At 36.3% G+C, this 57,894-nt stretch overlaps 3 protein-coding genes across 3 annotated transcripts; 1 reads left to right on the plus strand and 2 right to left on the minus strand.

Annotated features, from left to right (window-relative positions):
* The first annotated feature begins 3,138 nt into the window (after positions 1-3,138).
* Positions 3,139-4,354, plus strand: LOC18423753 (uncharacterized). The gene has a single exon (XM_006828350.4). It carries the CDS (start codon positions 3,241-3,243, stop codon positions 3,916-3,918), a length of 678 nt encoding a protein of 225 aa, XP_006828413.1. The 5' UTR covers positions 3,139-3,240; the 3' UTR covers positions 3,919-4,354.
* Positions 4,355-13,659: 9,305 nt separating this feature from the next.
* Positions 13,660-14,872, minus strand: LOC18423754 (cysteine-rich repeat secretory protein 55). The gene is given in 3 exon segments (XM_020676076.2): positions 13,660-14,513; positions 14,516-14,599; positions 14,602-14,872. Coding segments are annotated over 3 exon segments (768 nt in total). The 5' UTR covers positions 14,756-14,872; the 3' UTR covers positions 13,660-13,983.
* Positions 14,873-32,264: 17,392 nt separating this feature from the next.
* On the minus strand, positions 32,265-33,706 carry LOC18423755 (cysteine-rich repeat secretory protein 55). The gene has a single exon (XM_006828352.3). It carries the CDS (start codon positions 33,575-33,577, stop codon positions 32,789-32,791), a length of 789 nt encoding a protein of 262 aa, XP_006828415.3. The 5' UTR covers positions 33,578-33,706; the 3' UTR covers positions 32,265-32,788.
* Positions 33,707-57,894: the final 24,188 nt, after the last annotated feature.

Here is a 57,894-nt window from a genome sequence, read left to right on the forward strand (position 1 = left end):
AAATCCTTATCATGACCATCACACAACATGTGAGAGACAACCCTCATGCACTAATTGCAATGTATGTGCACAGGTCTGCGTGACATATGTTGTCTTTAGGGGGAACCTGTAATTCATAAACTATAATTAAGTTCCCTTCATCTATTGGCTGGCTTTCACCTATTGGCTGGCTTTAGTAGCTCAATCAAGTACCCCTATAATCGATTATGGGTCAGGAGAACTACTTGATTAGTTTTGAGAAAGTGAGAGTGGGACATAGTCTATAGTAAAGAAGGAGTGCCTCAATATTTTTGCTTTTTCCTTAACGAAATTGAATATGATTCCCATAAAATTAATTTAGAATTAATTAATTTAACCATAAATGATTTTTAGATTATTAAAATATTTTTTTTGAAGTCTCTGGATATTTTATTTTTACAAAACATAATTATATAAATAGGCTTAAACTGTATTTTCTAGTATTTAATAATTAGAGATAAAATAAAAATACTAGACGTTTTCTAAAAATCAATTTTTTTAAAAAAATTATTAATACTCTTGGGGAAGCCATTATTCTCCATGGGCCCCACCTATAAAGATCATATAGGGAGGTGTGTGGGGCCCGCTAGTGGCCCATGGGGGGCACGCCCCACTTCTAGCCGTCTTTATTTTGGTGGAATATGTAACATGCCATTTAATCAATTGAAATGAAATATGAAGGTTTTTTAAATGAAGGCTATTTGACTTTTTAAAAGAAATATGTATAGACATTTGACGAAAATAAAAGAAAATTATATTATGTCTTTTACACTAAATATTTGATGGTATTAAGTTAAAGAAGTTGAGAGATAAGTTTCTAGCACCTTTCATTACATCATGATAGTTGATCTATGGATTGTAAGGCTAAAATACCTCTTCCCAGATCTCAAAGAGGGGGGGAGGGGTTTAGGGTTCTGCCATAGCTTTGTTAGACACTTAGAAGGGGCATGCCTTGTACATTTGAGAAAAGAAGACAAAGCTATAGTTCCACATACTCTCAATCCCCACATAATTTATCGAGACACATGTGGCAACCAGTTGAAAAATCATATGTGACCATTGGAGAGATGCCATAGGGAAGAGTATTTCTTCATGTTATGTGTAAGGGAGAATCCAAGGGCCAAAGAACTAAACACTTCCTTGACATGTGAAAATGATGACCATATAATTCTCCATTAGTTGTGTGCTCTTTCATGATCATAAATGTTCGTCAGTGAGCAAAAACAACGATAAAAAAGGACCCGATATCTCATTATAAAGAAATATATCACACACTACATAGTTAAGTCATATAAAGAAAGATGATTCAATAACTTTTTACTTTTTGAGTCAACCTGTCATTTATACTTCTTTGATTACGTCTTAGCTGATTTTAAGTTTATGTTTGGGAGAGTAAGGACATTAGTTGATGGGTGCTAAATAAATTTGAAAGAGATGGTTTTGAAAACCCTTATTTGGAAAAGGAAAAATTTTAAAGTACATAAACCGTGTTAGTTCACATTTTTCAATTTCAGATTTAAGATCAGATGGTATCCTAATAGAGATTTGGAAGTGCATGAGGGAGATTGGCATTGACTAGCTAACCACGCTGTTCAACAAGGAGTTTTTAATAAAGAAAATACCATATGAATAGAGAAAAATATTGTGTTACCTACTTACAAGAACAAATGAGACATACAAAATTGTACAAACTTATGAGCCACACTATGATGCTCTGAGAGAGAGTGATTGAGCAACCACAAAATCATGAAAAGAATGTATCAGAAAATCAATTCGGTTTATGCTAGGGAGGTCAACAACTGAGACTAATTTCCTACTTAGGCAATTGATTGAGAAGTTTAAGGCGAAAGAAAAAGACATCCACATGGTCTTTATTGATATAGAAAAAGCTTACAATAGAGTACCTCAATATTTGATTGGGTATGTGTTAGAAAAGAAATGAGCTTTTGGAGAATACATCGACATGATGAGAAATATATACAAGGTAACACTAACCAGTGCACGAACAACTAGTGGATAGACAAGTGAGTTTTAAATGACAATAGGTCTACATCAGTGGTCGAGATTGAGCCCAAACGTCTTTGTCTTAGTTATGAACAACTTAATTAGGCACCTATAAGATGAGGTACTGTGGTGCATGTTGTTCGCAAACACTATAGTTTTGATCAATGAGACCTAAAATGATGGCAACACAAAGTTAAAACTTTAGAGGGATGTTCTAGAATTTAAATGCTTTAAAATTAGCTGGACTAAGATAAAGTATATGAAATGCAAGTTTAACAATGATAGGAATAAAGATGATAAATTAGTTAATATTTATGGCCAATAAATACCAAAAAGTACAAATTTTCAATATCCTGAGTCGATAATCTAGAAAGATATTTATGGCCAACAAAAACCAGCTTTGTTTTATGGGGCGGAATGTTGGGTGATCATGAAACAAAAAACACATAGAAATGAGAGTACCTGAGATGATAGATGAGTGGCAAGACAAGAAGTGATAGAATTCGAAATGAATACATGTAGGAGAATTTAGGTGTAGCACCAATTGACGATAAGATGAAAGAAAGTAGACTTAAGTGTATAGGCCATGTACTACACAAACCCATCACATCACCTGTTAGGAGGTGCTAGTTAGTTTAAGTAGAATGCTAAAGAAGGGCAAGGGGTAGGTGTTGGGTGAGTCTTTCTCGAAGTAGGTCCAAAAAGATATGGTTGGAAGTAAAGAAAAAAGATGTAAAGATTTATGGCATCACTGAAGGAATGACTCTTAGTAGAGTAGAATGATATACTAAGACTCATGTTAGGTGACCCCAATCAGTTGGGAAATGCTAGGACGATCGATAAATGCTAAAAAATTAATGAGATCATCATAACTATATAGTCAATTGTCAATGACGTATCTGCACGTATCCATGATGTCCAAGTGTCGATACATGTGACGGACAACCTAAAACAAATTTCAAAGTGTAGATGGATCTCCGTGTCATATTCCTTTTTAAAAATCGTACCCACACGAAAAAAATTCAACGAGGATCCCTAATCCGGCCGTTCGAAAAAGTGGGAGCTTCCCAGTAAGACCCAGCAAACAAAGCCAAAGACCGCGACGCGATCAGTTCTGTGGGCAGGTGAGCGCCGACCCAGCCCCCTCAAAACCACTCTCCCTCGCCTTGCCTGCCCTATCCACCTCCCATCACCACCCCGCTTCTTTATCAACCACAAATGGCCACGCCCTCCGACTCCCAAAAGCTCCCTGTAAAACGCAAACTTGAACCCCTCGACCCACCGCAACAGCAACCGTCGCCCTCTGCCACCAAGTCTTTCCAGCGCCTATGGTGCCCCCAAGACGAGATCCGCTTCCTCCAACTCCTCCTCCGCTGCACCTCCCAGGGCATGCACTTTCCCCGCGACATGCCCCTCTTCTACCACCGCGTCTCCCATTCCCTAACCCAGTCCTACACCAAACCCCAATTATCCGAGAAGCTTAGGCGCCTCAAAAAAAAATTCAGAAGGACTTCCTCTCGAATTGCTCGTGATAATGCCGCTGTGGCTGCCATGACCCCTCATGAGCGCCGGCTTTTCGGGATGTCGAAGAGGCTCTGGTCGGGGGACCAGCCGACAGTCATGGGGCCAGCAGCCGGGGTGTGGAGGGCGGTGGCGGAGGCGTTTGAGGAGGGTGTGGAGGAGGCACGGGCATCAATTCAGAGTAGATACTGTGGTGTTGTTTACCCTAGGGCATCATTCGGCCCGCTGGGATGGATGGAGTTCACGGATGCGGCGGCAGAGTTGCAGAGGAGGTGGGGGGAGCAGAGGGTAGCAGAGATGGAGGTCTTCTCGCAGAGGTTGAAGCTTGTCTTGGAGAGGGTGGGTTCTGAGCTCAATGAGGCCGAGCTGATCTAGGCACTCGATACAGTTGTGACTCTTTATTTATATATATTTTGAGTCTTTTTGGATCCAGGGGTGATTGAAGATCAGTCAATTCCGTGAGCTGAATCTGATTTACCCATCAATTTGGTTAGATGGCTAATTTATCTTCTCTCGATTCTTCTTCATCGGTTTCTCGTGTTTTGGTATCATTGACTTCCTATAAGCAGATATGCTGTAGCATTTTGTTCAGGAAATATTGGGAATGTCATTCTTTGCCTGTTGATAAGAGTCTATGGTCTGTGTAAATTGCCACAGTTCAGTTCCTGGTTTTAGTTTATGTCCTTGATCAGTAACTTATGTAAATGCGAGTTAGATATGTTCTTTTTGTTCTTTCTTTCATGTGTAAGTTGGTGGTTATGCGGCTTAGTAGTCTTTTTAATGAAGAACGACTGTGACTTTTCTGGTTTAATTGCTTCTTTTCCCCATTTCTCACGAGTATTCAGCCTGTGAACATGTATCTGGCAGCATTAATTCATGTATTTCTTACGATACATACATATAAATGACGATCACGCATATAAATGCCACAATCGGAGGGAATCATTTTTGCCATGTTTACTGTGTACTTTACTCTTCATTCAAGTACTTAGTGCAACTTATGCAATTTCGTCAATAGGTGATAATATTAGATCCTGAAATCCTCTGGAACTCAGTCCATTCTTTGAGGGTGTTCATTCTGTCAGAGAAATCAACTTGCAAACTATACATTGCAGTCCATGTATGTGTGTAGCTGGCTGATGAGAGGATTAGGTTGAGCATGCATTATCACATATCTTACATATTATCTCTTCTTGAAATTGTTTATGTGGGTCGGTCCCTGACCATTTTTCTCCTTAACTAGCATGCCCATACAGGTTATGTTTAGCATCTAAGCAATTTAGTTATTTGACTTGCTTTTGTTACATATCGTCTTGAAGGGGGGATTCATTTTTGCAATGAATGCCCTTAACAAGATAGGCTGTCATATCTACCACTTGGGCTGTAAATAGACAGCTTGTATCATTGTATGGCCTTTTTGTTAGAGACTCCGAACAAATCTTTCACATGCGTGATGTGGCTAATGGAGGGGTAGATTAGCTTGCTACCTATGGTCTGTCTTGCTCACCATTGTTCACACACACTGTTAAATGTGATCTAACTAGTGTAGGCTGGTCACTGAAGCTCAAGGTATAAGAATTTGCTGCTTAATGTGTGTGGCCTTTATGTTAGAAACTCGGAACAAATCTTTTGCATGCATGCTGTGGCTAATGAAGGTGTGGATAAGCTTGATACCTATGGTCTATCTTGCTCACCATTGTTTACACACACTATTGAATGTGATCTAACTAGTGTAGCCTGGTCACTGAAGCTGAAGGTATAAGAATTTGCTTATTATTTTGTGTCTCGCTCATCATTATGTACACGCATTAGACAACCTGATCTATAACCCATGTAAGTTGGTTATAAAAGCTTCTTGCTTTTTTGCATTGTGCTTGTTTCTTTTTGAGAAATGAAGATTGATGTCATATTTGAATCGGGATTATTGGAGACGTGAAATTGGATTCATTCAATTTGAGATAATGGGATAACCTAATGGCATAACCTATTTTTCAGTTATTGATGCAGCAATAAAGAACAGAAAGAAAGTAGCAACTAGTGAGGCATTGCAAATGTAAAATGTGAGATTTCAGTGTGTTGTAGCATTCATATTTGCATATATACGTTACTAAAATAAATAGAAATGCTTAAATATACATAAAAAACAAATATATGCATGTGCATTTGGAGCACATGTATATTCATATATTGTTGTAAAGGTGCGTCAAACCCTGGGCACCCAAAAAACACCCCGCATGGGTGCCATCTGGCAGTTGTTCAACATTGACCCCTCCGGAACATGTGCCTATTCTGTTAGACACTGAGCTAGCTGGCAGTGTCCTACATCCCTCTCAAGCCGAAAATGATGTGGCTCAATAATACACATCTGTGCGCCCTATGATCCCCACCTGGTGTTCCTCTTATGCAGCTGATTCTTCGGCGGATTTTATGTTGGGGAAAAGGTTGCAAATGCTCAAGGGAGTTGTAACCAACTGCGGATCATCAGGGTTAGGAAAAAGAGTTCCTCAGGGATATAAGCGAATTGGGCTTACATGAGTGGAGAGGCCTAACCCGGCAGCGAGGAGAGCTGAGGTAGGGCAGAATTTCAGGCCATCCTAACACAGGAAGAAATATATTGGTGTTAGGTCCGGAGCCCATGGGAACATGTCATTCTTCTATCAAATTGCCAATAGCTACTGGAGAACTAAAACCATCCTTCATGTGAAAAATAGAAATATAACCTTCGACCACAAGATGTGTGTCAGGCCATGTCTTGATATACTTGCAAAAACCTCCTTTCAGCTCCTAATTAGGCTAGGCCTTGTATGGCCTAGTGTAGCCAATCCTCCACTCCCTTCTCTGCCTAGTGAAAAGGTTATGTGATTAGAAAGACCCTTCGTAGAAGAAGAGATTTATAACACGGTAGTAAATCTTTATCAAGATAAAGCTTTAGGACCGGATGGATTTTGAATTCCCTTTTTCTCTATTTTCTGGGACATCTTCACCCCATAATATTACCTCTTCTATGATTTCTTTAATCAATGGTATTTTAAACAGAGGGCTTACCTCTACTTTCAAAGCCTTGCTCCCCCAGCTAAGGGGGGCTGAGGACCCTATTCCTACTCAATAGTTTCCACAAGATTTTGGCAAAACTCTTAGCCTCGCCCTACCTCTACTTTCAAAGCCTTGTTCCCCCAGCTAGTGGGGGACTGAGGACCCTATGCCTACTCAATAGTTTCTACAAGATTTTGGCAAAGCTCCTAGCCTCGCGATTACATCATGTGCTTATTTTGTTCGACTCTCCTTCACAAAGGGCTTGTATCAAGGATAGACAGATCTTGATAGTGCACTTACCACCCACGATTGCATTCATGCTAGGCACCTCTCCAAAATCATAGTCTTGGGCCTTAAGGTAAATATAGAGAATGATTACGATCACACAGACTGAACCATTCTTGACCAAGTGCTTCTCTGAATGGACTTCGGAGAGAGAGGGATTTTTCAGATAAGGGGTTTGCTCACCTCACCCTAGTTTGGGTTAACAGTTCCTCGAGAGGCTATCTCCCAGCAAAGAGAGGCCTCCACCAAGGTTATCCACTATTTACTATCAACAGTTCCTTGATAGCGCACTTACCACCCATGATTGCATTCATGCTAGGCACCTCTCCAAAATCATAGTCTTGGGCCTTAAGGTAAATATAGAGAAGGATTATGATCACACAGACTGAACCATTCTTGACCAAGTGCTTCTCTGAATGGACTTTGGAGAGAGAGGGATTTTTCAGATAAGGGGTTTGCTCACCTCACCCTGGTTTGGGTTAACAGTTCCTCGAGAGGCTATCTCCCAGCAAAGAGAGGCCTCCACCAAGGTTATCCACTATTTACTCTCCCTGTTTACCACATTTATGAGTTGTTCATTGGCTCCATTTCATGGCTCTTCGATCATGATCTGCTGGAGGAATTAAATCCTCTAGGTGCGGCCTGGTCATTTTTCACTTGCAGTACACAAATGACATCCTAGTCTTTTGCAATGTGACCCTGCAACAAGTGGAAACCTTTGGCTATTCCTAAGGTGCCTTGAATTCTCAACTGCCTTCAATGTGAATATGGCCAAAACGAAAATGTTTGGGGTCTTGTCTTACCTGATGTGGCCTTTGTGCTAGCAAAAATATTGGGATGATCCATGGACTCCCTCTTAAACAAGTACTGTCCTTCCTGTGTTTGCTAGACCTTGCTTTTGGGACTACATAGGGCCCTGTTTGGATCCCAGGGAAAATTTGTTTGGAAAAGACTATTTCCTGTGAAATACATTTCTTGCAAAAAATATTTCCTGACAAATGGGTTAAAACATCTTGATGCACCCTGGAAGATAGATTTCTACCATGAAAAGGGGTTAAATGCAATGAATCTCTAGAGAGGAAAACATGGTAGAGATAGAGAGAGAAGGTTATGGCTAGAGCAAGATAGAAGTAGAAAAAAATTTCTCTGAATGGGGGGATACAGAGAGAGAAGAGAAACAAAAGTACAAGGATTTTAGAGAGAGATGGATTGGGAGAGTTGTATTATTAGCAAGGAGAAAGAGAGAGAGGGTGAGGGAGAGAGATGGGAGGAGATTGCCCTTTTTTGTCCAGGTCCCAACTATCTCTACGCTTGTTTTATTTTAGTTTACTTTTTTTTGGGACTCTGTAAGGAAATTTGACTAGGAAAATAACTTTTTAGCTTGTGGATAGAAAAACTATGTCTCTATTTTGGGCTCAAAACAGAGAAGAAGATTTCTGGCAGAAAAATTTGCCCCAAATTTTGGATCCAAATGGTGGAAGTTGTCATTCTCCCTACAAAGTGAAACAGCCCCTTAGTCCAGTGGGACACTATTTTTTGTTCAAAGGGATGTGGTCTGGGTAAGGATAATCAGGGAGTGTAACTTAGTGTTACTCCGGTTTTGTGCCTCATGAGCGAAGAGGACCACTTGGGGCAGGAAGTCATTCGACACAAGTATGGAATAAACAGCTCAGGATGGATTTCCTGGGGAGCAATGCTATTGCATCTATTGCCTGGAAGGTTATAGTCCAATCTACCCTAACATCAATGTCAACATTTGGTTTGGGATCAAAACAGGACAATAAGCTAGGTTGTGGAAATTTGGATTGGTATTTCACTTTGGCTTTATTTTATCCAATGCTATATATGTTGCTAGTTATAAAGACGCTTCAGTAGCAGATTCTTTCGACGTCATTGGCTGATAGGTGGCCTGATTCCCCACACTCAGGTGGAACCTGCCATACAAGTGCTACCTGCTACCAATATTTACCAAGCTCGAGCATTATAAAAGCCTCAGTCTTTTTCTGGGCTTGATGTGTGAAAGAATCTACGGCCTAATCAGTTGGGGGTTTTGCTCCTCTCCTGGAAAGCCATTATTAATTCCAAGTCGATGATTACCTCGAGAAGTAACCTCTGGCCCCCACTGAGTGAATCTATTGAACTTGGCTTATTCTCTTGGCATCCCTGGCCCAATAGGCGTTAGGGGCCTGTTTCGGCACAGCTCATCTCAGCTACTGCAGTCGTTTCCAAGTGCCATTGGGAGTGCATGCGCAATGATGGCTAGGGCCTTGGTCTTGTTGCAAGGGCTGAAACTTACTTGGCATCAGCTGGGACCAAAATCTTCTTATGGAAGGTGATTCTTAAGAACATATTTAAGTTGGGCCTTCAAATTGGCCCAATGTCCTTGGAGACTTGAGCCCACACATTTAGAGAAAATTTGAATGCCATGGCCGACGCACTTGCTAAAGAAGGAGCAGGGTCTTAAACAATGGCTATGACCAACACCATGAGCACAATGTTGAGTGTTCCTTCTTTTGTAAGGACAATGCTTCATTTTCATTTTAAAAAATCAGATACAGCAAGACATGGCTGTATGTATAGTATGTTATCCAAATAATAGGTTATAAAATATAATTTAGATAATTGCTACGATACATTCTGTTGTTTGTAGTAGTAGTGCTTACTCTTTACTATAGAAAAGTACTGAGTTCATATTCCATGAGTTAAGTTTTGTATCATGAGTTCATCATCATTGTCAAAGCTTTTTCCCAACTAATTGGGGTCGGCTATGCAAATCCTGGTTCACCATTCTACTCTGTTAAGGGCCATACCCTCAATGAGGTCATAAGTTCTCATATTTTTTCTCACTACTTCCAACCATGGCCTTTCGAGCCTACCCCTTACCCTTTTTTAGTGTTCCAATTGAACTAACTCACACGTCCTAACAGGTGTTGTATTAGATCTGTATCACATATGGCCAGCCCACCTAAGTCTACTTTCTCTTATCTTATCACCTATTGGTGGCAAACCTAAATTCTTTTGAATATATTCGTTTCGAATTTTATTCTTTCTTGTCTTGCCACTCATTCATATCAACATCCTTATCTCAGCTACACTCATTCTATGGGTGTTGTTTCTTGACCGCCTAACATTCCATCTGAAATAAAGCGAAACTGGTCTCACAATTGTCTTATAGAACTGGTCCTTCAGATTCATTGGTATATGCGGTGATGACATATAGCTCCGGTTGCACATCTTCACTTTGCCCATCCAGCTCTAATTCTATGTGCAACATCTTCCTTAATCTCTCTATTTTCATGGATTATCGATCAAAGTCCTAAGATATCGAAAGTGCGCTCTTTTTGGTATTTCTTGGCCGTCAATCGTAACTACTTCATTGTCTCTACTCCGTTTATTACTAAACTTGCATTCTATTTACTCTGTCTTAGTCTAGCTAATTTTAAAACCTTCAGATTCTAGGGCATCCCTCCAAAGTTCTTACTTTGTATTGACGCCGTTTGGGTCTCATCGATCAAAATTATGTCATCTGTGAACAACCCATGTTATATATTAAGTTTTGTGTCATGAGTTAATTTTTGTATTATGTTATACATTAAACAACACATTTCAATACTGTATAAATGAAAGATATGCAGGTTTTGTTCATATTAATGTGACTTCCATGGTGGTTGAACATGGTGTTTGACTTTAGAACATCTATTTATGAGGTTTTGAGTTTGAAATTGGGGGATGGGGTTTACTATATGCCAGGCTTTTAATATATGGTTGCATGCTCTATTAGCTTTACTTATATAAAAATTACCATCAGTGACTCATGGCCCATATGGTAGACCGCATGTCAATGTATTACTGCAGTTTTTGGTTCAAATTCAAGGGGGATGCAAACTGGCACTGGCAGTTTTTTTTTGAATATGAGAAAAGGATATGGTGCGTCTTCAAAGACGATAATTTCGTTAGAAGTGTCAACACTTACTGAAGATGCCACAAATCACCCGATACCTGTGGTCCAAGTACTAGGGATTTCTCTTAGGTGTTGACACATGACACAATGGGATCTGTGGTGTCTCAGTGACACTGACAGAGGGTGCTACCACTGATAACTCTTATATGCTTAATATCTTATATACTTGATACAATCAACTGCATCTAAAGGAGATATTGTTATGTAAACCCATGTCGTGTGTAATCCTTTTATGCATACATGCCTATTTAGTGTGGAGACGGTCAAGCAGATATTGCATAGAGATGACTACTTGTATAGACAACAGTAAAAAAAGCAAAATGTCTCTAACCCTTGCTATCATTCTTTCTATCCCCTTTGTGTGTGTTCTCTGTATGTCTGCTGGTGTGTGTGGGTGTCTAGATTTCTGTGTCTATGTTCACAAAAATGCTCTTAGGGGTTTTCTGTTATATGTGCAATTGACGTAAGCAATGGTATATGACTTTGATCCTTTATTGTAATGCTTGTTGATGACATCTCCATGGTTCCGAGAATGGTTATTTCCTGGAACTACGTATCATTATTAACTTATGTTTATAAGAAAAATCCAGTATCTAGCTGTCTTTCAGCACTGAAAGGGGTGAAATTGATCTGTTCATCACTGCAAACTCTTAAAACATCCCTGCATCATTTGTCTTTCCAAAATATATTATTGTTGCCATTATTTTTTTGTTTTTTCCTGGTTAGATTGTTTTGAGGAACAATCATCAACACGATTCTAGCAATTCAGTGCTGGAAATCTTGTAAACCTAGATTCTTTTGCTGTGATACTGCAACTAAAGGGATGACTGTCATTCTCTAAAAGTGTATTGCAAAGTAGCAGTGGAATTGCTACCGTTCGAGATATTTGAGTTCTGTATTCAAATATTTCATTTTCTATGAGTTAAGACATAGAAAAGCTTTAGAAATGGATGAACATCAGTCCTTTGTGCAGTTTTGTACATGTGCACTCATGATGTCCTATTCAAAGGCTCAGGCTGCATAAATCCGGAGCTCTTTAGTCTTTAAATCTAGATTATATCCACAGTGAAGATGAACCTTTGCCGTACCCCTCTTTATGTCTCTACCATGGTCACTTTGCCCTTCTTTAAAGGGTGTGGTTTGTATAATGCCGAGGCTCTAAACAATCACATTATGCGTGCCTTCAAATAGTGTTGAGAAATGTGGTTCAATACTGAAAATCTTTGTGATAGCTTTAAAATATATTTTCATCTTTAATTATAAAATTTAAAGCTTCAAAAATAGTATAGATCGACCAGATCTTTGAAAACTTGAACTTGATGGTCAAAAAATGTGTTACAAGATGCACTATTTGCAAAACTTGAAATCCATTTTTTTATCATGTCCATACATCTTGATGCCGAGATGATCATTTTGAGGATATTTGGACATCATAACAACTTCTTCTAGTAAAATTTGCGATGGAGCTCTAATTTGATTGTTTAGAGCCTCAACACTATATAAACTTTTTCATTCTTTTAATCAAGTTTGAACATCAAACTTCTCCGCTATTTGTTTCCTATTCATGATTTTGATTGTACTCTCATATATCATCCAATTAACCATTTCAAATAGTTTTTATAGAAACTCGGCTCGGGCAATGTGCTTGCGCCATCCCCGAGTAGCCCACTCTTGAAAAAAAAAAGGCAAAAAAAGAAAGGAGGGTTTTAACCAAGAGTGGAAGAGGGCTTTGGGCATGCGGCAGAGGGGGAGAGAGAGGGCTTTTGGCTACATCTCTCTTTCTCAACACATGCATATATACTCTCTCTCGATCTCTCTGCTTTGGAGGAGAGAGAAATGGAAACAAGGATGATTCTCCACCCCATTTTAGAGAAAGGTGAAAAAATGGCTTGATTTCTGCCTTTTTAGATAAAGAGGAAAAAGGGGGCAGACTTTTACTTCCCATTGAGAGAGAGAGAGATGAGATAGGGAAATTAAAAAGAGGGAGAAAATCTAACCCCCATAGTAAGATATAGAGAGCCATCCCCTTCGTGTGTGTTTTATGTGTGCGAAAGAGAGAGAAAATAAGTGGGGCAGTGCCCCCCTTTTTACTATATTCAAAGTACTTTAGCAAGTGCTATTCATACTTAACTGAGTACTATAGAACTCGGGCTATTAACTCATCCGAGTTTTACGGTTCTTAGGTTATTTAACTTCCCAAAGTTTTACAGTAGTTGCGCTGTTGACCCCCTCAAGTTCTACAGATTTGAACGAATACTACTCACATTGCCTATATACCCCCATAAATTATGGAACCACGAATCTTTCTCAAGGTTAGATGTATTTCGCTATATTTCCACTCATTGACCCACTTGGAGCAAGAAGAGTTCTCAAAGCTAGATGTATTTTGCTATATTTCTATGCATAGACTGATTTGAGGATATGAAGAAAAAAAGAAAAAAAGATTTCAAGTCCTAAAATAGTGAATCTCTTAACAAATTATCTGAATGTCTATTTTAAAGATTTTCAAATAACTTTTCCAACATTGAAAGTACATCTCAAAGCAAATTTTAGAGGTTTGCCTTATGCAAACCTCATCCTAAATGTATTGGACTAACATGTCGGTTACAAGCTCATTCATATTATTGGAATTGGGGGACCATGAAAAGCTAGAAGATCTCTATAGTTGGCAGTGGTGTCCGTAAATGCATATATTAGGTATCAAGATCTTGAAATGTTAGAGATCTCGATCCCAACTTTTTGGGGATCCCAAGCAAGCTTTTGGTGATCTTGCTCCCAACTGTAAATGATACATATAGCCTATGACTATATATAAGGAACCTCTTTAATTGTTGCTAACAAGCAATACAATTGCAACTATATTAAAAGTATAATTGCATTTCAAGCTGGCCTACACATAAAGAAAATTATTCGTTTAGTGGTTAGCTTGGTCTTTAAGGTGGAGATCAGGATCCAACTGAGATCCCAAATTTAAAAAATCGAAATACCTCGAAAATCCCTTTTTGGAGTCTTGAAGCTAGATTCTATAAAGGGATCATCATCTAGGTTGAAAGATACTAGCAACTATAAAGTCCTGCTAACAGAGAAACGGCATTAAGTCCTTGTAGAAATGCATCTTTTAATAAGGGTGACTCATGGGTCTCAAAGACAATGTCAATTACCTAATTTTTATGGTACATAGCATGGGAAGCATGGATCTCATTTCCTGTATAGGAACTAGGCGGCAGGAAGAAGGGGTATATCTCAAACCGCACACAACAACTGCTATAGAGCACCCAACACCCCTTCTTGCCATCGCAGTAGCTGCCGCTGCCGTTCGAAATAGCAATGGACAAACACTGTGCACAACGGAGCTCAGGCAAGTCTTTGGTGCACTGTACCAACCCATAGATGGTCACAAATGGTGAGAACTTGGTCTTTCCACTCCCAAAGCCCTCGTTACCAGGCTCCACTGCCTCTGCCCTGACCTGGTCCATCAAATCTCCGAGTTCCTTCGCAAACCTCTCAGGTTCAGTTACATTCTCTACATTCCAATAGAAGATACCATACCCGGTATCCAGTTCTCCGATAAAATCATCAGTGTCATAACGAAGGAAACAATTGTCAAACCATATTCTTGTGTCAGCTTCGTTGGGGCAGAGCTGGCAGATCTGTTTTGCCGAGTCACTCATGCAAAATGAACAATCTTTGGGACGTCACCTCTGCACTATAGGAACCCATACACTGTCTCTTTTTCTTGGCCTTTTGAGGCTGTAGCAAAGCCATTAGATGGGGTTCAGTTTCGAGTTCGGATAGGACTAAGCCAATGTTGGCCATTGTGGGTTTGTCTGAGATTTTCTTGTTGGAATTGCAAAATTCTCCTAAATGATCGGATCCAAGAGAGCGTTGCAGGAGAGTCTGGATGAGGAGAGTGGAGAGAAGAAGTTTGGCCATTTTTGAAGGGAATGTGATTTGTTCTTGATTTGAAACTGTTATTCATAATATGAGCTTTTGGTTCGTGTAGGGGATATTTCGGATGAATGGTGGGCACCTAACTGCAGCCATTATTGACTTGATGATTTTGGTGGACTTATACTGGTGCAAACGACGAAAGAAGACTTTGCATTTTGGCCCCTACAATTTCTGATTATATCTAATTTTTGGAAAAGTCTGCGCATGAAAAATCAACTCGGCCAAGGTACTTGTAACTGGACCGATTCTGAGTGGACTTATCCAAAATAGGTACATTGTAAACAACTGTAAAAAAAAGTTTAACAACGGGTAAAATAATCTTTAAAAAATATTAAAAAATCCGAAAAAGTACAAATGATTGATAGAATTATTAGGAGACAAAATAATATTTTTTTAAAAAAAGCCCCTAAAAGATGGATTACTGAATGCTCTTTAGGGGTTTTCTGTTATATGTGCAATTGACTTAAGAAATGGTATGACTTTGTTCCTCTATTGTAATGCTTGCTGATGACATAACCATAGTTCTAAAAGTCTTTTAGCACAGAATAAGGTGGCAAATTGATCTGTTACATCAGTGCAAACTCTTAAAACATCCCTGCATCATTTGTCTTTCCAAAATATATTCATTGTTCTTATTTTTGAGTTTTTTTTCTTGGTTAGGTTTTTTTATGAGGAATAATCATCAACACAATTCTAGGAATTTTCAGTGCTGGAAATCGTGTAAACCTAGATTCTTTTGTTGTGATACTGCAACTAAAGAGAAGATAAGTGTCATTCTCAAAAATTGTATTTCCAAATCAGCAGTGAAATTGTTGCCTTTCTAGAACTTTGAGTTCTTAAATTTGTTGGGTGAGTGGGGCTATTAAAGGCCTTATGAGTGCTCGTAAATGAAATAATATAGTGAAATATGAACTCAGTGGGAGTGTGGTCCCTCGTGGACCATATTAAACAAACGATGTTTGCTAATACTGGGCTGAGCTTGATGAGCTAGGCCAGTTGGTTTGAAAAAACCTATGTTACTTGGACATAGAAAAATATCTGATAAAGGTTTTAATAGTCATCCCTTGACGAGGTCAGAGTATGCTCAGATGAGTGAGTCGAGAGACTGTGTGATCCTTGTGTATGATGGTAGCTTTCAGAGACGGGGCCAAAAGCTCATCCGTGAGCCATCACACGACATGCATAATGATAGTCATTTTGAGAGAGTGAACCAACTTTTAGGGTGAGGCTTATGCATGTGCAAGAGATACCCCTATGCGCTATAGGAGCTATGGTCGCATCAGGTCTAAGTGACTTTGGTACGTCTCTAGGAAAGAACCTAAAATCCATAAACTGGAATTACGACCCCTTGGCTCATTGGCCAAACTTTGGTGACCCACTAATAAGCCCCTGCATGGACCGTGGGTCATGAGAAACACTGGGTCGGTTTGATAAAACAAGTGTGGACCGTAGTCCACAGTGGAAAGTGGAGTGCCCCAACATTTATTTATTTAATTCCTAGACCATATAGATCATTTTCCCATCTAATGAATTTAATTATATTTGTTTTTAATGATATATGTTTTTAGAATTATGAGTTGAATTTATCTAGATTTTTGAATATTTTATTTATTAAATTTGGATTTATAAAAATAGAGATATTAATTTTAAATTGATTTAAATATTCAAATTTGATTTTATGGATTTCTAAAAATCATATAATTATTTTTAATAATTTAATATTGCATGGGAGGTCCAATATATTAATGGACCCACTATTACATGTGGTGCAATGGTGGGCTCATGAAGTACCACCTAGGTGGCACACCCCACCCTAATGAAACTTTCCTTGTGTTAGTTCAAGCTTTGGCTTGAAGAAAAAACTTTGAAGTGTTTTCTAAAGATTTTTCCTTGAGGAAGATTTTTGGAAAGCATTAGAAGGCTTGTGTATAATTTTGGTAAACACTATATTATGAATGTAATTATTTTATTTAATTTCTATTGATGGAAAAAATAGTTTAGGAATGTGGAATAAAGGTTCTAGCATCTTCCATAATGTCGATGACCCATCTATGGAATGAAGGGTTCAAATCTCTCACCCCACAAGTCATCCAAAATCAATGATTCATATTCAATTTCATAAGAAGAGGCAAACCAATGAAAAACCTCTAATCTTTTTCAAATCCTATAAAAAAGTGATTGTTTCTACCCAAAATATCTATACTTTATCTTTCTATTCCTCTCTCTCCCTAAGAAATTTTTTTTTCTCTCTCAAGAAAGCCCAAAGGGGGCACACCCCACTCTCTTATCTTTGAGATCTCTCTCTCTACCACATTATGAAAGAACCTATAGGGTTTAGGCTATTGAGAGTTGTCATCTCTCTCATGGTGTCTCTCATGATCTCTCATCTCTCATTAAGGTTTTTTTTTTTAGATTATATGGTTGTGGTAGAACAAAAGAAGTATTTCTCTCAAACTAGGTTACTAAAGGTATTCACCTTAGGGTTTGATATTTGGGACAAAGGAGTTCATATTTCCATTGGAGGGTTTAGCCTAAACTTGATTTCCCAGTTGAGATTGAAGGTTGATTATTGATCCTGCGCCATCGGATGGTGGTGACTTGGTGTGGGGCGTAATAAGCTCAGTTGAGGTAATCTCCGACACTCTCTTTTTGTTTCTTGTCATATTTAATTATATTATCTTTATATTCCCAAGCATAAGAATTGTGGATAATTTATTTGTTTAAAAAAAATTGGTTTAGTGGCATCAAGGTTTTTAAGATCTTGAGATTTGTTTTATTTTCTTTGAAGTAAGAGTTATTGTAATAAAACTACTTGTAAGTGATCATTTAGCGAACGAAAAGAAAAAGAAAAAAAATGGATGAAAAGAAGAAAAATAAAAAAAAATACCCCCAACAAAATCACATTAGTCATTCTTTATCTACTTCCATGTGTTGTATTCGGATAATTCATTTTCTATAAGCTAAGACAGAAAAGCTTTAGAAGTGGATGAACATCAGTCCTTTTTATCCATGTGTGTAGTCATGGTGTTCTATTCAAGGCTCAGGTTGCAAAGATCCGTAGCTCTCTAGTCTTTAAATCTATCTTGGGATTGCAATCCACCAGTTTAATTCAAACGATTTTATATCCATAGTGAAGTTGTACCTTTGTTGTACCCTTCTTATTTCTCGACCGTTATCATTTGCTGTTTCTTTTAAAGAAATTGTTTCATGCGGGTTGGATCACATTTCTACAATATGCGGTCCAGAGGTATAAAGCATCCACACTAAATATGGATGCCAATAGGTGGTCCATCTAAAAAAATGTGTAATTAACAGTCGAAATGTTTTTTTAATATAATTATTATTTCTAGTTTTCAAATTTTTTTATTTGTTTTTATTTTTTCATATTCACGATCTCCTTGTTAAAGATTACATATTATCTAAAAATTAAGATCAAATTATATTTAAAAAACATATTTATTGGCAAGCCCGCATTTCTCCAATATGCAGCTGGCAGCATAGAAACCGTGTGCTTCTTTTTGAACATCACAGTTTTCCGCTTTTTGTTTCCTGTTGTGATTTGGATTGTACTCTCATATATCATGCGATTAACTATTTCAAAGAGTTTTTAGAAACTCGGCTCATGCAATGTTCCTGGGCCATCCCCAAGTAGTCCACTCTTGAAAAAAAAAAAACAAAGAAGCAAATGACTTTTGTTATCATTTATTGAGCCTAGATCAAGCTTGAGAATGAGATATAAGAAAGCTAAGGACCTTTGTTGTCAAGTAATACACCAACCGTTAAGAATTATTAGAATATTCAAATACCGAAAAGATACTATGAAAAATGGGTATTCTGGGCTATTTCAAAGTAGTGATATGAAGAAGTTAATGATATATTTTTCTATTACATTATTCAGTGATATTGTGTGTCGTTGAGGGTAGGATCTACCTGCAAAATTTCAGTGTGAGATCCCAATGGAATTGACAGTTATAGACTCATCAATGAAGGGTGTCAGTTTTGACCCTGCAAAATCCAGGAACTGCGTATTGAGTTGATTTTTCCTACCAACCATATGATTCTATTTCTTTCTAAAATTTAACTGTAGATTATAAAATTAAGTCTAATTTCAAACAAAAATAGTTTATCACGAAATTCCATATGATTTAAAAGATATGGTCTATTTATTGAAGGGTGCACAAGTTTTGTTTTCTATAACAAAAACTATTTCAATGACTTGGAAGTCATAATTTTATTTTTATTATTAACATAATGTTTTATAGTTCACACTAAGTTTTTAGACTTCTATTCTGAGTTTATTTTCTAATAAAATTTATTTGAGAGAAAAATATCTTTGGGAAGAGAGAAATAAAAATTTTGGATTGAAAATAGGTTATCCTGAATTTTCTACAATTTTGTATGCTCTTCATTAAGAAACGAATAACTATATTTATCAAGCCTACTTAACAGAGTGATATGAGAGTTGTGGAAACATATGTGTTACCATTATGTGTCTACTTTCAAAAAAATGGTTTGAAAGGAAAACTCCATGAGAGTAGAGAGAAAAGACAAATTTACTAAATAGTATTCATCTTGAAATTCCACAGCATGATTTATTTTGTGACGTGAATGTCACTTATTTATTTCTCTGAAGAACGTATTATTTTGGATTCACATCCTGATATTATAATTTGTTTTTGAGTCTATTTTGCAACACAAAAGATTTCAAAAAGAAATTATTTAAGGATTGAGAGAAACAAAATTTTTATTGAGAGGTGGTCAACTTGATTTTTTGTTGAAAAAATTGCATTGTGACGTAAATGCACTTAAACGAAGACTCACTAAATGATATGATTTAAGGATGGAAACGAGCACTATTTTATATTTCTGAGTCTATTTAAATACTCAAAAAGATTCGGAGATAAAATTTTTATGAATTGAGAGATATCATATTTTTATCATGGGATGCTCATGTTCTATTCTGCAGTAAATTAAAAGATGTGGCATGTTAAGGCACATCTTTGGATTCCTATTTATGGAGATATATTTAGGGCTCATTTAAAAAAAGTTTTATAATGTGCTATGAGTATGGCTTATTATAGTAAAACTTCATAAAGACATAATACATAGTTGGTGGGATATGACACTCTATATAAAGAGTATTCAATCTGGGAATAACAGAGAGAAGAAGAAACATAATACCTATAAAAGTATCTTGGTTTCTTCAACATGAAGGGATACATAGAGAGACTTGGTGGCAGCAAAAAAACTAATGATCAATGGAAAAATCAAATTTGTGATATTTGAAATGATGGGATGAAGAAGATTATTTATTCATGGTGTGAGAAAGGGAGAATCTAAGTGCTGAAGAGATAGACACTTTGTGACATGTAAAATCGATGAACAATATATTCACCATTAGTTGCATGCTATTTTAAGATCACAAAAGCTTGTCAAACAAGTAAACATAATGAATCAAGAAAGCCCAGGTACCACACTACATGATTTTGAGATATGAAATTTATCACACATTACATGGTAAGGTCATATAGAGAAAGAAGATTATTTTATGTTTAATATACTTTGATTATATTTTGGCTAATCATTTTATGAATATATATGGAGTGTATGGACATTAAGTGATAGGTGCTAAAAAATTTGAAAGAGTTGATTTATGAATACCCTGTATTTTAATGCCTCATTGTATTAGAGTATGAAAGACTTAAAGTAGTGATACACATGAAGATGTGATTTGATCAAGGGCTTTGAACACTAAAGATGAAACACGAGAGATGGGTGTGACTCATTCAAATATGTAAGCACAAAAGGAGTGTTCTGATGGAACTCGATCTTAAGAACCATCCTCCCAATAATATCTATAATATAATGTATTGCATGTGATGATGATCTCTTGATAAAATCTCTATATTTGCCAAAAAGGTAATATTTTGTCAAGGCTTTAATAACCATTCTTTAGTCATGCTTTATTTTGGATAAAATTATAAGATGATATTATTTGTTTTTGTGGCCATGAACTTGACTTGATAGGAAATTAAACGTGAATGCTGTAAAATAATTTATGAATGTTAAACATATATTTTAAAATTAAATTAGATGATTTGAGAAAATCGTAAGTCTATGATTATGGTTTTGAGAAACCACATAATTTTGCAAGGTCCACTAAGTCACTATGAAAAATCATTTTAAACCGTCATACTATTATCCAACTATTGCTTGTGAATGGACACACACAAACACACACACACACACTCATATATATGAGCAATGATCCAATGCAACGGTTTTATCATAGTATAATGCAATGACGCTTCTAGAAAACCATGTTTGTGGTATTTGTATGACCTCAAATTTTACACACACACTCTCTTCATCTAAATAATCAATCCCTCAAAAAAAGAAAAAAGTTCAATTTGAACCCTAGATATAGCCAAAATGAGTCCCCTCCAAAAATGAATCTAAACCATTTATTTTGTGAATTTCAAGATCTTAGCCTTTATAAACTCAAAATCATTTTTTCATTTTTTAACATTATTCATCTAATGATAATAAAGCCATCCAAAAAAATTGGAAATTCTCCTAAGGCTTAGATCTAAGTATCTCACCAAAATGTACGCCTTATGTTAATTGGGCTAAAAAAATACTTTCTAGAAAAGAGTGTATATTTCAATATTTAGATCAAACAAATGGCCATAAGATAGTTTTTTAAAGTTGTTGCATCATATTATTATACAACAGTTGCATGGAATCATTGCCACATATATATATATATATATATATATATATATATATATATATATATATATATATATATATATATATATATATATATATATATATATATATATATATATATATATATATATATAGTTTTCTTTATTAAAGAGAAAAACATTGTGTCTTGAAGGTATTTATAAAAGTTGGAGAGAAACCGTCATGCACTGGTTTTTAAATACCTATATGTTTTGACCATTGTTTTTAGTTATTTAGAATCTTTGATTACTTAAGACCTTGAACCATAGGGAATGTTGTAGGAAGACTATCTTGTTAGGCTTCTTTGATACATATTGTGTGGATTAGATAATATGATTTATATGGATTTACTACCAAGATGACTAGTGCGGTTCAACCTTTTGTAGTTCAGGAAAGTTTTGCAAATTGTAAAACCAACGGGTATTAAATTAGTTATTACATAAGAATGCTAAGAATGTATATGTTATATGCGCAATAATTGAGTGGAAGATGCTATAGTCCCACGTTTCTTTTAGCAGCTTGGATATTCAGATATACAAATGTAAGTTATCTCATAGATCCAGATGATGCGAAGTCTACATCTAGATATGTGTTCATGTTTGGAGGGGGTATAGTTTTTTGAAAATCAAAGAAACATGATGTGGTGGGATTGTCCACCATGGAGGCAGAGTAGGTGGCGTGCTTTTTGGTGGCCAAAGAGGCTGTATGGATTAAGAAATTTCTTAATCGACTTTATTTTCACCCCGTACATTATGAGGCAGTAAGGATTTTTTGTGACAACACGGCGGCGATATGCGTGCCAAAGAAGTCACGATTCCATAAGAACAACAAGTATATAAAACCATGTTTCTATCATCTGAGGAATGATATAAGATTGTGAAAGATCCAGATAAACTAAATATTCTAGTGAAAGCACTTGATGGTATTTGACAGGCCAGCTAGAACAACATACTATAATATTGTTCACTAACGGAACCCGAATGTGTGGCGCTAGTTGTATGACTACAAAAAGGAGGATTAAGAAATTTCTTAATCGACTTGATTTTCACCCCGTACATTGTGAGGCAGTAAAGATTTTTTGTGACAACACGACGGCGATATGCGTGTCCAAGGAGTCACGATTCCATAAGAACTACAAGCATATAAAACCATGTTTTTATCATATGAGGAATGATGTGAGATTGTGAAAGATCCAGATAAATTAAATATTCTAGTGAGAGCACTTGATGGTACTTGATAGGCCAGCTGGAACAACATACTATAATATTGTTCACCAATGGAACTTGAATGTGTGGCGTTAGTTGTATGACTACAAAAAGAAGCAACTTTTTTGAAGAACTCCTTTGAGCCCATGAACATATGATCTTATGCGATGAGGGTACATAATGATCTTCCGCAATAACAAGTCCATGATTCGTGATACAATATGGAAGATGGACTACGACCACTTTTGGGATGAGATCCAAGCAGCAAAGAGAAAATACATTGCCTCTGTAAGTCCTTTTGTGAAAAGATTGACGGCGAAAACCATAATTAATGTATTGAGAGAGAATAAGTAAACAATGCTTGAGAGAGATTGTAATTGGAGGAGAGAGATGGGGATGAGAGAAAGTGAGGAAGAGAGAATGTGAGGTCTTCAAAGGCCAAGTTGGAGATATTAGTCATTAAAGACCTTATGAGTACGACCATTAAAGACCTTATGAGTGCTTGTAAAATGAAATGATATAGTGGAACACGAACTTAGTAGGAGTGTGGTTACTCGTAGACCATACTAAGCAAACGATGTTTGCTAATACCAAACTGAATTTGACGAGCTAGACTAGTCAGTTGGAAAAAATCTATGTAACTTGGGCATAAAAAACTATCTGATAAGGGTTCTAATAGTCCATCCCTTGATGAGGTTAAAGTATGCCTAGATGAGTGAGCTGAGGGACTGTAAGACCCTTGTGTGTGATGGTAGCCTTCAGAGACGGGGGCCAAAGCCTCATCCACGAGACATCACACGGCATGCATAGTGATAGCCATTTCAGGAAAGCGAACTACCTTTTAGGTTGAAGCTTATACATTTGCGAGAGATACCCCTATGCACTATAGGAGCTGTAGTGAACTTGAAGTCCACAAACTGGGATTACAACCTCTTGGCTTATTGGCCAGACTTTGGTGACCTACTAATGAGCGCCTGCATGGACTGTAGGTCATGGGAAACACTGAGTCAGTTTGATAAAGTAAGTATGGACCGTAGTCTACAGTTGAAGGTGGAGTGCCCCAACATTTATTTATTTAATTCCTAGACCATATTGATCATTTTCCCATCTAATGAATTTAACTATATTTATTTTTAATGATATATATGATTTTTAGAATTATTATTTGAATTTCTCTGTCTTTGGATATTTTATTTATCAAATTTGGATTTATAAAAACAAAGATATTGATTTTAGATTTATTTGAATATTCAAATGTGATTTTATAGATATCTAAAAATCATATACTTAATTTAAATAATTTTAATATTGCATGAGAGGCCTAATATGTTAATGGGCCAACCAATGCATGTGGGTGGGGCCCATGAAGTCCCACCTAGGGTGGCACACCCCTACCTACTGAAACTCTCTTTGTGTTAATTCAAGCATTGGCTTGAAGAGAAAGCTTTGAAGTATTTGGGAAAGATTTTTCCTTGAGGAGGCTTTCAAAAGATTTTTGAAAAGCATGAGAAGGTTTGTGTATAATTTTGGTAAGCACTATATTATGAATGAAATTATTTTATTTAATTTCTATTGATATGAAAATAGCTTAAGAATGAGAGATAAATGCTCTAGCACCTTTCACAATATTGATAGCCCATCTATGGAATGGAGGGCTCAAATCTCTTACCCCACAAATCATCCAAGAACAATAGTTCATATTCAATCTCCCAAGAAGAGACAAATCAAGAAAAACCTTAATAAACCCTAATCTTGTTCGAAGCCTATAAAAAGGGATTATCTCTACCCAAAATATCTAATACCTTATCTTTTTATCTCTATCTCTCTTAAGAAAAGTCTCTCTCTCATGAAAGCCCAAAGGGGGCACGCCCACTCTCTCATCTTTGAGATCTCTCTCTCCTACATTATAAAAGAACCTAAGGGGTTTAAGCTCTTGAGAGTTCTCATCTCTCTCATAGTATCTCTCATGATCTCTCATCTCTCATTGAGGTTTTTTTTTAAGGTTATAGGATTGTAGTAGAAAAGAAAAATATTTCTCTCAATTTAGGTTGTTAAGGGTATTCACCTAAGGGTTTGATATTTGTGTTAAAGGAGTTCATAGTTCCATTAGAGGGTTTGACCTAAACTTGCTTTCCCGGTTGAGATTGAAGGTTGATCGTTGAGCCCGTGCCATCGGATGATGGTGACTCAGTGTGGAGTATAATAAGCCCGATTGAGATAATCTCTAGCACACTCTTTTTGTTTCTTGTCATATTTAATTATATTATTTTTATATTCCCAAGCATAAAAATTGTTGATATTTTTGTTGTTTAAAGAAAGTTGGTTTAGTGGCATGAAAGTTTTTAAGATGTTGGATTTGTTAGTTTTATTTTCTTTGAAGTAGGAGTTATTGTAATAAGACTACTTGTAAGTGATCTTTTGCCGAAAGAAAGGAAAACTGGTGAAAAGAAGAAAAAAAAAAAAAAAAATCCCTATGCAATATCACATTAGTCTTTCTTTCAAAATTTGTATTACAAATTTATCCACTTCCATGTGTTGTATTCGGATAATTCATTTTCCGTAAGCTAAGACCTAGAAAAGCTTTAGAAGTGGATGAACATCAGTCCTTTTTATTCATGTGTGTAGTCATGATGTTCTATTCAAGACTCAGGCTCCAAAGATCTGGAGCTCTCTAGTCTTTAAATCTATTATGTGATTGTAGTCTACCCGTTTAATTCAAACGATTATATAGCCACAATGAAGTTGTACTTTTGTTGTACCCTTATCGTTTCTCAACCGTTATCATTTGCTGTTTTTTTTAAGGAAAAATGTTTCATGCGGGCTGGACCCCATTTCTCCAATATGCAGTCAAGAGATATAAAGCATCCACTTTAAATATGGATGCTAATAGGTGGTCCATCTAAAAAAGTGTGTAGTTAACGGTCCAAATGTTTTCTTAATATAATTATTATTTCTAGTTCTTTTTTTTTTTTGGTCATATTTATGATCTTCATATTAAAGATTATATCTTCTCTAAAAATTAAGATCAAATTATAATAAAAAAATTTATTTATTGTCAAGCCTGCATTTCTATAATATGTTGGCTGGTAGCATAGAAATCGTGTCCGTCTTTTAATCAAGTTTGAACATCAAAGTTTTCCGCTTTTTGTTTCCTATTGTGCCTTGGATTGTTCTCTCATATATCATGCAATTAACTATTTCAAAGAATTTTTAGAAAGTCTACTTGGGCGTTGCCCGAGTAGTGCACTCTTGAAAAAAAGTAGAAGAATGTGGGTTTTAGACATATGCCTAAAAGAGGAAGAGGGGTTTGGGCATGTGACAAGAGGGGGAGAGACAGGGCTTTGGCCACATTGCTCTCTCGACACATGCATATATACATTTCTCTCTCGTATTCACAGATCTCTCAGTCTTGAAGGAGAGAAATGGAAACAAGGATGATTCTTCACCCCATTTTAGAGAAAAAGGTGGAGGAAATCTATCCGTGTGTGTAAGAAATAGAGAGCGCCACCCCCTTTGTGTGTGTAGAGAGAGAGAAGGAGGGTAGTGCCCCTCTTTTTACTATATTCAAAGTAGTTTAGCAAGTACTATTCATACTTAACCGAGTACTGTAGAACTCGGGCAATTAACTTCTCCGAGTTCTACCATGCTTAGGCCATTAACTTACCCGAGTTCTACAGCTATTAACTTATCAGAGTTTTACAGTACTTGGGCTATTAACTCGCTTAAGTTCTACGATCTTGGACGAGTACTATTCACATTGCCTTTATACCCAAAGGGGCCATTTGGATACATGGAAATATATTGTTTGTGAAATATATTACTGACGTAATACATTACTGAATAATAGTCCGAGGCTGAATAACTCAGTCGAATTTGAGAAACTTGGCTGAGTAGTTAAACACTACTCAAACTCCGCTGAGTAATTAAACACTGATTTCAAAAGACAAAAGACTTGATTGCAGTAGCCTCACCATTCCGATTACCTACACTCGCGTCTCAACCTATCCGAAATCCATGTCAACCCTCAATGATAGCAATTGTTTTCATACATATTAACTTCCAATAAACTACAAAACCACGAAGTGTTCTCAAGGCTAGATGTATTTTGCTATATTTGTATGCATTGACCAACTTGCTCAATATGAATAGCAAATGTATGAAAAACGTTTATATAAGGTTGCAACCTTATACTATTGAAGTACACCTCTTTAGCCAAAGAAAAGGGAAAAAGAAAAGGAAAAGAATGTGCGCATCAAAAATCCTCTAGAAGAGTGCGTTTTGATTTGGGGGAACCCCAAAATTGTTCATTTTGACTTCAAGATAAAAAAAGTCCTAAAATAGTACATCTTGCAACAAATTGTCTAAATCGTCTATTTTAACAATTTTCAAGTGTTTATATATCCTATTTTGAAACTTTTAAATTTCATAATTAGGGATAAAAATATATTTTAAACCCATCATAACGTTTCCGATACTGAAAGTACATCTCAAAGCAAATTTTAGAGGTGTGCCTTTTGCAAACTTCATCCTGAATGTTTTGGACTAACATGTTAATTACAAGCTCATTCATATTGTTGGGAATTAGGTCGACCGTGAAAGGCTAGATCTCTATGGTTGGCAATAACGTTTGTAAATGTATATATTAGGGATCTCGATCTCAACCTTTTGGGGATCCCAAGCGAGCTTTTGGTGATTTTTTTTTTTGACAATGTTACTAAAGCTTTATTAATCAGTCAAAGGCAAACATCCGAAATAAACAAATTCTGCATAGACACCCATCGTTTTGCCAATCTATCGGCAATGTCATTAGCCTCCCTATACACATGCTGAAATGAGATTTGGAGACCCTCACACATATCCATAATATTTAGCCATTTCCTCCTCATGCTCCATGGTGGCCTGGATATCTTATTGCACCAATCTATCACATTCAGATAATCCCCTTCTACAATACATGGTATTCTGATATTCTTCTGACTCACAGTCTGAACTCCACACTCTAACGCAGCCAATTCTGCTTCATTAGCCGTTACCTCACAACAAGGGCCAGCAAAACAGAAGATCGCCTCTCCAAATGCATCTCGCAAAATTCCTCCAACTCCAAATAGGCCTAGGTTTCCTAATGAGCTTCCATCGAAGTTAACTTTGATGCTCCCTAGCATAGGTAAGCTCCACCTACCTTTTGGTCTCACTTTCATTACTTTTTGAAGCATCAAATGATGCAAATTAATCTCAACATCAACTTTGGTCACTCCAAACCCTTTCTTTGTCACAGAGAACCAACTCCAAACCGAATGTAGAATCTTTCTTTTAACCAATTCCACCTTCAGAGCTTTATTATCTAATGTCCTCCTATTGCGCTCCATCCAGATCTCCCAAAGAACAACAACTCTTACCATCTCCCAAATCATCTTGCCCTCCATTGGTAAAGAATCCAACTTCATGCTACCCAAATATTCATATGACTACTCGGCACCACCATCAGATGTCCAATTTTTTGAAAGAGAAGAGAAAGGACAATGAAGAAAAAGATGATATCCATTCTCATCATTTTCCTTACAAAGAATGCAAATATTTGTAATAATCCTGCCCCTTTTTATGATCTTATCCACAGTAAGCGACTTTCCTTAGAACAAAATCCATAAGAAAATTTGAATTTTGAAAGGGACCTTCCAACACCATATTCTCTTCAATAATGGCCTGCTCCACCGAATCCTATCATGAAACAACAGACTGTACGATGATTTAACTAAGAAAATGTCCTTCTTAACCTTCCAAACCAAATCGTCTTCCCTCTCTCTGTGTGGCATAAGCCCATGAATATCCCAAAGCAGTGAAGTATATTGATCAATCACTGAGTCCGAAACTCTGTTATACCTGCAGTTTAAAGACCAGACATTTGCATCCCAATCAAAGGTTTGAGATGCTATGATATCTTGTTGATTTGTCGCTCCAAAAACCAGCGGATATGCCGATTTCAAGCAACAAATCTCCCACCCACTTACTATGCCAAAAAGATATATTTCTCCCTTCACCCCAAATCCACTTACAACCACCAATCATAAAAAATCTATTTTGAAGAATTCCTTTCCATGTCGATGATTTAAGAACATCCCTTCCCCCGTTGCCTAGATTATGCTGGTCCACTCCACACTTGGCTATTAATATATCTTTCCAAAACATCCCATCATGGCTCATTAATCTCCACCACCACTTTGAAAGCAAAACTTGATTCACATATTTGAGTTTTCTAATTCCCAAACCACCTTTTTTTGGTGTGCAAATCCTCTCCCAACTTACCAAATGATATTTATTGCCAAAATCTCCCGAACCCCATAAAAAGTTACTCATCATCTGTTCAATCTTTTTGGACACTGAACTCGGCATTACTAAATAGGACATTTGGTATATCGGTAAATTCGCCATTGATGACTGCATTAGAGTAACTCTCCCTTAACTTTCCACAAGTCTAGTTTTGTGTTTACTCTTTTTAAAACCGGATCTCACACCGACTTGGGCATTCTTCCATCCGAGATTGACATGCCAAGATAACTAATTGGAAACTTCTCTAATGAAATGCCAACTGCTTTAGCATTACATCCAAACACTCCACCCTCACCAAGGATGTTTTCTCAAAATTAACCTTGAAGCCGAGCACCACTTCACAACAGCACACGAACCTTCTGATATTAATTATTTGATCCACCTCTGCATCACAAAACATCAAAGTATCATCTACATATTGTAGATGAGTCACTGTCAAATGAGATGTTTCAGATAGCTTAAATCCATAAAATCTTCCCCTCTCTTCTACATTCCTTATCATCAGACTCATAACTTTAACAACAATTGTGAACAAGAACGGATAAAGCAAGTCTCCCTGCCTCAATCCCCTTGAGGGCTTAGAAAATTCTTTCGGCTTCCAATAACCATCACTGAAAAATGTGTCGAAGAAATGCACCTTTTTATCCACCTTCTCCATTGTCCCCCAAAACCCATACATCTCAACGCCTCCAGCAAAACATCCCAATCGACCAGGTCATAAGCCTTTTCCATATCTAATTTAAGCAATACTCTTGGCTTCCTTTCCAACTTTATCGAATGAACACATTCTTGTGCAATTAAGACTCCATCTATAATAATTCTCCCTTTAATGAAGGCCGACTGTATTCCTGAAATGACCAAATTAAGGACGCCTTTAAGTCTATCGGCCAGTAACTTTGTTAAAATTTTATACAAACAAGTCAGAAGACTGATAGGTCTGATATCCGACATTCCTGTTATAGCCTGCTTTTTTCGGATCAAAGCAATATAGGTTGAGTTTATGGCTTTATTCACTACTCATTTTGAAAGAAACTCATTAACCATAACATCAATTCTAGTTTTGTGAGATCCCCAAATTTTTGAAAGAAAACCACTAGAAATCCATTAGGACTGTGGGCTTTATCCCCTGGCAAAGCAAAAACGACCCTTTTAATTTCTTCCTCTGATGCCCCATTCCTGCTAAAGACAAAGCAACCGACTTTGGTAACACTTTAAAACCCAAACCATTAAATTTTGGCTTTATCTGTAAGTCCTTTGCAAAGACTTTCTGAAAATGCTTCACAAACTCCATCTCCCATTCATCACTCTTATTGTCCTCTACCCCTTCAAAACAAATACTTGACACATCATTCTGACAACGCCGAGCATTCGCAATGGCATGAAAGAACTTGGTATTCGAATCACCCTCTTTCAACCATCTAGCCCTCAATCTCTGCCTCCAATATATTTCTTCTGAACGTAAAAAGCCATGTAAAGTTGACAGAAGCTTACTCTTTTCTTCGTGTAAAGCAGTCGTTAGTACTCCTCCATTTTGTACCACACCCTCCACTCCTTCCAAACACATTAAAGTATCCCTGATTTTATTTTGCAGCCAAAAGTGAGTTTCTTTTTTCCATCGAATCAGCATATGCTTCACACTCATAAGTTTTTTATGAATGTTGAATCCAAAAGAACCCAAGACAATAGCATTAGTCCATGTCGTCTTTATCATATCAAATGCTCCTTCCTCTTCCAACAGCTTTTGGTGATCTTGCTCCCAACTTTATATATATATATATATATATATATATATATATATATATATATATATATATATATATATATATATATATATATATATATAGTTAACAACCCCTAAAATTACAAAGGCTCAAGTAAGAAGGGGTTGTGATGGGTGTATTTATCAAAACAATCATTACTTTTTTTATTAAAATATTATTTAATTATGTAACTTTACCATTAAGTAAGGGCAAATTTGAAATTTTCACAAAAGTACAATGACATTTTGGAAGTTACTGTCCTAGAACTTTATTTGTAGAGTGCCCATGTCCTTTAGTTAAAATTTCAATTTTACCTCTTATGGAGATGACAAAAGTACATTTTGTCGTGTAGCAATATTTACAAAATTGGCCCTACAAAAATAACTTTTTTTAAAAAAACATACTACAAAATTAATAAATCCACCCTTTACAACTCTCTCTATCTCGAACCTTTGTAATTTGAAGGGTTGTGAAGTTTAGAAAATCCATATATATATATATATATATATATATATATATATATATATATATATATCAGATACTACAAAACTCTTAAGGCTTTCATGAACAATGATTTCGCCAACCCTCATCACCATCCAAAGTTCATCGTATGGTCACGATTGTCTGGTAGTGTTAAATTATTTATTTATTTTTTCTACAAATTAGAATGACATGAAATTTGAAGCGTGTGCTCATAAAAAAATAGGCTAATCTACGAAAAATGTCAAAAAAATATTTTAGATGAAAAAATTGACCAAAATATCTCTGAAAAGGGGTATTTTGGTCAATTTGTTTTTTTGAATTATTTTGTTATATTTTTATTAAGTGCGCCTCACCAAGATGTACACACGCTCCAAAATTCAGGTCATTCCAATTTGTAGAAAAACAATGAAAAATAAAACACTACCGAACAATCGTGACTATGCGATGAACTTTGGACAATGATGAGGGTGAGTGAAATCACTGTTCATTTTCGCCTATAGGTGTTGGGAAGATATATATATATATATATATATATATATATATATATATATATATATATATATATATATATATATATATATATATATATATATATATATATATATATATATATATATATATATAGCTTAGGATTATACATAAGGGTATATATATATATATAGCTTAGGATTATACATAAGGGATCTCTTTAATTAGTGCACGTGCAATTACAACTATATTAAAAGCATAGTTGTATTTCAAGCTGCCTACACATAAATAAAATTATTAGTTTGCTGGTTAGCATGGTCTCAGAGATTGAGATCCCTAATAGTCTGGGACTGAGATCCCAAATTTTAAAAAACAAAATACTTCGAGAATCCCTTTTCCAGAACCCTGAAGCCAGATTCTAGAAAAGGAATTTCATCTAGGTTGGAAGATCCTAGCAACTATAAAGTCATGCCAATAGAGAAAAGACATTAAATCCTTGTAGAAATGCATCTTTTACTATAGAAATGCATTTTTTTATTATCGACATGCATCTTTTATTAGGAAAAAGTTTATATAAGGTTGCAACCTTATACTGTTGGAGTAAGGTGCACCTCAAACTTCCTATAGTAGAGAGTGTTATGGCATAGGAGAACCCTCCAACTGATCATCTCGACCTTAAGATAAATGGACATGAAGAAAAAAAAGAATTCCAAGTCCAAAAACTAGTGCATCTTGTAACTTGTTATTTGGACCCTATATTTTCAGGATTTTCAAGTGTTTCTTGATCTGCTCGATCTGTACTATTTTTCAAATTTTAAATTATATAACTAAGGATAAAAAGAGATTTTGCAAACATCATAAGGTTTTAGATACCTAAACGACATCTCTAAGTAAATTTTATAGGTGTGTCATACTTCTACATTATAAGGCGGCAACCTTATACACCCTTTTATTATTGAAATGCGTGTTTTATTATAGACCTGCATCTTTTATTAAGGGGGACTCTATGAGTTTCAAAGACATTGTCAATTACCTAAGTTATCGTACACAGCCTGGGAAGCATGGACCTCATTTCCTGTATAGGCACTAAGCGGCAGGAAGAAGGGGTATATCTCAAACCGCACGAAACAACTGCTATATAGCACCCGGCAACCCTTCTTCCCATCGCAGTAGCCGCCGCCGCCGAAGTTCGAAATAGCAGTGGACAAACACTGTGCACATTGGAGCTTAGGCAAGTCTTGGGTGCACTGTACCAACCCATAGATGGTCACAAATTGTGTGAACTTAATCTTTCCACTCCCAAAGCCCTTGTTACCAGGCTGCACTGCCTTTGCCTTGACATTGTTCATCAAATCTCCGAGCTCCTTCGCAAACCTCTCTGGTTCAGTTACATTCTCTACGTTCCAATAGAAGATACCATACCTAGTATCCAATTCTCCGATAAAATCATCGGTGTTGTAACGAAGGAAACAACTGTCGAACCATATTCTCGCATCAGCTTCATCAGGGCAGAGATGGCGGACATGTTTCGCTGCGTCACTTGTGCAAGATGAACAATCTTTGGGGCTAATGTCACCTCTGCACTGTAGGAGCCCATACACTCTCTCTTTGCCTTGGCCGTCTGAGGCTGTGGCAAACCTATTAGATGGGGCTTTAGTTTCTAGTTTGGATAGGACTAAGCCAATGTTAATCATTGTGGGTTTGTCTGAGATTTTCTTCTTGAAATTGCAAAATTCTCCTAAAGAATCGGATCGGGATCCGAAAAGGAGGTGGAGGAGAGCTAGGAGGAGAGTGGAGAGAAGAAGTTTGGCCATTTTTTAAGGGAATGTGGTTTGTTCTTGATTTGGAAGTGGTATTTATTATATCAGCTTTGAGTTTTGAGTAGTGGGATATTTCGGATGAATGGTGGGCGCCCAACTGCAGCCAATGTTGACTTGATGATGTTGGTGGACTCAAAACTAGGGGTGAGAATTGCTCCGATCTGGATCTGAAATTTGGATCGGGCTATAGATCTAAATTTTGGATATGAAATCCGTATCTAGATCCGAATTGAAATATGGATAGGATCCGGGTGTAGGTGGATTTGATCCGGATCTAGATCTAGATTTTTTCAATAGCAAATATGGACCTGAATTTTTAGTTTGCCCAAAAGCCAAAGCTCCAACCTTAAAATCGTTTCAATACTAACGGCCAAACCCCATTACCATCCTCCCTCTCTGCAATTCTCCCTCTCTCAATTTGTTGGAGACCTAGCTCTCTCTCTGGATCTCGAGTGTCTCCCTCTCTCTCTCTCTAATCACCCACCCCTCAAAAATCAGTTCTCTATTATTCACTATTGTAAGCTATAAAAAAGGAAGCTCATAGTGAGGGCAGCAATGGACCCGACCAGACCTGGGACCCAACTGGTAGGGGGTATGGGTGCAACTCTTGGACGGGTTGGGTTCGGGTCCAAAACCTAGACCCAAATACATACTATTCAGATTCAGATCCGGATCTGAATGTCTAAGATTCGATTTCAATCCGGATCCAACACAGCTCCGATGTTTACCATTGTGATCCAAATGTGGATCTGGTCAGATCCTGTCCCGATCCAGCGCCGATCCGACCCATTCTCATCCCTAATCAAAACCAACTCGGCTAAGGTATTTGTAACTTGACTGATTGTGAGTGGATTTGACCAAGTTAGGTATACCACAAAAAGATTGAGAAAGAGCTTAAGGATAAAAACAATTCTACAACATATTTAAAAATCATAAAAAGTTTAATGATTAACCGAATCATTAGGAGACTAAATAAGATTAAAAAAAAAGCCATAAGAGATGGGTTACTGAAAAAATAGATTTATATCTTGAATATTTCTGATTTTTTTTTAAAAAAAATGAAAGTTCCCAAATGATCTTAAAAACAAACAAAATTTTAAAAATATTTACCATTAGGTTAGTGTTTTTTTTTATTTTAATTTTATTTTTACAATTTTAGCGTTATTTGGGCTTGGCGAGTTGTACACCTAACTAACTAGGAACTTACCTTAGTATTGCACCTCAATGGGCTCGGCCATGTCCCAGCATCAAAAAACGACAAAAAACGAAAACAAAAAAGAAGAAAAAAAAGAAAAAGAAAAAGAAAAAATGTCCGAGCACACCAAGCAAAATTTTGCTCAATCATTCACGTAGTGTAAACCAACATGAATTATTTTCAGAATGTTCGAATCAGTTTTCAAAAATTCGACTCAGCCAAAGTACTTAGACGTTGGTCGAGGTGAGTTATTCACCCGAACCCGAATAACTCGGCCGAGTTCATGTCATGTTAAAAAAAAAAAAAAGAATAACAAAAAAAAAAAGGTATATGTAGTTATAATTAAGTATTTATTCTTATCACAAATGCTTAAGTAGCATGCTAAGAAAAGAATATGGGGCCTCTTTGAGGAGTTGGGGTATCATATCTAGACCTTAATTTATAATAGCCAAAAAGCCAATTCGATCACTAACGATTATAAGAGGGGCCGAAGCCCAAAAACTCAGCCGTGTCAAAAAACAGAGGTTCGAAGGGGGATATATAAAATCGGTAGTACTAGGCCTCACCCATAGTAGAGGCCCATAACTCTGCGGAGTCCGAATCCAAAAAATGTGGACTCGGGCGAGTCCAAAAAACAGTGGTTTGAATATGCTGCCGATCATGAGCAATTAGTTGGTCAAAGTATTTGCAAAAAGAAAATTTGAAAAGCAAAAATCTGGAATCGGATTTTTTTCCGCTTTCATTTGTAAAAACAGTCCATTAAGCTGGAAAAGCTCGGTTGCTGAAGCGACCAAACGAGAAATCTTGGATTTTGACTTCCAATAAGTACGGCTAGTAGTGCTATTATCCCATTCTACTTAATGAATGCAGTTTGTCTAGAGCCTAGGCTCTAAACAATCAAATTAGAGCCTACCTTTAAATAGTATCGAAAATATGGTTTTAATTTATGAAAGCTTTAAAATACACTTTCATGTTATTTATAAAGTTTAAAGCTTAAAAAATAGTGTAAATCGACATAACTATGAAAACTTGAAAATTTCGAAAATTGGCAGTACAAAAATGCATTACAAAATACACCATTTTCAAAACGTGAAATCTATTTTCTCATATCTACGTATGTTGATGTCGAGATGAACAATTTGAGCATCAAAACAACCGCTTCTAATAAAATTTTTTAGGTAAGCTCGAATTTGATTGTTTAGAGCCACAGCTCTATATAAACTTTTTCCATAATTAAATCTAAAACTTTGCACTGCTTCCTTCTCAATTCCGTGGCCCTACAAATTACAATGATTGTTCCACGCTCCACATTTTTGCTCCGTCCGTTGTTTTCCCAAGGTTTCACAAGAGATAAGGCAGGATTGTTCTCATGAGAAAATATCTATTCACAAAATAAAATAAATAAATAAATAAAAATTTAAATTGACACCCTAGATAGTTTTTATGAGAAGCAATCAAAACTTGCTGAACGGTTATTAATGACATCAACAAATCTATAAATTCGAGAAACAAACCTTCATTTCTTTGCCCATTTGGACGGCCCAAGAATCCCTAGAAGCTTTTGTCAATGCAATTTTTATAAGGGAAATTGTTTCCTGGATTGAGTATCGCATTTCTGCACTTGTGGTCCACAGGTATAAAGTACAATATTAAAGATGGATGCAAAGAGGCGGTCGATCTAAAAACAATTGAAATTAATGGTCCACATGTTTTCTTAATTTTTAAAATTTATTTATTTTTCCATAGTCATGAGCTCCATTAGAGATTGTATATCCTTAAAAATTAGGTCCAACAATCCATCTCCAAAATTGATTTTTAAGACGCGACTCATTTCTATATAGACTCATATAAACCGTGTCCATTTTATAATTGTAAGGGTATTTTATTGTCAAAAACTTCATACTAGGAAAGTCTAAATTCATAGAGAGTTAGTGGAAGGGATGAAGGTGGGAAGAGTAGGGAGAGAAACGACTGTTTATGTTTCTGCCCCATTTATTGATCGCCTTTAATCTTTTTCCGTTTTAATCGCAACCATCAGCGTACAAGGGGCTGATACACAAGCCTGCTGACCGTTGGCGAGTCATCTGTTGCCAATGAACCGCCACGGACATAGCAAGTCCGTGGCGGTTGTCAAACTGTGTTGCACACCGCCTATATATATATATATATATATATATATATATATATATATATATATATACCAGTACTATACACGTGCGTTGCACGTGATATGTAATATTAATGATTGAAACATATTATTATTGATAAATATTTTCAATAAAATATGAATTTAGAGATTATTGGATTTTATCTGAATAATTTTATTAACTAATTATGATTTTTTTAAAACCATGAAAGAAAGAAATAAATCAGATCTACTATTTGCAATAAAATAAGATTAAGGGGTAAAAATTGTAAAAGCTATTTTAATAGAGGAATCTTTAAAATTGAATATTGTATCAAATAATTATAATTAATACATTAAATTAAAAATATTTACTTGACACATATCTATTTGGCACAAATTAAAACAAAAACAATTAAATAATTCAAATTGCATAAATCAAAGTGATAGATAATTTTTTTTTCTAATTTCATTGTGGATGTTAGAAGTCGCAAAAAATAAAAAAATTCAAAATAAAAAAAAATAATAAATAAAAAATATTACATTATTTTTTAAATTTTAATATTTTAATAAAAAATATTACATTATTTTTTAAATTTTAAATTAAGTGTTTTGCCTAAGTTGAGAAAAGCATCAAAGGTAAGCCACGGGGAAGAACAATGTCAGAAAATAAAAAAAATTTGGCATGAAATAGTCTATTTACTAAAACTTTATATGAGTATTTTGCATAATTTTTATCATTCAAATTATTTGTTTTATATTTTATTCATGTGCATCTCACTAAGGCGTAAATTTCAGATCATTATGATTTATAAAAATAAAAATAAAATTTAAATACTATCAGACATTTATGACCGTGTGATAAAACTTTGAATTGTAGAACTTCACCTATAAGCGTGTTGTAGTCTCTTCTTATATATATATATATATATATATATATATATATATATATATATGGTGCAGTTGGCATACGGATGCATCCGTAGGTGTAGAGGTAAGGTGCACCTTCAAATTTTATCATGGTATATAATTTTGATGTAAAATGTTCTTAGGATTATCTCAAAATCTATTTTTATATCTAATTATAAAATTTTAAATTTCAAAAATGGTTAAAATCAAATAGATCTATAAATATATGAAAATCTTGAAAATAGACGGTGTGTAGATAAAATGTTATAAAACGCACTCTTTCTGAGACTTAAAATCTTTTTATTTTTCATAGTCATACATCTCGATGTCGAGATGATCAATCAAAGGGTTTTTAAACATTAAAACTACCATTTCCGATGGATTTTTTAGGGGCATCCGTAGTTCTACATTATAAGGTTGCATCCTTTTATATATATATATATATATATATATATATATATATATATATATATATATATATATATATATATGGGTGATTGGCCTATGAGTGAAATCACTGTAGCATTTTGCCCATAGGCATTGTGTTTGTGTGTATATATATATAGAAGATATTATAAAGCGACTATAAGTGAAAATGAATAGCGATTTCGCCTACCCTCATCACCATCCAAAGTTCATTACACGGTCACGATTGTCCAGTAGTGTTTTATTTTTTATTTTTTTTAAAGGTCAAAATGACCTGAAATTTGGAACTTGAGTTCATACAATATAAACGAATCTATGAAGAAATATTTAAAAAATATTTTATGCGAAACACTTGACCAAAATACCCCCAAAATATTTCGAGGGTATTTTTATTAATTTATTTTTTATGAATTATTTTTTTTATAGTTTTATTAAGTGCGCTTCACTAAGATGTACACATGTTCCAAATTTCATATCTTTCCGATTTGTAGAAACAAAATGAAAAATGAAATACTACTGGATATTTGTGAAAGTGCGATGAACTTTGGACAGTAATGAGGGTAGATGAAATCACTGTTCATTTTCGCCTATAGGCATTGGAAAGGCTTTTAATATATATATATATATATATATATATATATATATGAGGAAAATTTCTTGTACGCCCATGTGCATACCGCTACAGTAAATGCCCAACGGCCCATATCGAATCTGGGCCGATTTGACGGTCACAGTTGTCTGAATGTGTTTGAATTCTAATATATTTTTTTACAAATCGGAATGATTTGAAATTTAGAGCGTGTGTATATCTTAGTAAGGCACACTTGAAAAAGTTTAAGGGTATTTTGGTTAATTTATTTCATGTAAAATATTGTTTTGATATTTTTCGTAGATTCGCCTATTTTTTATGAATATACGCTCTAAATTTCAGATCATTCACATTTGTATAAAACAAATGAAAAATAAAACACTACCAGACATCCGTGATAGTCAGATCGGCCCAAATTCGATCAGGGCCATTCGGCGTTTACTGTAGCGGTACACGAATCGGCATACTGTAGTAATATAATGCAACTATATTTAAAAACCATGTTATAGATATTTGTTTGACATGAATTTTAATATGTACAATCTGTTCATTCTGAAGAACAATAAGAAAAAAGAAAATTTTGAAAAAATGCTCTAGAAAGTTTCTATTCTAACCCTATTAATATCAGTCGTCCATTGCATTGAGATGGTTAGATATAGGCCTCATAAGGATTTTTTTATTCCCAAAATTTTTATATAGCGTTATCATCATTAGATTAATAATTTTAAAAAAGAAAACTATGATTTTGAATTTGTTAAGGCCTAGATCTTGAAATTCACCAAATGGATGGTCGAGATTCATTATTGAATAGGTACTAATTTTGACCATATCTAGGATGTAAATTGAAATCTTTTCCATAGGATTGATTATGAGGATGAAGAGAATGTGCGTGCAAAATTTGGGGTCATACAAATGCCAAAAATATTGTTTTCTAAAAGTATAATTGCATTATACTACTATACAATTGTTGCATTAGATCATTTCCCATATATATATATATATATATATATATATATATAGGAAAACGTTCCTGTATGCCCATGTGCGTACCGCTACAGTAAACGCCCAACGGCCCAGATCGAATCTGGGCCGATTTGAAATCACAGTTGTCTGAGAGTGTTTGAATTTTAATTTTTTTTTCACAAATAGGAATAGATTGAAATATTGAGTGCATGTATATTTTAGTGAAGCACACATCTTAGTGAGGCGCACCTAATAAAAATATAAAAAAAATAATTCATAAAAAAACATTGACCAAAATACCCCTGAAACATTTCAAAGGTATTTTGGTAAATTTATTTCATGTAAAATATTTTTTTGATATTTTTCGTAGATTCGCCTGTTTTTTATTCATACACGTTCCAAATTTCAGATCATTCTGATTTGTATAAAAAAATAAAAAATAAAATACTACTAGACATCCGTGATCGTCAGATCGGCCCAGATTCGATCTGGGCCGTTCAACGTTTACTGTAGCAATACACGAATCAGTGTACCGTAGCTTCTTTTATATATATATATATATATATATATATATATATATATATATATATACCACTCTAATAGTGAATTTTAGACTTTCTTACTATGAAGATTTTGACAATAAAATGCCCTTACAATTATAAAATGGATACGGTTTCTATGAGTCTATGTAGAAATGAGTCACCTCTTAAAAATCAATTTTGGAGATGGGTTGTTGGGCCTAATTTTTAAGGACATGTAATCTCTAACATGGCGATCATGAATATGAATAAATAAATAAATTTTAAAAATTTTAAAAAAATTTGGACCATTAGTTTCAATTGTTTTGAGATGGATCACCTATTTGCATCAATCTTTAAGATGAATATTTCATACCTCTGAGACTGCAAATGTAGAAATACAATCCCCGCCACATGAAACAATTTTCCTTATAAAAATTGCATCCACAAAAGCTTGTATGGATTCTGGGGCCGTCCAAGCGGGCAAAGAAATGAAGACTTGTTTCTTGAATATGTAGATATGTTCATTTCATTAATAGCCGTTCAGCCAGTTTTCATTGCTTCTCATAAAAAATATTTAGGGTGTCAATTTTTTTTTATTATTATTCTTTATTTCTTTTGAATAGATATTTTCTCATGAGAACAATCCTGCCTTATCTCTTGTGACCATTCGTCAAAAACAGGGGGAAAACAGGGCGGAGCAAAACTGTGGAGCATGGAACAATCATTGTAATCTGTAGGGGCACGAATTGAGAAGGAAGCAGTCAAAGTTTCAAATTTAAGGACTTTTATTATAGATAACCCCTCAATCCTCAAACCGGAATGGGATAGCACCCATAACAGTAATAAATGAAAGTCAAAGTCTATGATATGTTATTCTGTTTAAGGGCCATACAAGGTTCGGTTGCAATACATGGGGTAGACCAATATTTAAAGGGAGGGCTTTCTATGTGACCGTACCCACATAATTGGTACATGTGATCCTTGGTATCAGCTATTAGATTTGGATAGATAGCTAAGATGGGTTGAGTGACAATGTCACAAGCTAGTATTGTTCGGATGGCTTATAGTGTTTCATTTTATATTTTATTTTATAAATAATTTTGAAACAAAATTTGGGGTATGCATAGATCTAACAAGTACAGATAAAAATATTAAAAAATATATTTCTTATGATGAAAAATTATCAGATTACCTTTCAAAATTATAGAGACATTTTGGTCATTTGTTTTTACATAAATATTTTTTTTCAAAAGTTCATCCTAATTTTCTGATGGGACGCCCAAAATTTAATAAAAAATACTTTATAAAAAAAAATGAAAAATAAAATAGTGTTTGATGTGACTTTGTGGTATGAACAATCGTACCTGTTTGGATTAGATTAAACAGCTAAGAAGTGGGGTCGCATATAAATTATATGTTGTTGGTGTTACATAAACATTTCCCATATTTATTGAAAACCCGATATGAAGGACATGTTATATCCATAATTCAAGATATCATGTTGATACACCTGAAACTTTGATAACCTATGCCTTGAGGCTAGTCTTTTGTCTTTCGAACCTCTTCATCCCAATTGCAAAAATGCTGTAAAAACTGCCACTATATATACATACATATTATAAACATAACTTAAGACATCATGTTGTGGTACTTGAAACTTTGATAACTCGTGCCTTGAGGCTATTCTTTTATCTTTCGAACCTCTTCGTCCCAATTGCAAAAATGCAGTAAAAAATGACAACATATATATATATATATATATATATATATATATATATATATATATATATATATATATATATATATATATATGGATGGTTGCAGTTTATATAGAGCCTAGGCTCTAAACAATCAAGTTAGAGCCTACCTTCAAATAGTATTGAGAAATGTGGTTTTAATATTGGAAATCTTTGTGATAAATTTAAAATATATTTTCATCTTTATTTATAAAGTTTAAAGCTTCAAAAATAATGTAGATCGACATATCTATGAAAGCTTGAAATCTTGCAAATTGACGGTCCAAAAATACATTATAAAATACATTATTTTTAAAACTTGAAATCCATTTTTTCTCATGTCCATGCATCTTGATGTCGAGATGATCAAAACAACCTCTTCTAATTAATTTTTTGAGGTGGGCTCTTATTTGATTGTTTAGAGCCTCAGCTCTATATAAAATTTTCCCTATATATGTGTGTGTTTGTGTATGCTCGTGCGTGTGTGGTTGTATAAGGCTAAGGCCCAAAATAATCAAAGTAAGGCACATCTTAAAATAGTACCAAAAGATGTTATTTAAGCACTGAAAATCTTTGTGATGGTTTGAAAATTTTGTTTCCATGTCTAACTATAAATTTCAAACCTTCAAAGGTAGTGTAGATCGAGCAGATCTATGAACACTCAATCATATTGAAAATTGATGTTCTAAAAAATGCATTACAAGTTGCACCATTTCAAAGATTTGAAATCATTCTTTCTCATGTTCATACATCTTGAAGCCGAGGTGATCGATTTGAGGATTTTTGGGCATCGAAACAACCTCTTGTAGTGAATTTTACATGAAAATATTTATCAAAATACCCCTAAATGTTATTTTGGTTAATTTGGCTTTTTACGAATTATTATTTTTATATTTTTATTAGGTACGCCTAATTAAGATGTATATTCGCACCAAATTTCAGATCATTCTAATTTGTATAAAAAAAATAAAAAATGAAACACTACCGAACAATCTTGACCGTACGATGAACTTTGGATGGTGATGAAAGTAGACGAAATCACTGTTCATTTTTACCTATAAACGTTGGAAAGACTTTTATATATATATATATATATATAAAAAGGATGAGCAGCCGTGTTGCGCAGCCATTCGTATGCTCCCGAGGATGAGCAGCCATCTTGCGCACCCATTCATATGCTCCGACGGCTGTGATCAAAAGTTGGGCAATTGATGGTCGAGATGCGTTTGCAAATGTCCTGCCCCGTTGAATTCAAAAAACCTCTTTTTAATAACCCACTAACGGAAAGTACTGTCTCGCTGACATTTTTGAAAAGCAGGAGGAGCTCTCTCTCTCTTTCAAAACGCGAGCGGCTCTCTCCCTCTCTTTGAAATCAGGGGATTTTCAACGGGGATTTCCTGTACTAAAAAGTACTCATTGTGAGGTTGAATATGCTCACCAAGCACAAAATTAATCATTGTATGGTTGAAATATGCCCATCACACATATGCAATGTATTAGGCCTGAAAGGACAGAAAACTATGCTAAAATCCCACCAAAATCAAAATTAATCATTGAAGGTTATAAAAAAAATCTAGTACGAGAAGCTACATAATTGGGTGCATGATATTTTTCCTGTAGTTTGGTAAAGACCATCCGGCTGAATACATTCTTTGGAAAATCCAAATATAAATGTTGGGGACAGTTTAACATAAGAAACTACAAATTTAGGCATCCAACGACCTAAAACCACAAGATTCTCTCTTACAGTCCAGCAAATTAGTAAAATTCTGTTGCAGCCACTGACAAATATGATGAACCATGCCAACAGTTAGCACAGGTGTGAAGCATAGTTCATTCATCTTTGCATCCATTGCATAGGTTAATGGAGAAGAAGACACATGAATGAACTTTTCAATTTTTGGATTGAAAATATTTGAAACCAAAACTATGGTTAACCAATTAAAGAAAAAACATATCCTATGTGATTAACCACTTAAAAGCAGAAAACAAAAAACAATGTAATTGGAATGAACACCATATATGATAACCATGGGCTTCATTTGACAGCTACAAAAAAAACAATTTATGACACTACCATGTTTGGCAAGACAATCTTTCAATATAGATCTTTAAGAGCACCAATGTAACATAAGAGAAAAAACAGTCTTGGTGGATTCTACCAAAATTGTTTGGGATTCTACTAAAAAACCAAAACTCCCCCCAAATCGATGACGAGAATTGAGAACTCAGAGATTGTATAAGTCAAATATAGAGAGAGAGAGTGTGTGAGAGAGAGAGAAGAGAGAGAGTACCTCCACGAGATGGTGCTCGAGAGGTAGAGACGGTGCGCGAGATGGTGCTCGAGGTGCTAATCGCCTATCAATGGGGAACTTGAGGGACAGGCCTTTGGACAAGGAAGACGAGGGCCGATGGGATGATCTGGGCGATTAGGTGAGCGAGAGGCAGAGAGGTTGTGCCAGCAGCAGGAATGGCAGAGAGAGTGAGAGGGGCTTGGCACAGGGAGCGGGAGGCAGGGTGTGCGAGAGGGGCTATGCACTTATCAATGGGCTAAGCAAAAGGCAAAAAACCAAGGAGGAGAGAGAGAGAAAACCAAGGAGGAGAGGCTTGGCACAGGGACGAGGAAGAGGAAGAAAACCAAGGTGGAGAGAGAAAATCCCTGGTTTTAAGGAGAGAGATAAATCCAGGCTGAAAATCCCCTGATTTGGAAGAGAGAGAGAGCGGCTCGCGTTTTTCAAAGTGTCAACGGGTCAGTACTATCCGTCAGCAGGTTATTCAAAATGTTTTTTAAATTCAACGGGGCAGGACCTTTGCGAACGCATCTCGACCATCAATTGCCCAACTTTTGATTAAAGCCGTCGAGCGGATATGAATGGGGTGCGCGGGCGGGCTAAGCTCATCCATTTCCATATATATATATATATATATATATATATATATATATATATAAGCTTATCCATTTTCTTATATATATATATATATATCGCAATGATTTCACAACCTTTAAAATTATAAAGGTCAATGTTAGAATAAGTTGTGAAGGGTGGATTTATTTAATATATAATGTATTTTTTTCAAAAAAATTACTTTTAATGTTATCTTGCTAATCAAAGAAAGGTATTTTTATAAATATCATTAAAAGAAAAAAGGTACTTTTGTTATTTTGATAAGGGGTAAATTCAAGTCCTTACTAAAAGGTAAAAGGATGCTATAAACAAATTTTCAGGACAATAACTTTCAAAATGACATTGTATTTTTGTAAAAATATCTATATCATTTATACTTAATGATTAAGTTACTTATTAAAATATTTTTTAAAACAAAAGGTAATGACTTTTGAATAAATAAACCCATCACAACTCATTCTAGTATTAACCTTTGTATTTTGAGAGGTTATTAAATATACATATATATATATATATATATATATATATATAGGGAGTGGATTCTCTATATGCCCACTAGCTGACTGCTACAGTAAACGCCAATGGCCGAGATTGATTCTAAGTCGATCTGATGGTCACGACCTCTTTTCATATTTGAATTTTAAGTTTTTTTCTATAAATATAACTCACTTGAAATTTTAGGTGTATATTCTTCTCATCAAGATGCACCTAATCAAAATAAAAATAAAAATAATCCACAAAATAATTGACCAAAATACCTCCAAAAATGTATAAGGGTATTTTGGTCAATTTTTTCAAGTAAAATATGTTTTTTATATTTTTCAAAGTTTCATCTATTTTTTATGTACATACGCTCCAAATTTTAGATCAATCCAATTTGTAGAAAAGAAATTAAAATTCAAATACTATTGGACATTCGGGATCGTTAGATCAGCCCAGATTCAATAGGGGTCGTTGGCATTTACTATAGCAGTTCACCCTTGGGTTATATATATATATATATATATATATATATATATATATATATATATATATATATATATATATATATATATAGAGAGAGAGAGAGAGAGACTCTTCCCAACACCTGTAGGGGAAAATGAAAAGTGATTTTGCCTACCCTCATCACCAACCAAACTTCATTGCACGGTCATAGTTGTCGGGTAATATTTCAATTTTCATTTTTTTTTACCTTTTTCTCCCTCTCTCTCAGCTCTCTCCTCACAGTAGACCCTACTCTCTCTCTCTCTACGCGAAGGGCTTCAAACTATCATTGGCTTTCACCTGGATTGGAAAAACTGAGAAATCTGAGATACAAAGAAAAAGGGAAAACTCCCTCCTCATAGGCTACCATCAAGAGCAGAGTCTCTCTCTCTTGATTGTAGGGCTTTCTCTCCCTGGATTGCAGGCTTCTCTCAAAAGAAAGCCCTCTCTCTCGCAGGCCTCTGGATCACTGTCAAGGGCCTTTGCATCTCCTTTTTTTCGCCCTAATCCCCCCCCCCAAACCAAAAGCGTTGTAGATTAGCTTCATTTGATTCCCTTTTTTGCCTCTTTGAGAGAGTTTTCCTTTTTTCTTTTTATCTCAGATTGCTGAGATTCTTGATCTTCGCCATGATAAATATTTTGTTTGGGCATGATAGTTTGAAGTTTGGATGAATTTTTTATGTCAGCAATTTGCATCACTTGTATTGCTTTTTCAATGATGGATTTATGATCGGTTGGCATGATAGTTTGAAGCACAAATTGCATGATTTGTATTGCTTTCTCAATGATGGAAATTTTTTAGTTTGTAATCAGTATCTATGATGCACATCTATGGATAGAGCGAAGACTTTATCACGAACAATGCTTAAAGCATCTAATGTTAGAGAAATGACAAGCCCAAAGGAAAAACTGTGAATCCTTGGTGAATTTATCAAAATAACAATTCAGAGCATGGAAAATACAAATGCCAAATAAGAACAACATCAATATGTCCAACAGCATGGATGACACAGCACATAAGAAAATGATTGTACACATGAAGGCATAATACATTAGAGATATAGGCCCGAAAGAGATATATAACATCACCTTGAATGTTATGAATATGAATAGAAAGATAACATATATAGGTTTTGGGTTTCGCTGGTACTAATAGGGATTTTCTTTGTTATGTTGGTTACAAGGATTTCTTTATAAATAAAAAGAAGAAAACTTAAGGGTCTAACAGAACAATATATTCCAATATTCAACAGTGTGGTTGATTTATGTATGAGTGTATGACAACCTTCTTTTTGTTTCTTTTCTTTTGTTTGGTGATTAATTGCTCCGGAAAATTTAGTTATGATATGAGGAATATGAGGAATTTCTTGTTCAACATCGGCCATTCTAAACCTCTGCTTATTGGATTTCTCTTTTTTATTACCATATATGTGACACTACTTGTTCTGTTTGCTTTTGGTATTCTCTTTGAATAGTTTCTTGCTTCCTATACTATTGCTTTGAGCTTCGAGCAAACCCACTATAATGTGTATGAGCATATGATTTTATGCTAAATAGAAAATTGACCATATTTGGGGTTTCGAAAAAACAAATTTCCCATCTAGTCCTCATCCCATACTTATGGTGTGGGGCCTTGAATATTGATGTTCTGACACCGAAATTATCGATATTTTACTGTAGAAGGGTAAATCAGGCTACTAAGAATATTTTGCAATAAATTTTATTTAGAAACTCAAAGATTTGAGTGAGTTTTAAGTGTTATATTGTTTCTTGGATCATGTGCTTTTCCCATATTCATCTTTTTCGTTTTTCGACAAATTTTGGCCTGATGTTTTATTATATCATCATTATTATCATGAGAGCCTTTTTTCAACTATTTGGGATTAGTTACTTAAGTCATGGTTTACCATTCTACTCTATTAAGGGTCATACCCTGAGTGAAGCTATGAGTCCCGATATATTTTCTCACTACTTTTAACTATATCCTTTTGGGCTCCGATACAACATATCACTTATGGGGAATTCTCTTGTATAGGTAGATAATGGAGATTTAAGATTCTTGAAACGTTTTAATCAAGTTTTATGTTAGCTGCCTATCGAACACAACACACCTCTTTTACTTAGTATTAGAAAAAAACCACCTCTTTTTTATACTCTTGGTCTAAGAAGGCCAAGAATCTCCTTGAAACACCCGAGAGAGAAACACATCTTTGATTCCTTAAAGGTCTAAAAATCAGCCATGTTCAAAATATCAGATGCAAAGCGGCCTCAAAACAGCCTTGAATGCAGGTCCCGATCGTGACTTTCCACATGCCATCTTGAAGGTCTTTGAGTCGCAATCGAAATGCATCCATTTTTTGCTTGAGATAATGCTCGGATGTCGAGATATGGCCAAAGAACCGAGGAAAGGTACCATAGACTATGCTTTACATATGCATGGAAACATGCAAACTTTTTTTAAGATATCTTGTGATCCGGCCGTTCATCATGAGCCAGGCCTATGCCAAATGAAAGTGCTCGGTGAGAGATATAACATATCCAAATTTTGTTTTGATCTACCTCGCCAATCTAAAGATGCAATGTCATCAAATTCGCCCAATTTTCGGGCATGGTTGCAGAAATTTGTCACTTTTGGCGGTGTTCTAAGACTTCAATGTTGGAATAGTATGCCGCCAAACCGACGGGTGTCGGATTTAGATGAAACTCAGGGGTCAGACCTTCCGAATCCTGAAGCCATTTGAGACCAAATTCTAAGGGTTCTTAATGATTTTACATGCTCGATACCGATACACATTTGGTATAAAGTTCCCTTGTTTTGGGGATGTCATTTGGGACGATATATCTACCTTTCTGATCCTTTTGGCATCAATCCAGGGTCATCCATGTATTCTTCGAAACGGGCTCTATTGCGCGCTCCACGGTGGTTTGGGCCAAGAAAAGTCCAGGGTGCTTTTATTGGGTGAGGATCTGGCCGTGAAAAAGTGGTGACTCCACTCTTTTTTGAGCTCAAGTAATTCTTTGGACGGGACTCGTCCGTGCTTCCATGGATTTTTCCGGTGCATTTGGCATCCGAAAGCTGTGTTGTAATCGTCACATTTGTTATTTGCATGAAGGATGTGTCAAAAATACGTGCAAATATTAACTTATATTATAGTTTTTACTTGGAATGATTCATCTAAATTTATGCCATTTCTTATAAGTTTATTAAATATAAGTTGTATGTATATATTTGATTGATTGCGGTTCTACTTGTAATGAATTCAAAATCCAAACAATTATAAATCAGAAATTTCGGTTACCTAGTTCCTCCGTTTAGTGTTTGGTCTGCAACATGATTTAAAGTTTCCTTGCTGAAGTGACCAAGGGTTTACATATCATAGATTGGATTAGTGAGTGCATTGGGCATGTTCGGCCACCTTTGCGCTCTTCGGCACGTTAGGCCGATTCTATTCAAATTGCAGTGGTAATTCAGGGGTTTAATCGGCCATGAGAACAAGAAGACTAATGTTTGTTGCTCTTTTGTGAGTTTTTTACTTTGATGGATGTCATGGAAGACATTGTTCCACCTTAAATATTATCTTAAATTGTTAAAATAATTTGGAGGGTGAAACAGTAGCCATTTATTAAGAAAACAGAGAGGAAAAAATATTTCCTTGACACATTTTCAAGATAATATTTACCCTCTGCTGAGATAATTCTTAATGTGCATAAAAGATGCCAAGCAAATGTATCCTCAGGATCACGATCACTCTTAATGTGTAAACTTGATAACAAGCAAATGGCCTACGGCCCTTACCATACAGCTTGAACCTGGGGCGAAGGCCCACTGGCTGGCCCGAGCCTGTTAAAAGGCTCACTTAGTGGATAGGGCGCTAAGCACACAGGATTACCATCTTATGAGCTTACCCACCCATTTGTGAAAAATGCACTCTCCCTAAGAGTACCCTCAATCTTTAGTATTTTATGGTCATACGTATTATTTTTCTTCTTTTCTTACTATTTCAAAATGCCTCAAAGTGGCAACTAAATTGTTGACTTGGACTTTGAAAGTCCAAAATAATCTTTGAAACCTTGAGAGCACTTCGGTTCTTCAAGGTCTAGAGTCCATTCACTTCGATACTTCAAGATCCGAAGTCGAGTTCAGCTTTTAAAGGTACTAAGTGATAGGATTTCAGATCTTTACTTCGAACCTTCAAGTTTTAAAGTGATGGGATTTCAGATGCTGAAAATCTAAAGTCACAAATAAGAAAATACTAGACATCGGTCTAAAGTCGCTGTCACTCAGATTTTGAATGTCCAAAGCGAGCGTTTTTTTTTTAAAATAAAAAATAAATAAAGTGTGTGAACGTAAGTATACAAAAACTCTAAACAATTTCAATAACGACAATTTAGAGGGACACGCTAATAAATTTTTCGATCAGATTGAGATTATGTAGTCAGCAAGCTATACAGATTCATACTTGACCGAAAGTCACAAACTTATCCATATCAAGATCGGATTCAACTTTTCCAAATGGGGGCACGATCCTTTTTTATTAGATTCCTTTTTCTATATAAACTTTCTTTTCCGAATCATGTTCTCTACTTTTTCCTTTCTGATATGCCTTTTCTTCGATAAACTCCTATTGGCTTTGGGGTTGGAATATTGGAGTTAGTGCCTCGCCATTCAAAGCCTTTAAGCCCTAATTACCAGGAGATCCATTTAGGTGATTCTATGTGATGCACATGAATTAGCACAATGGATTTTGTCCTAGCACCCTAAATATATTTATCATTATATATATATATATATATATATATATATATATATATATATATATATATATATATATATATATATATATATATATATATATATATATATATATATAGTGTTTCGTCTTGTATGGAGTACACTCTCCTAATTAATAAAAATGCTTTTATTAAAAAAACAGCTTCATATAAGAAATAAGAATATACACGTGTCCAAATTTTATTGAGTATAATGATAAATTACTCTATAGTGTAAATACCCTAACATAACCCTATATATATGAAAAACGTTTATATACGGGTGTGCCCACAATTAACTTCCAATCAACACCATCCAAGAAAAAAAAAGAAAGTGGGTCAAGAGATTCCCTCCACTTTCCAATAATTTAGTGTTTTGATATAGAAGAACATTAAAATATTCCTTCACTTTGCTCTCTATAAATTGGCAAACGTGGAATGCCAATAAGCAAACAAATAACACAAGGAAGCAAAAACCTTCTACTTTATTCAGTTGACAAGGCAACGAAAAAAAAAAAAGGGGTCATGGAGGGGAAGGGCAATTTTTATCCTGTGTACCTTATAATTGGAGCAGAGGGCAAGCTGTTGCGGTTTGCTAATGTGGGGGAAGGAGATGGTGGTGGGTCTAAGAGAGAGAGTGTTGCAGAGGTGAAGGATGGGTGGGGCATGAAAGGGAAAGTGTTAAACCACATAGAGCTGATGAAGTTGCATCCTCAGTATATCCTTATCGAGGAGAAACGCCCTGCCAGGCCTGCGCAAATGGACCAGGAGCCAAAGAATCAAGCTTCTACAAACCTGGAGAAAATTGTAAAGGAAATTCCATGGTTTAACTAGTATGAGTAGAGTAGAGTGGCCACTCTTATACGGACTATATGTTAGTTGACTCTGACTACTTTGCCGGTCGTATTATACAAGCTGTGTTTGTATGTATTTTTGTTTTTTAGTCAGATTTCTGAATGAATACGTTAGTGAGAATGGAAACTGTCACCTTCAATTGGGATACAGTGGACTACGACCCACCAACATTCTCAATGTTATGTTGGTGAGTGCCTGTATAATATTATATCAGTAATGTCAATATACAAATAGAAAAAAGGGCCCTCTCTCTGCTTTCTATTCATTTTTCTCAGGTGACTTAAGTAGTCAAATTATCAAAATATCCTAGCTTGTTATCATCATGAGCCCGGAGCAAAGGCAATTTGAGCATGTTTTTTAACAAATTTTTTATGATGGGGCCTAAATAAAAGTGTTCTCAAAGGCAATCATTCATTGTAAAATTGTTGGCTTAATTATCTCAGTGATGTTTTTGGAGATGTTTTTGGCATTTTGATGAAAACTTTCCCCAAATAAAAAAGTGTGTGAAATGCTTCAAAATCGTACCAAAAACTTCACGCCATGCAGCATAAAAAGTGTACATCCAAAATTTGACTAGGGGTGTTCCGAGCGAGTTGACAGTGCTTGTATACGTGGAAACCTATTGAAGAGCCAACTTGAGCTTGGCTTGAAACTTCGCCGGAGCTCGAACCATCTAGAGTGAGCTCAGGATGATCAAATGGGAGCCAAGCCTAATATGCCAGGCCTGAGCTTGGCTAGCCCTACCCCTGATCCCCATAGGGCCGTCCAGGCTCGGATCGACCCCGAAATAGACACAGATGCCCCGACCTGGGCCAGTCCCAATAAAATAATAAAAAATAAAAGAAAAATATAAAGAACAAAAATGGCCAGGACATGCCAACTGGATTGACCCTGTCTTGGCCTGGCCCCACCCTCAAGCAAAGGTAGCCCTGCCTTTGGGCCACATTCAAGCTGACTAGGCCAGGCCACCCAGTCCATTGCCACCCGTGCTACAAAAAGTTCTAATTTAAAGTGAGGTATATCTAAGCCAAAGTTGAGCTTAGCTTAGCTCGGCGTGGCTCGTTTAATTGACACAATGGTGAGCTCGGCTTGAAACTTCGCCGGAGCTCGAACCATCTAGAGTGAGCTCAGGATGATCAAATGGGAGCCAAGCCTAATATGCCGGGCCTGAGCTTGGCTAGCCCTACCCCTGATCCCCATAGGGCCGTCCAGGCTCGGATCGACCCCGAAATAGCCACAGATGCCCCGACCTGGGCATGTCCCAATAAAAAAATAAAAAATAAAAGGAAAATATAAAGAACAAAAATGGCCAGGACATGCCAACTGGATTGACCCTGTCTTGGCCTGGCCCTACCCTCAAGCCAAGGTAGCCCTTCCTTTGGGCCACATTCAAGCTGACTAGGCCAGGCCACCCAGTCCATTGCCATCCGTGCTACAAAAAGTTCTAATTTAAAGTGAGGTATATCTAAGCCAAAGTTGAGCTTAGCTTAGCTCGGCGTGGCTCGTTTAATTAACACAATGGTGAGCTCGGCTTGAAACTTCGCCGGAGCTCGAACCATCTAGAGTGAGCTCAGAATGATCAAATGGGAGCCAAGCCTAATATGCCGAACCTGAGCTTGGCTAGCCCTACCCCTGATCCCCATAGGGCCGTCCAGGCTCGGATCGACCCCGAAATAGCCACAGATGCCCCGACCTGGGCCAGTCCCAATAAAAAAGTAAAAAATAAAAGGAAAATATAAAGAACAAAAATGGCCAGGACATGCCAACTGGATTGACCCTGTCTTGGCCTGGCCCCACCCTCAAGCCAAGGTAGCCCTGCCTTTGGGCCACATTCAAGCTGACTAGGCCAAGCCACCCAATCCATTGCCACCCGTGCTACAAAAAGTTCTAATTTAAAGTGAGGTATATCTAAGCCAAAGTTGAGCTTAGCTTAGCTCGGCGTGGCTCGTTTAATTGACACAATGGTGAGCTCGGTTTGAAACTTCGCCGGAGCTCGAACCATCTAGAGTGAGCTCAGGATGATCAAATGCGAGCCAATCCTAATATGCCGGGCCTGAGCTTGGCTAGCCCTACCCCTGATCCCCATAGGGCCGTCCAGGCACGGATCGACCCCGAAATAGCCACAGATGCCCCGACCTGGGCCAGTCCCAATAAAAAAATAAAAAATAAAAGAAAAATATAAAGAACAAAAATGGCCAGGACATGCCAACTGAATTGACCCTGTCTTGGCCTGGCCCCACCCTCAAGCCAAGGTAGCCCTGCCTTTGGGCCACATTCAAGCTGACTAGGCCAGGCCACCCAGTCCATTGCCACCAGTGCTACAAAAAGTTCTAATTTAAAGTGAGGTATATCTAAGCCAAAGTTGAGCTTAGCTTAGCTCGGCGTGGCTCGTTTAATTGACACAATGGTGAGCTCGGCTTGAAACTTCGCCGGAGCTCGAACCATCTAGAGTGAGCTCAGGATGATCAAATGGGAGCCAAGCCTAATATGCCAGGCCTGAGCTTGGCTAGCCCTACCCCTGATCCCCATAGGGCCGTCCAGGCTCGGATCGACCCCGAAATAGCCACAGATGCCCCGACCTGGGCCAGTCCCAATAAAAAAATAAAAAATAAAAGAAAAGTATAAAGAACAAAAATGGCCAGGACATGCCAACTGGATTGACCCTGTCTTGGCCTGGCCCCACCCTCAAGCCAAGGTAGCCCTGCCTTTGGGCCACATTCAAGCTGACTAGGCCAGGCCACCCAGTCCATTGCCACCCGTGCTACAAAAAGTTCTAATTTAAAGTGAGGTATATCTAAGCCAAAGTTGAGCTTAGCTTAGCTCGGCGTGGCTCGTTTAATTGACACAATGGTGAGCTCGGCTTGAAACTTCGCCGGAGCTCGAACCATCTAGAGTGAGCTCAGGATGATCAAATGGGAGCCAAGCCTAATATGCCGGGCCTGAGCATGGCTCGCCCTACCCCTGATCCCCATAGGGCCGTCCAGGCTCGGATCGACCCCGAAATAGCCACAGATGCCCCGACCTGGGCCAGTCCCAATAAAAAAATAAAAAATAAAATAAAAATATAAAGAACAAAAATGGCCAGGACATGCCAACTGGATTGACCTTGTCTTGGCCTGGCCCCACCCTCAAGCCAAGGTAGCCCTGCCTTTGGGCCACATACAAGCTGACTAGGCCAGGCCACCCAGTCCATTGCCACCCGTGCTACAAAAAGTTCTAATTTAAAGTGAGGTATATCTAAGCCAAAGTTGAGCTTAGCTTAGCTCGGCATGGCTCGTTTAATTGACACAATGGTGAGCTCGGCTTGCCTCGTTTTTTTAAAAAATAAATAAATAAATAAATAAAAGAAAAAAGGTTTATGTGTGGCTCATTCCGGGGAACATGATGTACGCCCCAAGATCAAATATCCCCTCCACTCTCCACAGAAACATTTCTTTCCCAACTTTTAAATTTTCGGCCCAGGGGCCCCCACAGACAAAGGGGCGTCCCAATTTGTCTCTTCCATTTTACCCTTTATTATAAAAAAAATTTGTTTACTTTTTAGAAATTGTGCTCAATCTGCCTCCCCCTATTGTCTTTTCCTTTTTAATAGTAAGCCTCTCTCTCTATTCCATTTCGTTGGTCATCGGTCCCTCTCTCCTTTCTAACCAATCATGGGGATATAGAAATGCTACAAAAATGAAGATGAAGCATCAGAAACACTAGGAAAAATAATTGGAAAGACTTAAAAAAGATTAACTAGAATAACAACTTTAATAAGCTTCATGCCCCCAACCCACTGCTCATAAAAACCTAAGAACAATAAATTAGTCAAAGATGATGAAGGGATACAAGAGAAGAACCTTATCTTGCAATTGCCCATTGTCAATAGTTGTTTGAGCTGTTACAAATTAGGAATTCATAGACCTCATAAACAAGACCCTTAGTCATAATTTGACCCTTATGTATACCCACTAAATCCTGGAAAGATTGAGCCTCAAAGATTTTAATGCGTACTCTATTTCTTTTAAATGGTTTCAAACTGGTTTATTGGTGATTAGGCTATAGCCGTGTATATTTGGTGATTAGGCTATAGCCGTGTATATTTTTGGGTAAACCCATGTCTAATCAACATAAATGATTTTTTGGATCGATCTTTCTGCTTACATATGAGATAGTGAAACTTCGAATTTGTTTAAAATTCAATTTTGCTCCCAAATTTCTAGTAATAGTTAGAAAGACCATATGCCCCTAGTAGATATTGGTTGGAGTTGTGATAGCTACATGCGACCTTTTGTCAATGTTTTGGGGACGTAGCCCAACCTACTTTGTACTTTCTGTTATGTGAAATTTACGTACCGATCGGGTCTTTTCACCGTTATAATGGTATGACCTAAAAATAATTTGTTATTATCTGGAAGGACATAGCTTCAAATTTTTTTAATTTTTATCAAGTTTGTCTTTGATCCGATTTTTAAGAAATCGGACTGCTTGGTTACCCCAATAGTTATCGTTTTTCAAGTTTGCCAAAAAACGACCACATTCTGTTGACCACATACTGGTGCTCTCCGACAACATGGGTGCAAGCTCAACTGATGCTTCGACTTCGAACCCTATTGATCTTTGGAGGGTGACACCATTGATCTCCTCGCCGTCCTTGAAGAGCGACGCATTGAGGTCATTTTTGTGGGTCACTCGCTCTCGGTGGCCGTGGGGACACTGGCCTCGATCACACGGCCTGACCCCTTCACATAACATTTCGTGCTCTCCGCATCCCCAAGGGATTAATGACCAACACAAGTTTAACCCTTTTGCCTCTCTCTCTCTCTCTCTCTCATTTGTTGATTGGCGAGCAGAAGCAGGTTGTGATAACACCCAGAAAGAATTTGGGCTCTTTTGTTTTCCTAATCTGCATTCACAGAGAAAACATCTTCTGAGAGAGAGAGGCCCGATATAGGACAGAGAGAGATTGAACCAGGGAGAGAGAGAGGCCCGAGATAAGGGAGAGAGAGAACGAGATTGAACTAAGGGGAGGGAGAAGGCTGAGAGCAGGCAAAGAGAGAGAAAGAGCAAGTTTTTGATGGGTTGAAACATCAGACTGGGAGCAAACTTGAAATAAAAATTATAATCCGTCCTTCCAGATAATAACGGGTTATTTTTAGGTCATACCATTATAAAGGTAGAAAAACCCAGTCCATACGTAAATTTTCCTTACAGATTATGGCATATGCCCACTCCACTATAGCTACACTAGATGAACAACGAATTTGTTATATAAATCCAAATTTTTATTGAAATTTCAAAGAAAATTTTATAATTTAACATTCAGTTTAGCAGGTATCTACTCTTTTGGGTGGCATCCATAGTTAAGTGTATGAAACAATTTTTTAGGCATATTTGAGCTATGATAGTAGATAGCCTCAAGAAAAACAACAAACATTTTAATCCAAGGAAATAAAGTAAAAGGCCCAAATTTTTCATTTCAAATATTTGAAGAAGTTTATGTTTAATTTTGTGAACAATACTTGCATCACTACCAAATATTATCATGCCATCTATATGGAGTAACAAAAGAGGTTGCCATTTAGGAGTTTCAGACACAAACAGGGCTCGATTGTGATGGCTTTGCTGAAATCCTATGAACATTACTTTACTACAAAATTTCTCGAAGTACGGGTGCCTGTTTGAGTCCATATAGGGGGCACCAAAGTGTACAAATCCCGTTTATGGATCTATAAATATTTAAGATAACTTCATACACACTTATATATCAAGGTCACCATTGAGAAAAATATTTTTAACATCCAAACTAATACAAAAGCCATCATTAGATTGATGCTCTTGAAAGTAGTGTCTGAACTATAGATACATCGGCTATTGGGGAAGAGTTTCTAGAAAGTTAATCTTAAATAACTGATTGTATCCTTTTGCGATAGGACGAGCTTTATATTTTTCATTGTTGCCATCTACTTTGTTTTGATTTTATATGCCCGTTGGCATCCAACAACTGTTTCTTTTGGAAGAGGCACAAGACCCCAAGTATGCATACGATCAAGAGCATTTAACTCATCTTGCATTGCCTATTCCCACACAGATTAACTTTAAGCTTCTTTGTATGTTAGGGGCTTAGAAGAAAATGAACAAATAGTATGAAGGGTTTGGTGCTGAGGTAAGAAGGTTTCATAACCAACAAATGTATAGGTGGGGTAGAGACACAGTTGATATGTCTGATTAGCAAAGAGTGACAAAGGATCAATGGGTGCAGGTGTCTGATTATGACGTCGAGTAGGATTTGATTGGTCTTCTTCCTGTTCTTTGGTACAAAGACAAATTAGATTGTGCAAAAGAGGTTG

This window comes from Amborella trichopoda, chromosome 4 (assembly GCF_054954075.1).
Source record: "Amborella trichopoda isolate Santa Cruz 75 chromosome 4, AtrichopodaSantaCruz75HAP2 v2.0, whole genome shotgun sequence".
Taxonomy (NCBI): Eukaryota; Viridiplantae; Streptophyta; class Magnoliopsida; order Amborellales; family Amborellaceae; genus Amborella; species Amborella trichopoda.

What these genes read in the sequence shown, in the direction of transcription:
- LOC18423753 (XM_006828350.4), top strand. Translation starts at nt 3,241, where the DNA reads ATGGCCACGCCCTCCGACTCCCAAAAGCTCCCTGTAAAACGCAAACTT.
- LOC18423755 (XM_006828352.3), bottom strand. Translation starts at nt 33,577, where the DNA reads ATGGCCAAACTTCTTCTCTCCACTCTCCTCCTAGCTCTCCTCCACCTC.